The sequence below is a fragment of the Ciconia boyciana genome, chromosome 5 (genome assembly GCF_034638445.1).
Source record: "Ciconia boyciana chromosome 5, ASM3463844v1, whole genome shotgun sequence".
Classification (NCBI taxonomy): Eukaryota; Metazoa; Chordata; class Aves; order Ciconiiformes; family Ciconiidae; genus Ciconia; species Ciconia boyciana.
In genome coordinates this window covers 20,918,576-20,983,526 of record NC_132938.1, presented here as the reverse complement: position 1 = coordinate 20,983,526, position 64,951 = coordinate 20,918,576, and the positions used below count along the sequence as shown (strand labels likewise).

The 64,951-nt window shown below is 37.6% G+C and overlaps 3 protein-coding genes across 8 annotated transcripts; all 3 read right to left on the bottom strand.

Moving 5' to 3' along the window:
• Window positions 1-5,449: 5,449 nt before the first annotated feature.
• Window positions 5,450-28,533, bottom strand: ANAPC4 (anaphase promoting complex subunit 4). 5 transcript variants are annotated; one of them, XM_072861713.1, is made up of 29 exons: window positions 28,080-28,299; window positions 27,258-27,363; window positions 26,040-26,172; window positions 24,681-24,755; window positions 24,513-24,539; window positions 24,367-24,411; window positions 22,531-22,615; window positions 22,023-22,133; window positions 21,354-21,437; window positions 21,008-21,094; window positions 20,235-20,299; window positions 20,099-20,141; window positions 19,912-19,988; window positions 19,366-19,466; window positions 19,235-19,286; window positions 18,874-18,929; window positions 17,618-17,667; window positions 16,635-16,691; window positions 16,416-16,472; window positions 15,770-15,863; window positions 13,964-14,061; window positions 13,396-13,457; window positions 13,274-13,312; window positions 13,084-13,185; window positions 11,872-11,949; window positions 10,876-11,046; window positions 9,534-9,657; window positions 8,926-9,158; window positions 5,450-6,128 (listed from the first exon to the last, which is right to left on the bottom strand). In XM_072861713.1, exons 1-28 carry the CDS (start codon window positions 28,185-28,187, stop codon window positions 8,943-8,945), a joined length of 2,403 nt encoding a protein of 800 aa, XP_072717814.1. In that variant the 5' UTR covers window positions 28,188-28,299; the 3' UTR covers window positions 5,450-6,128; window positions 8,926-8,942. The 5 variants fall into 5 exon arrangements, with proteins under 5 accessions (XP_072717814.1, XP_072717815.1, XP_072717813.1 ...); XM_072861714.1 differs by lacking the exon at window positions 5,450-6,128 and adding an exon at window positions 7,035-7,361; XM_072861712.1 differs by lacking the exon at window positions 5,450-6,128 and adding an exon at window positions 7,394-8,063.
• An 800-nt stretch (window positions 28,534-29,333) lies between these two features.
• Window positions 29,334-41,127, bottom strand: ZCCHC4 (zinc finger CCHC-type containing 4). The gene is made up of 13 exons (XM_072861673.1): window positions 40,961-41,127; window positions 40,536-40,654; window positions 39,097-39,179; window positions 38,115-38,390; window positions 37,512-37,592; window positions 37,127-37,199; window positions 35,362-35,512; window positions 34,759-34,859; window positions 33,402-33,523; window positions 32,696-32,771; window positions 32,131-32,182; window positions 31,227-31,371; window positions 29,334-29,559 (listed from the first exon to the last, which is right to left on the bottom strand). The coding sequence occupies exons 1-13, from the start codon at window positions 41,070-41,072 to the stop codon at window positions 29,415-29,417; spliced, it is 1,536 nt and encodes a 511-aa protein (XP_072717774.1). The 5' UTR covers window positions 41,073-41,127; the 3' UTR covers window positions 29,334-29,414.
• On the bottom strand, window positions 40,537-64,287 carry PI4K2B (phosphatidylinositol 4-kinase type 2 beta). 2 transcript variants are annotated; one of them, XM_072861675.1, is made up of 11 exons: window positions 63,906-64,287; window positions 59,422-59,579; window positions 53,910-54,110; window positions 53,262-53,393; window positions 51,746-51,899; window positions 50,086-50,153; window positions 49,471-49,570; window positions 46,724-46,857; window positions 45,576-45,635; window positions 42,751-42,945; window positions 40,537-40,654 (listed from the first exon to the last, which is right to left on the bottom strand). In XM_072861675.1, exons 1-10 carry the CDS (start codon window positions 64,153-64,155, stop codon window positions 42,772-42,774), a joined length of 1,431 nt encoding a protein of 476 aa, XP_072717776.1. In that variant the 5' UTR covers window positions 64,156-64,287; the 3' UTR covers window positions 40,537-40,654; window positions 42,751-42,771. The 2 variants fall into 2 exon arrangements, with proteins under 2 accessions (XP_072717776.1, XP_072717775.1); XM_072861674.1 differs by lacking the exon at window positions 40,537-40,654 and having other exon boundaries at window positions 41,250-42,945.
• Between the last annotated feature and the right edge of the window lie 664 nt (window positions 64,288-64,951).

The window sequence follows — 64,951 nt, the reverse complement described above, 5'->3', positions numbered from 1 at the left end:
TCCAACCTTTAGTGAGGACTCGGGGAAAAATGCTATCCCCTTAAAACACCAGTAGTGTTCTGTGTAGCACCTACAAGTCTCTTGTTCAACTCCTGCCTCAGTCCAGTCATACTCAATTTCTGAGATAGTCACAGCACTTTGCTATAAAATGCCCCCCAAATCCCTTTTAAGGATTATTAGAGCTTTGAACTTATTCACCTCCTTTATATTAGATTTGAAAGTGAAGTCATGAAATTACCTGATAAAACACACATGCTATAAATCCATAGACCTAGATCACAAATGAAACTATACTGGCCAACAAAAAGTGATATGAGTGTAAAAAAAACCAAAACACACACCAAAAAAAACCCTCACCAAAAAATCCCACACACACAACATCCACAGAACAGCTCTATAAAGTTAAGTTGCTCTCATTCTATACTTCAAGCATCCTATCCCAAGATGTTCAAAACCACATGACATCCAAAGGTAAGAAAAAAAAATGTTGTCATAACTAGTAATACTCAAATCAGGGCATGAGTCTGGACCTGGCAGAACACCCATCAAGTGCTGATTTTGCAAAAGGCAAGCTGATTCAGTCTGAATTTGCATGTTCTCCTTGAAGCCCTGTGGAAGGGAGGCAAGTATAGTTTCCAGACTTAAACCTTTCTCTGATGTCAACTCAATGGCTTGTTTTAAGATATCATCACTTGAATACAAACTTTGGCTATCTCCCCAAGGTACAAAGCGTGCAGAAAGATAAGTATGTGTCCAGTCTCAAGTTGTGGAAGGATCCCAGCCTGAGAGAGAATTAAGAACAGTGAAGACAGGTTTCTGTTAAAAGCATTTGCAGATGCATGGAAGTGGGCTATTTCATTACTAAGAGTGACCTGCAGCTTCTCACACGATCAAAATATTGCACTTGGGAATAGTCTGAGGATATGGGAGCTCCCTTGTGAGTTCAGGCTGTTGCTAGCACAACTTTGGAGCTGCAGGGCAGAGGACAGCAGTTTAGCTGCAGCTACAGCAAAGTCCCACCCATGAACTAGAGCTCAAGACCACACTGTATATGGTGAGCAAGAGATGAACAAGAGAAACACAGACTGAAGGATACAAGCTGTTCATTTAAAATAGGCTTCACCTTACACAACTTGGAACATACTATGACCTAACGAGCAAGTAATGCCACTTCCAGCCAGATGACTGCACTGAGAACTATTCTTCCTATATACAATACTCCTTGTATACACTTTGCGTAGTAGAAAGGGATGCAACCACAGCAAACTGAATTAACCTCGCTGGTGTTTAACTGGAAGTGGCTCACTACAGATTGGACAATCCCACTCTAGGAAGTCAAGTTCAACTCATTACAAATTCAATGCAGCAATAACGGAGCTGCATATGCTGTTGTCATGAGTACATGCATGTTAGCATGTCTGAGGGACGCTATGGAATAAAAAGTATATATAATCTCTAACGCAAGCAGAAAAACTAAAAGGCAAGTTTGGGTCTGTTACAGAACCTTAAATATGAAAGTGTCCAGTTGTAACACAGAAAGAGAATGTTGTGGGAAAATGGAAGGTGTAAATTTCACCTCCAGTTGTTCAGGACTCCTCCCCAAATTATAACTAACAGACATGCACTTGTTTTGAAGTTCTGACTTGGTTCACTTTGAGACAACTCAATTCCAATGTGCCTACAGGGACTTTGGCACAACTTCACTTTGGTAAGAGACAGCTTTTGCAATTGGAGCTCCTGAGGGATTTTATTCTACAAAATACATAATTGGTGCTTTTGTTAATGCCCTTTATTTCAACAAATTGTAAACATTTTTCTTGTATTTGTTTACTACTCCTCTTTGACTCTTATTGAATATAAAGACTTGCAGATTTCTGCTGATGTTAAAGTTAGGAAGTAAATCAGATGAGGATGTTCACCGACACCTTCTAAGCTTTGCTTTTGTAGCTGTTCAGTATTAAGCTAGGACGGAGGACAGAAGGAAGCACTCTCCCCTTGTTGGGAGATTTCCTTTGACCAGGACTTTAGAACCAAAGGCTGACCCTGGATCAGTTTTTGCTGGGTGAAGGACAGGGTGGTACAGGACTTTGGCTAGAGCCTGAGATCGTGCCAGTAAAATGTCAATATACTCGACCATGGCAGATAAGGTTGTTCCTTCACTCAATACTGAGGTCAAGGAATTACCAGTAACCTACAAAGATAAAATATACTGGGAAGACAGGAAAGAGGAGACAGAGTGTCTCTTCCCTCTCCTCCAACTGCAATTTGTTTAAAATCCCTTACACTTGGGTCATCTCAATCTACCACCTCCCTGAAAACCAACTCAAACCAACTCTCAGTGTCATTCTTCCTGAGTGAGCCAGCAGATCCCTTGATTTAAATCAAATCCTACTTTCTCTCAACCTTCAGTAACTTCAAACTTCTCCAAAATACAGACTACATCTTTATAAGAGGATATCACATCCTTATTTGACATGTGATCATTTCAATACTTCTGCCAGCTACAGTGATTCTTCACATCAAGAAAATATTCATTTTATTTTTAAAAGTATTTTAAAATTTGGTAGGAAAAGGGAGAAAACTAAGACACATTGTAATTAGCCATGTATTTATGGATCACCAGCAAAAGTCCTTGAATGTGAATCTCCCAGGTACAAACCATATCTTCTCCTTTGGGAGCACAGCACACCTAGCATTGTAGATCTCCCTGCAGTTGAAATAATATTCAAAATTTGTAAGGAAGAAAGTCATTGGGTGTGACATAACTGAAAAGTGAAAGCCCGGACATATAGGCACTTCTAATTTCAGATTAGTGGCTGTTTTTATTAGAAGGTAGAGATCAACCCTGACACTTATCTACTAAGCAGGGAGCTTCAAACTTAGAACACAGGTAGAAGTGAAACATGTAGTTGGGAAACTGAAAGCCTTGGTCACTTGTTACTTGTAGGGCACGATCTTAGGAACCATCAGTGTCTTTTTAAATTCCTGTGAAGCACTCAGCTCTGCTGTTTTATATCTTTTTTTACCATGGTCTGGACATTGATACCGAGTATGAGGAACTCTTTATCCGTTTATTGTAAGCCATTATATCATTGACACTGCATGACCACAATATGTCCAATCTCTGCCATAAGTTCTGGTGAGAAACCAGACCAAGAAGTAGGTCTGATCTAACTGTTGCTATAAACATAGTAGGAATTTAACAAAAAATTCTGCTTTTACTTGTGTCCAGGAGCCTCTAGTGACCTTTTACAGGGATAATCAAAGGTGGAATTTGGCCCAAAGCAATTTGCTTTTAAGTTACATTCAAACATCAAGATGATTAATAGATACCACAGAGAAATCAACATACCCCTAAACTCTGGGCTGGTATTTTAAGTCTTCAAAATCATCAGAAACTTTGCTGAAAATCTTTGCTTCCAGTTCTTGCTCTCCACTTTCCCTTCATGCCCTCTTTAGACTGGGTCCGTCCTTTCAATCTTTAAAAACCACCTGGCTACATCCATCTATCCTCTTTGCCATTATTTCTTATGTAATCAACACTGCAGCAGCAACCTAGCAAGCCATAGACCCAGGCAGTGTAAGAAGGGAAGCTGATTTCATTTTAAAACAAAACCGATTTCATCCACTCACACCCTTATATCCACATACTCACAAGCATCTGGATATGTATGTCCAAATAGTCTGTGCAAAGTTCAGGTGCCAACACTCCTGAATGCAGGAGGTCTGTCTAGGACTCCTTGTGACAACACAGAGAAAAAGGGACACCAGCTATTGAGTTCTTACCACTTCGGGCTCTTCTTAGGCTGGCAAACGTGTACTCGGTTTGGATAGGCCTTTTTGTACCCTTTAGGAACTGTCAATAATCAGTCTGTCCATCTTGTCCTGCCTCCAAGAGTCATCAGGATTTGCTCAGGTCTTTGTCTCCTGACCACCTGCACACAGACACATGCTAGGATTTCGATGACCTGCTCATCCAGGTGACTTCAACACATGCCATTCTTATAGCCCTTCTGCTGCTGCTGTTCCTTCTGGTACCTCCATTCCCAGACATTCCCTTTCATACCAGTCTTAACATGTCTATTACAGTTCTCTAAAATTTCAGTGATCACCAACCAGGGAAGAGAATTACAGAAATTATAACCCTCTGCAGAACAAAGCAGAGAAATTGTTTCAGTGCACAGCAGAACTGCACAGTATTTTAAGGCAAGAAGTGAACTAACCATAATTAGGCCATAAGTTATAAACAGGTTGTCTTCCGATATTCATTTCTTTAATAGTCTTCTAATAAGACCATATGCATTCCATTTTATCTCTCTCAAGGGATTACTATATATTGAAAAGTGTTCTAGAAAATAAACTAATTTAGAAGAGATTTATTTCTAGGTACCACAAAAAATCCAGAACTCTCATCTGCTTTACTCACTAGTTCATCTTCCTGCCTTAATACTATTAAAAAAAATAAAATAGCTAGAAACTGGGCAGGCAAATAGTATGTTGTTTTTCATGCAACTGATCAAAATAACATCACCTCAAAATTAATATCCACCATCTGGAAACCACAGTGCCCACTGATGCCTTCCAGCCTCCTTTTGCATTTCAACATTCTGAACATTAGCTAAGTAGGTCGAGCATTGAGCCTAGTATAGACTGGCTGCAAGAGAGGGGACATCACAAATAGCGCACATTTCTAAAAGAAAGCAAAAAGTCTTTGTCCATTTGCTTCTAGTCTAGTAGGATTCCACTATGAAGGGCATATGGTTAATTCAACATATGGAAAAATAAAATTTATTTTTCTTCAGACTATTGCAGCATTTGAAAGCATTGGTCTTTGTGCTATCCTCAGGAAACCACAGGTTACCTCAACAGTCTAAAATAAATATGTGACCAGATGAAAAAATTCCTTACCTTTGCCCCTGTGGGTCTTATCTGTAGTGGCTGTTTAGGAGATGATTTTCAGTGCACCTGGGGGCAAGTCTTCATCTTCATTACAGAATTTATATATAAATTCTGAGAATTACAAGAAGCAAAGTCAATCTCTGAAGACTTTATTTTAATAACTAATTTAAGAAAAAAATGTACAGGGAAAAATTATTGCACCTCTAAATCTGCAAAAGAATCACTAGGGTGATAAGAAGAGGGTTTTTTTTCAGATCCTATTTTCTGGCCACTTTGGAAGAAGGCCTTGAACCTCACTTTCTCAGGTGGCTAGCACATACCCTAATCTCCAGACTGTAGAATCAAACATTTTTCAGTCAAGCAAACAAATAATTGGTTTGTTCAAAGCAGAACAGATTCAATGACCTGCTAAGAGAACTCCAACACCAGATCCAACATGCAACAGCTCTACTGACATGGGACTGAATTCCTTTTGTATGACAGTAAAAGTATGGATTTGAAAGTAGAGTCTTTTATTTCCTATATTAGGCCCTAAGTAGTCCTTTTCTTTTTCTCTTAGTAAGAATAGGCTCACTCTAGGAGGTAGGGCTCCTGGTGAGAACTGTAAGAACTAAACCGGATAGGATTCCTTACTTTATCCTCTAGGTTAAGTGTGAGAACTGCATAAAACCACCCCAAGTCTTCTGATTCACAGGAGCAGGCATGATTACACGATTTGCACAGAGCTGCCAGCAGAGCTGTAAAACTGCTAGCTAAGAGCAGTAGCCATATAATACCCCCTGGGGGGAAAAATGCTAGAACACCCACACTACAGTTATATCCCATTATAACTTACTTAAACTCTGGACTTTGCTGGCACCAATGGTTTCCAGACTGATTTGCTAGCAGCTCTATTACTTAACCTAAAGCTATAGTTAAATGCATTTTACTTACCTAGAAGTGGCATTTTTTCTCTTCCACTTCCAAAGGTGGTGTGGTGGTTTTTTTTCTTAGAATTCCTCCACAGAAGCATTCTCCATAGAGGTCCGTATGTCATTTTGCATCTCCCTCCTTGAAACTCACCCTGTGACAATTCCTTTCATCCTCTCTCCTCATTCATATACATTCTCCTTACTGCTTATTATGAAGTGATCCATGGTGAAGTCTTCCTTCCCCTCTCCAAAATGTCCTTCTTAGACTGCTACCATTGCTCCATGGCACAAGCTAAGCCAGCTCTTCCCCTAAGCCAGCTTGTGAAGCAAGAAATTAGAGTCACAACGCCAGCAGCAACAGCTAGTTTAAGGTAGCAAGAGAAATCTTCTCAGATATTACTGCAGTATGTAACAAGACACATGAGCCAACTCTGACTACAGATATTAACACAGGCCAGAAACTTAGTAAAGAACTTCAATACTTGCATAGATGGCTTTCCCATTCTGTCAAAGTTTACATATAGGCTTAAAGCTTTTTAAAGTAGGTTTTTCAAAGCCAAGCAGCATTAGGACCAACTGTAAGTATTGTTACAAAAATACACATCCCTTCTCCCCTCTGCAAAAAGAAAGAGTTAACTAAAGCAAGCTTTTGTTCACTATTTCTCTCCATCCATCTCCTGTCTTTTTGAGCAGCTGAAGTTGTCATTTATGAAGGCAGGTGCAAGCGTGCAATGAAATCCATATAAATGAGAGGCAATGGTACCATGGCATGCCCAGGTTGTGAAGCAAAACAACACCAACTGGTGACAGACTGAAGCAGAAACTCAGCAATGTGGCAAGTTTTCAAGTCATGGAAATCAGGCAGAAAAGGCATGGACAAAAGGTATGGAAAAGTGATTACACAAGGTGAACAGCAGAAAATAAAATAAAAGCTGCCCAAGATCTTTGAAAAACTAGAAATGCCACATACAAACCAGGTAGATACTAAAAAAGAGGCAGCAGTGAATGATTCTGAGAGACCTAAAGATTAGTATTACAAAGAGTGGATTGTATGCACACTTGCTGAGAATATAAGAGTTCTTTTGACTACAAAACTGTCAGGAAAGAATGAGAACTCACAGCAGAAGAAGGCTGAATGAGCCTTCAGTTAGCATAAAAAAAAAAGGATGATGAAGAAGAGATCAAAGTGGCAACTGAGATCATCGCATCCAGACACCACCAAAATCCTGGAAAACTTCTAAATCAAGTATTTCCTATCACCCTTTTGAAAACAGATCCATAGGCACATTACTGACACATTTATTATTACGGAAATCTGGCAGAAAAAAAAAAGTTGGCAGAAGGAATGAGCAATGCATTCAGAAGCACTGACCTAAACTGGTGCATTCATATCGTGTCACTGTGAAATGTAGAAAGTCCACATGTACATATCCAAGCCAGAAACAAAACTCACATTGACTCAAGCATATCCAAGACTGGACTAGAAAGATGCACAGAATAACCTCAGGGGGATTTCTGAAGGGCATGCCCCTGGGGCATGGGACACACCTGCTATTAACACAAATTTAGAAACAATTATGGGCAGGACAGATCAGATTTCCATATGCCAATAGACTAAATCTACTTAGCAGAAAGCACAGCAAAACAATTGTTTCCAAGCACTCTAGTGTGACGATTCTTAAAGTTAGATCAGAAGCAAAAGTTTCCTGGAAGAACACAAGGCCAGGCTTAAGCTGAGTGGGCTCTGCTGTAGCAGCAATTTCTTATCAAGAGTAACTGCTCTACCCAGAAAATCCACAGCACTTTTGAATGGGAATTTCTGCCCCTCCTATCCTACAGCTTCATTGTGCCTTCAACCATTAGCATCTGCTAGATGAGAACGCTGAACAGCAAGTAGCTTTCAAGGAGGTTGGTAAGGACGGAAAAAAATAAGAAGTCTCTCAAAAGTGAACAGCTTTGTTTAGAACCGTTTCCACCAAACAGTCCAAAAACTTCAAAAGTCTACTTTAAAAAAGTTACTTAAAAATGGCATATTTCAAAACAAGAGAAAGAGGATAAGTCTAGTATTTGATTTTTGCAATGCCAAATAGCAATTTCAGAAGATTTATTTATTTTTGAAGTACAGAATGGAGCACATGCATAAGACCTGGTCCTCTTCAAAAATACAGGTACACTCACTGTTCTGAAGGAAGATCATGCATTTAGCAGCACTGTTCAAAGAGCTGAGTTTTAAGTCAGTTAAGACTCTGACAGCTAGTAGGGAAGAAGAAAACGTTTTAGATTTCTAAACTTCTAAACTGTTTCTAGCTTCTACTGCTTAGCACTACACCATTCTTACAGCAATATATAAATTAGCAAGGAACATGATTATGCTGAAGCCTATGCATGACATACAATACCACATCAGATTAAAAAAATATACTCTCTGTTGTAACTTTTCATTACAAAAACACCAGATGGGGAAGACAGACTTTCAGGAACAATCTCTCAGAAACTAGGCAGAGACATGCAAACATTTGACAAAACATACACACACACACACAAATGTTGCACTGAGGACTAAAGAACTGCACGGACTGAAATACTGTGTTACTGAGGACAGATGTTATCAAAAGAGTTTTTTAAAGTATATTTAAGTAACAATTGCTCAATTTTGTTGTCTAATTAGTCTTATGCTGATCTGCAAGGTTGTTGTTGGCCATACACACTCTTAAATTTAGGCTCTACAAGAAGCTTCTGTACCCATTACTAGAACACAAAGTCTGAGAAGAAAAGAATTAGGTCCTGAGTTTTGTTGTTTTCACATACCAGTTAATTTTATCTTAATAACAGTATTCAGGACTGAACAGGTTAACTACAAAAATGTCAGCTGGTATTTCTTTTTCTCCTCACCTATAAAAAAATGCAAATGGAAAAGCTCTCAAGGAAATTTAGTTCATACTAAATCTTGTGCCAGACAAAAAAGGGTCAAATAAATGTACTCTAGAACACAGACAGTCTTAGCTGAGAAGCAATACAGAATTTTGACACACAACATCCTACTACAGCTGCTTGAGTAGGTACAGGATACATCATCTCAGCAGCCTGAATTTAGATTACAGTCTTGTCCCTTTACCAGTATAAAAGCCTATGTCAAGGATCCAGACTTGATTCGTGTTCTTCAGTTTCATCAGGTAGTTCTTCAGCAGATGCACCACACACATTGTCCTGGTTATCTGCAGACTGATTTAGCTCATCAGATTCCCCAGCTGCAATCTGAGTTGTTTCTTCTTCCTCTTCTTCCTCAACTTCCCCATCATCCTCTACATCCATCTCAAACACCCTCACATGACGGAGATTTGAACTTAGCTACGGAGACATTAAGAAGTTTCTGTTAATAAATAAAAGCACCAATACCATTTAAAATATGTCAGCCAATAGCTTTGAAAATAGCCTTTATCTTTGAAATTGAAGTATCAAGGAAATTAGCAATTTTTTTATTGCTCTGCAGGCTGAAAAGTAAAGCAAGTAGATCTATTAACTCCTGGTAAAGTTTTACCATGTTGTGTTATGAGAGAAGTATGCTGACACACTTATAACAGATTATGAGAGAATAATCTATTTGTTTAAAAAAGAAACTTTTGATAAGTCTCACTAAATTAGCAGAAACAGGTTATCCCTCTCTCCAGTCATAGCATGTTTTCTTTAACAGTTTACAGGCTTGTCCACAGATACTGTACTTACCACACAGGAAACTTTTCTAATGCCATTTACAGAAACATACTGAGCTTTCATATTCTCCAGCACTCTCCACTGATTCTCCAAGAAGACAGTACGTGTGGATATCTCACCACTTTGCTCATCCAGCCTGCACATAGCAAGAAGAACAGCACAGAGCTAGTACTGGAATTGTTTCTTATGTACTAAGGAAAACGTCAGTCAGTCCAGTTTTTTATGTCTAAGATTTATTACATCATATGCAACAAGCAGATAAGCATTTGAAACCATCATAATGCTGCTACAGATATTCTAGAGTGGGGGATCCAACTGTGGAGACACAGCATGTTTCAGCTGAGATAAAAGATTACAGCCTCCTTCTCGCCTGCTGTAAAGCCTGATCTTCCCACAAGTAACGGCTACAGCAGGAGGATGAGGATGGCCTTCCTTCAAACCTCTCCTCTGCAAGAAGAGTTTCTAAACAAAGTCCTGGAGGCAATGCCTCCACTTACACAGAAGTTTGGCCTCCATGACCTTTCAAAGATGTATCACTCCAGTTCACCCCCACTCATAGGGACTTTATGAAGGAACTCCCTGCCTATTACAGTAGCCAGGACTAGTTTGAACTTGCTTTTGATATTTTCTGTTCATTCTTCAATACACCATTTCTTTGTGGCATTTAAAAAAAAATATTTACAGTTCAGTATGGCTCTTTATTTTGAGGTAAAAATGTATCTTAAGCAATCCACCAGAGAGGCATAGGGAGAAAAAAGAAAAGCAAGTGAGGCACAACTAAAAGACTGGATTCACTGCTTGAACTACATTGGCCTTTTTTGTGTGTGTGTTCACTTCCCCAGATGCTCTCCTCTCCCTACGCCAACACAGAGAGGGGCACCAATTCTGATGTTTCAAGGCTAAGCTGACAATAGTTATAAGTGTGACTACCAGAGGAACGATGAAGAAATACCTGTGTATCCTTAATACAAGGCAGAGGTATATGAGCAAATATGCCGAAAACATCCTAAATTCAAGTATTCTGACTAGCAAAGTTAGCAACCTCTAAAGAAAAGAAGATTTCTGATTCTACAGGACATCTTCAATTGGTCCTCCCATTTCATGAGAGCCATGTACACAGGTAGCATTCAGTCTCAAAAACCCAAAACCAACGCTAACCTAGTTCCCCAAAAAACACAAAACAAACTGTTTAGGAAGCTTCCATCTTTCCACCCCACTCTCCCTGGCACAAAAAAGAGTTTTTGTCTTTATTTACACACACACACAAAGCATGAGTAACTGTACACAATTAGAATATTTACTTAATCTGCTTTTCAGTTCTGCATTTTCAGACTTGCTCAAAGTTTTTCAGTACCTTTTAGCAGAATCCCAGATGAATTCCCTATCTTGGTCTTCATCTGTGTATACTGAAGATAAAGGCAGCTGAGCCAAGACTCTCTCCTTCCCCTCTTGTTCCACACTTTCCTTCAGAACTACAGTTACAGTTTCATCATCATAGAAATGTGCATCTAAACAACTGTAGCATCTATAGGAAAAGGAAAACAATTTAGAAAGCATCAAGGAATAAATGTGAATACAGAACTAAAATATTTTTAAGTTGCACAGCATTCATGTTAAAAAGTATTCAGTAGTTAACAGTGAGCTTTACTGTAAATGATAAAAAAGGTCAGTCATGCAGCTAAGACACTGAAAGACAGACATAACTACAGCAGACTCCTGTATCGTGCAGGAAAAATTATTCTGAAGGAAAAGAAAAAAAACCACCACCACCACCACCACCACCACAAACAAAAAAACCCACAAACCACACAACCTTACTAGTAATCTTATTTTTCCCATTTCAGGTGAAATGTAAGAAACAGAAACACAAACACCAAAGAAAATTTAGAAACACAACTGAATATACTGAGGGAAATCACATCTGGCCTTTCAACATAAAAACGATAAGCTTAGTCTGCCATGCTTTCTAAGATGCCTTCATTCAGGGATATCAAGCCTCACTCCATCTTAAAGAACATCAGAGATATAAGCAAGAGGTGTTTCCAGCTAGCTTTGTTTCTTGCATATGTGCTAAAGCTCTAGTTTTCAACAAGAAAACTAAAATTTACTTGACCTTGAAATGAAGTGCAAAATACACCCACAATCCTGCAGCGTCATACACCTGTGCCATTTCTTACAGCCGGACTCACCCAGGACTACAAGCTGGTCCAGCATCTGAAGTAGTAACTTGCAGAATAAAAGCCAAACTTCTCAGGCATTATAGTTAACTTAATGTAAAATAAACACTAGAAAACATGGTCTTCAATTTAGCAATCTGCAATTCTGGAAGAAAAAAATCAAATATACTGACCTGGAGTCTGAGCTCTCATTTATACTGTTGTTCAAGAAGTTTCCAAAATCTACTGCAAGAATTCCATTACTGACAGACCTAGAAGAACAGTGTTCATTATCCCAGTGACTAATTTATTTTCCGTTCATAGAGAATCCAAAATCTCTAATGGCAACTGTGGTAAGAGATGGCGTACGCCTGTCTAAGCTTAGCACAATACACGGCTACATCCCAAAATGATGTAACTGGTGGATGGGAACCTTTTGATTTCTTCTGCCCCTCAGCAAAACATGACTAATGGAGTCAAATCGGAAACTGCGTCTGGCTTGTGAGATACAGTTCTTTGCTGAACTCTTGGCTCAATTGTCCTAGTCTCAAGTCCGTTAAGTTACTTGTTACTCAAATCTACAGAAAACGAGTTTAGACTCTTTTAGTTATCAGTGAGGAAGGAAACAGGATAGAAACTACACCACAAGGCTGTAATTTTGTCATCAGCAGCTCTCAACTGCAAACACAAAAGATAGTTTCACCATGTGTTTTCTTCAGCAGTAAAACTGCTTCAAAAATTCCCACCCCATCACAGTTCATTATCTCCTCAAATTAAATGACGCAGATTATAAAAACCAGTATTCTACAGAGAGGAGGAGTTTTTGTTATTTCTAAAACCAGGTCATTTCAGTGCTCCCACGAACAGAATCCATCTTAAACAGTTGTATCAGCACAACTAGGCAGTGACAAACTGCATCTTGGATGCAGAAACTCCTGAAGGTACACAAAACTACACCCCAAAGAGATGTATTCTATTTGTTGCACCTATGAGTCCACCTCCCATTTTCCCTTAGAGTATTAAATCACAGGCTGCAAGGGGTTAATCAAAGAATAATATTTACAGTAAGACAAAGCAACACTGAAAATATGATTCCCTGTAATTTTTCACAAGTTTGCACAAGAAAGTCATTCTGTGAGGAGCAAAACGAAGGGAGCCTGATTTTCTTCCTAAGCCTAAAACCATCTTGGGTCTTGTGATTAGATTTTCTGAGTCTAATAACAACATAAACTCCTCCTGCAGTTTCCTACTGCACTTCCTAATGTCCTGCTCATTTTCTCTAGTATTCAAGAAAGATTGTATTCATGCTACTCATTCCTTCTTTTTACAAAAGGATTCAAATTCTAAGTGTCTCTGTACACAGGTGCCAAAGCTCACAAACCACTTTTTCCCCCTTTTTGTCTTACCTGGAAGTATCAGTATGTCTCCTCAAAATGTATATTTTAGAAATAGAATTTTCCAATATGGTGAAGAGAACATAATGTATATTGGATGTTTTGTCATTCCACCTGTAATGCGGGGGGGAGGAAATTGAAATTTAGGTCAAGTTTTAATAATGGGTAAATGACATAGAACAAGGAATAGCAGCATACTTACAGAAATGGTAGTTTAAATAATTGAGGTGTGGAATCTTCGCTGAAAAGGAAAAACCAAACCAGTTTATAACATGTTACTGTAATTTTGTGCAACTGAGCTTTAGAAACAGTGTAAAGAAATACCTTTTAGAAGTTTTGTAGAGAGACATGCAGACTGCTTGATGCACTGACTTTCCAATTACATCCTAACAAATATAATGAAAATAGGCCAAAAATGCAGACAGTTATTCATAATTATGCACCTTTTAAAGACAAAAAATCCCAGCCAACCAAACAAAAACACCTGAGTACATCTGAAAGAAAAATCCACCAATATTTATGCTGGAATAAACATCCCTAATGCAAACACTACTGTCACTTGTTTCATGCTTCTTCTTAATATATAGACTAATGTATTGCCAACTAACACAGTTACCTAGTACAGAGAGCATACACCAAGCTAATTAACGTTAAAAATAGATCCCAATAATGTGGGAACAGAAGACACAAAACAAAAAATCCCCCATTATGCTCTGCCTAGCCAAAGGCTTGAGACATCCCGGCAGTGGTGAAGCTGGGCTACATGCTGCCACCTAAGTTGTAGGCACTCGAAGGCAAAGATTAAAACTGCAGGCCTTACTAAGCATGACTACTATCTCCAGTTGACTGCTACCCCTAAAAGAAAGTTATCATTTATATAAATTGAACTTACCGCTGGCTTTTGTAAACACTGATCAATGACCCCTTCCATTTGCCTTTTGACAAAATGCAGTGATTTCTCAGGATAGTAGGGAAACAAAAGTGGACTTTCTGTAAACAGATAAAGTTCGTTTTAAAAATGCTTGTATCTCTATAAAAACATACTACACTGTTATTATAGTGACAATTGGAATGAGTCCAGTGGAGGGTCAGTAAGATGGTCGCAGGGCTAGAGCACATGCTTTACGAGAAGTTGGGGGGGGCTGGGTTCATTCAGCCTAGAGAAGTGAGGGCTAACAAGAAGGAATCTGTTGCTCTCTTCAGCTGCTTAAAGGAGGAGTTACAGAAGACATCATTTTCAAAGCTGCACACAGTGAGAGGAGAAGATCTAACAGTCATAAGCTCCAGCAAGGGAAATTCCAATCAGATATAAGGAAAAAAGTTTTCACAAGTTACTCACTGGAGCAGGGTGCCCAGAGAAGCTGCAGGGTCTCTATCCTGCAGGCATAGAAGACTCGACTGCACAAAGTCTTGAGCAACCCAGCCTAGCTTCAAAATTAGCCCTGCTTTGATTGGATTAGGTGACCGCCTAAATTATTTCCTGATTATAAATTCTAACTGAAGTAACTAACTGGATTACAATATGAAATGAGATAAATGAATGAGAAATGGAAGCCTGCCTGCCCCTTCAGCTTTTCTTCACAGCCCATTCAAAATTGCTAAGAGGTGGAATTGCATTTACCCAAGAGCTAGAAACACAGTTGTCATTAAATATCTTGTTTAAGCAAAACAATTTCCGTACTTTTTATAGTAGCTATGATTTGGCTTCAATAGGACCGATTTGTTCTTATGAAGTGAAATACTTTGTAAGAAGACATCTAAGTAGTGAGATTTATCTCAAAAGCTATTTTAAGTACATAATCTGTTCCTTTTCCAATGTTTAGCTGGAAAAATGATAAAAATTTCATCAACCAACAAAGCAATATAAAACACCAAAGAAGGGTGGAAAGTGTCAATGACAGAAGCATTACTTGTCCTATAAAATGTACAGTTCTGAGAGATACAAACATCTCAATACTTGCCAAATTAATACCAACAAAACTACTTACAAACCATCTCTACAAACAATCACAAATCTTGGGTAGTAACAGAAATGACCAGTCAAGTAGTCTACACATTTAAAGTAACAAACATATTTTCAAAGTATGTTTAAAAATACATTTTCTAACTACTACTTTGCCAAACAAACAAGCTACCAATTCCCCCTTTTTATTGAATTAAATAAGCAGGAAAAGGCACCTATAGCAAGTTCTATTACAAGATAGCTTATGCTGTAGAAGTTTTACAGTCTATGGTTTCTAAAATTACATAAGAATCATTTTCACCATCAGCTTGCTATAGTCTCTTACTTCTTTTTCACCACTAATCAACAAAATAGTCTCAGACTCAAGTCAAAGAGAGCAAGTTAGGAGACTTCCCCTGAGGTTTGACCTAAGCGTAATTACTACTTTCTTGAACCGGAAATTAAGATCTCCTAAACCAGACATCTCCTGGGATTCCTTCCAAGCCAGCATTTCTGAGTCTGGTACATAAAAGGTAGGAAAGTCCTAATACCCAGAAAATGGTAATTGACTGGGTAAGCAGCTACATAAAAACTGTAAAATAACAAGGCCCATTTATTTTATCCTACTCAGATGGAGACCTATGACTAACACTATAGAAATAACTTATAAGCATGAAAAAGCAGATTACTCTTCTACATTTGTTACATTCTACATATATCGGATTCACTTTTACTTTTTACTAAAGCACACGTTACCTTTAAGATGAGTACTATTTTTAAGAAAGTTAAACCACTGGTTTCCCTCTGTATTAGGTGGTGATACAAGGTCATCATCTTCATCTTTCAAGTACTAGAAAAGAAACAGACATCTGTAAGATTGCATTTTAAGAATAAAGGACATTGGAATTCACCTCCAACATTGCCCCTCACAAGTCTGTTAAACATTTCTTCTTAATTTAACATGCCCTACTCTTAAAACTAAATATTCTACTTCTTCCTGAAACAGCAAGAAAAATCAACTATTGTCTAAGATCATATAGTGATCTTTCCAGAAGAAACTGATTTTTAAATCAAGCTTGAGCACAAACGTTTTGGAATCCAGTGACTGATGGCATAAAGACAACACACACATTTCAGTTTTACATTACTATTGCTGGCTGCGAAGAAGTTTCATCCTTTTCCTAAAAATACAGCATGTGTAAGGTAAAATTACAAGATATGTTTTTAAGCACTCCTTTTCCCAATAATAGTGGAAAATAATTAAAATACTCTCCTTTACCATTACTGGAATGTGCAACACTGCAAAAGGGACAGAGAAGAAGAGTGGACACAGCTTTAAAAGCTTCTCCATCTAAGGATTTTCTCATTTATTCTTTGTCCATTTACTGCCTACATTCTTTACCTGGCCAACTCTCTCCACATTGAAGTATTTTCCTTTACGATTGTAAAGTTCTGGTGCCTGAAAAAATAATGCAAACAAAACCATTATTTAAACCCGAAGTTAATTAGAAGTAGTGTATAAAAAGATGATTGAATTATTTTATTATAGGATTTTTCAGATTCAATTCTTGACAGCAAAAATACAATCAGATGCTGTACTTGGCAAACCAATATAACTTACCTCATTGAAGTGTTCAGTAAGAAAATCAGCAACAAACGTGATATCTTTCTGAGTCATCTAAAAGAAAAAAAAAAAGGTGAGAAAAGCAAAGGATAAGAAATACATTTCAATGAGCACAGAACACATGTTCTGTAGGCTGAACAAGCGCAGCTCCCTCAGCCTGTCCTCACAGGGCAAGTGCTCCAGCCTCCAACCTGCTTGGGAGCCCTCTGCTGAACTCACTCCAGTTTATTCATGTCTGTCATGTAGAGGAGGGCCCCAAACTGGAGAAAGTATTCTAGATGCGATCTGATGAGTGCTAAATAAGGAAGGTAACTACTTCCCTTGACCTCCTGGCCGTGCTCCTGTTAGTACAGCCCTGGTTACTCTTAGCTGTCTTTGCTGCCAGGACACACTGCTGGCTCATGCCCAGTTGCATCCACCAACATCCCCAAGTCCACCTCAGCAGAGCTGCTCCCCAGCCAGTCGGGGCCCTGCTGTGCAATTGCAGGGGGTTACTCTTCCCCAGGACAGAACCTTGCATTTGTCCTTGTTGAACTTCAGGAGGTCCCTATCTGTCCATTCCTCCAGCCTATCTATTTCCCCCTGGAAGGCACCTCTGCCCTCGAGTGTATTAACTGGTTCACCCAGTGTGATGGTGTCTGCCAATCTGATGCAGGTGTATTCCATCTCCTCTACCAGCACATTGATAAAGATGGTAAAATCCCATTCCAGTTAACTTAGTCATTTAGGGCATATAAAGAGCTGCTATACACAGAGGTCTTACATTCACATACAGTGTACTAAAAACAGTAGTATTAACAAAGAAAACAGAAAATTCATGTGAGACAGCATATTAGTGTGAATCTGCAGGCATCAACTTTCTCAAAGAAATGACACAGACACTATACTTTAAGTTTTGGAACAAAAATAAACCTTTAATCTTGCCCTCTAAGTCAAGAAGAATACAGAGTATACCACCATTTATTAGAAAATGTTACTACTACCTTGTTCAGCTCTGGAAGCACATGATCTTCTGACATCCTCAACATGGCTGAGGGAAAAATTATATTCTTACTGCATTAATATTAATATGTTTTCCTAATATGCTTAATTTTCCATGGTTATGTAATAAGACACTGCTGATAAAATAGGAAAGATTAATTTGTCAGAAGCAAAAGAGTCTGGAATGAAGAATTATTAATTGAGACTGAAATTAAGCCTCACTTGCCCCACTAGCTTACAATACAAATCTTGGAGAATTTTTATCTTTAATCTTCTCCAACTGCATTGTACCCTCTACAAGACTGAGATAAGATTATTATAAAAAGGGTTCATAAGAATTTATTCATCTACATACCAAGAGTAGTAAAATGGATATATATAAAATACATTAATACTGTCATGCCCAGAATAATGTGTTTTAAGAGAATTGCACAGAAGTAATTTCAAATCTGTGAGGCTTAGATAAACAGTTCTCTGTTTAGTTTCAACACAAGGAAACAGGGTGAACATTTAAAGTTCTAATGTTATGACAGAGAACTCTGATAGTTCTGCTTTCTGCATTTTTTAAAATTAAAATTATTATATTCCTACTAGTAAGTGCTAACACTGCATTTCTGGTGCTTTTACAGTGTCTGGTCAGACTGCTTAGTTTTTGTAAAGTAGTTCTAAAAAGATAAATTAAAAATTATAAACCTATCATAACCACTTTATAAAAACAAGCAGGCTAAAATATAGCATTCTGCACTTCCTTCTAACATTTTACCTTCGGCTACCCAGCTACAATTGGAGGTCGCTACTAAGTGCACCCAGACATTCAGAGACTGTTTACATCTGTGCGTAACCTTATAGCTAACTAGGTCTCCACAGGAGGAAACAGCAAGTGACAGAGTAAACAAGAGTTAGACTACACTTCAAATTTGGTGTAAAATAAATGAAGTCCTTTAATTTCCCCAAGTCAAGACCAGCAAATTGATCATGGGGCAGACAACAGTTTGGAGTAACATTACAGGATAAGTATATACAATACTCACTGTACACACACTAAGTTTAATTGAGAACTATCAAATTTATGATCTATGTGTTTAATGTTATAATTATTCTTGCCTCATGAACTGTAACCTTTTAGATGACCAGAAATTTTCTGTGATAGAAATAAATAGATGGTTATAACTAAGATTGGCTTAATTACTTGCCGACATTTAAATGCTTACAATACAAAACAGATACTGGATGCTTACTACGTCATCAAGCTTACCAACATACAGCCATCGAAAAAATGCTTTGAAGTTTTTCATACTACTGTCGATAACTCTGAGCAAAAAACAAGAAAAGAAATTACCAGATCTAAATGTCACAAGCTGCTCCAGGCTTAAGTCCCACCTTTACTACAGGAATGCCTGCAAGCACTATCAATTTTTTAAAAAATACCAATGCAACCTTCCAAGTAAGACTATTCTGGGGGTATGAGTCTATGAGATGCAGTGAGACAAGATAAAAGCTCACAACCAACAGAGGAGCCTTGCTCTCCCAACTTCCTCTATAACCAGCCACATGCTTCCCGTTAGATACAAGACTCAATAGGCATGTTTTTTAAGTTCTCCAGACTTTATACTTACTGAAGCAGCTCATTTGCTTTCAGGATGAAAGAACCAACAGCAGTAATAGCCTCTGCAAAAAGAGCTAACCGTTATTATTAAGCTTTCAAAAGTGAAATCGGAGTGGGTAAGTAGCATACACACTACTGTACCTTCAATTCTGGATGCATCTAATCCCAGAGACTCATATTTTTGTTTCCATAAAGCCATTCCTTTCAATTCACTCAAGTGGTATAACAGTGCCTCAGAGCCACTAGGAAGGCAGAGCAAAGTAGTATAATATTTTAGTCACTTTTCAGAAATCCACTGCTTCACTGCATGCTACATTTTCATCATTTAATGTGCAAAGTGGAGAGCTTTATAAGGTGGTCTGGCATGTAAGAGTTAAAGTATCACTTCACAGAAAAGCTAAATGTTGTCCTAATGATTTTAACCACTACACAAAGTCGGTGTGAAAATTTTGCATATATCCTATAAACACACCACGCAGCGATATACAGGTGATGTGTCAAGGTGATTGTTCAAAATACTTCAATAGTTCTCCATTACCCAAAAGTAAATTAATACATTTTTCCATGATCACGGTCTCCACACCAGCACACCTACATACAAAGAATCACCAATACAGCATACTGTCTTTTAGCAAAGCATATAATATGCCATTTTATCTATAATTCATTGGACATTCTGTGACTTACCTCTGCAAATGACTTATGACCAACTTTTGTATACTGGAATAGGAAGACTCTATGGACTGACCGAGTTTTTTTAAACCCTGGTAAAAAAGAAATACAAAAATATAATAATGTTCTGTTAACTTAACAGAACAGTAATTAAAAGATATTGAAATAGATTATTTTAATATGTTAAAAAACATTAACATACCTTTACTGTCAGTTGGTTCATTAGTAACGCCTGAAGTTCCAGACTAAAGGGAGTGGGGTAGAGAACCAAATATGCATTAATTTTGTATTTCAATATCTAATGCAAATGCATACTCAGATAAAACAACAGTAACTACCTTGCTTTGCCCCACAACAACAGCTGCATAAACTCATCCTGAACAGAAGTGGTTGTATTCTTTTCCTGTCGGTCAAAATGATTGAAATAGATTGGTAAAGAGATTAAATCCAGGCTACCAGATAATCTCACAAACACTTCAATTAAAGTATATCGGAAAACCCACCCATATCCTTGAATGCTGAAATCAGACTACTGATCACTGGAAATTTTCTAGTATTTTAAGTTTTTTTCAATTGTATTACCCAGTAAAAATTCTAAGCAGTTTGCCATCACCAAAAACCTATTTTAAAAACATAAATTATTTGATTCAATTAACTTCTAGCCATGGTCAATGAACACAAAATTTAAGCAAATCCAAGAGCATCTTAATCATGACTGTTATACATGCTCTATTGAACTAGGCTGTAAGTGCTGGTAGGCTGTTGAGTAACAGTTACAGTATTCAGTTTATCAATGACTGAAGTACAAAGAGCACAGCCTTAAATAGAAAGCAACTGATCCACAGCTGTGCAAGCTAAAAACTATCACTTCTGAATAACTTAGAATAAATAAAATAAAGAAGTACCACAATACAATCGTGCTTGATTGTACTCGGATATCTTCAGCATCAGAGCACTTCACACACAATAGGTTCCAGGTTGCCTCTGAACTTAGAGATTGTTACCTGGAGGCATTATGCTTAAACAACATTAAGATATGCAGTATGTTAACACGAACAGCAGAACTACTGCAAAAAATGATTTTCCAAAAAAATGGTTAATGCTACAGTACCTGTACGAACTTTGTTAGCCGTGAGTCCATCTGCATCAATATTTCCTCCCATGCTTCACACATGCACGTCAATGACAACTTTATATACTGTAATACAGATACAGACATTAGCATTATTCCCTTTTTCCCCCCTTCAAAGCACATGCAGAAACTGGATGTTACAATACAAAGGGAAGATACACTGTAGATATTATATAAAATTTATTATCAAGTTCCGAGTTAGAGCTCTACATTTACTTAAAACCAACTTAAGCTTCCTACTAGAAAACACTTATTTTACTTGCATTAAGAATATCGAAGTCTGTAAGAACTGTGATATTAAAAAGGTGTCGTAAGACAACTGTACCTGTAACAGAGTTGAAATGTGAGTAAACTTCCGGGCCATTCGAGTTACCTCAGGTAAGTAACTCGATAATAGACTAGTGTCCAGCTATAACAAATGAAACAAGCAACAGTTAACAGATGATATTCTTAAGAAATTTTAGATTACAGAAATTAAAAGACAGATGGGGAGGACCCACGGAAAAACTATCATTTCTCATTTCCTTAAAGTTGATTTTAAGAGGGAAATGCATTTAATTCAAAAGGGCAATAAATATTTTTAATACATCTATGATGTACTATACTCCTGATGAAGTTCCTCATTTTGGAGTTCTAACAGTAATAGTTTTAAGGATGACTGTTCTGGATAGACTGGATAATCAACAGCATTGCTCCTATGCCTTTGCATGCAGGATGAAGAAAATCTGAATAACTGTAACTGTAACTGAATAAATGAACGTTATATTTAAAGTAATATTTTAAAAGAATGCCTCAGATCATCATCATCAGTCTCATCAGTGAAACTGCATGTTAACGTGATAAATCCAAAAGCTAAATCAGGGTGAATTTCAGAAAGGCTGGAAATGGTACTTTGTGTTTTTTCTGCAAATAATGGGAAAGCAATAAAGCTACCAGAAAGTAATTAAAAAAACAGGTTTACTTTTAAATAACATTTTAAAATTACTTTACTTGCCTGAAAATATGTTATCTCTGCTTCACTGTCTGAAGAGTCTCGTATCTCTGTAATAACCGATAGTGATTTCAAATCACTAGACAAACATAGTCCACGACAAGAACCTGCCACCTGAAGGATTCCAGTTTAAAAGTTAATGAAACATTGAATTTCCACTAAGATGTAATTACTGCTCTAACACATTTACATACAAAGAAGGCTGCGTTCAACAACATGGAAAAACAAAGCAGAATTTTCAGCTACTGTTCAGGAACAAAAGCACTTTTTACTGTGGATTACATTACTGTTGAACTTTGTTTCATTTGAAACAAGATGTTAAAATTACCAGAGATAGGATGTCTTTCCAACAATAACCACACAACCCAACTGAGAGAAACAACTATTCCTTTCTTTAAACTTCAACAGCCCAGTTTCACTTATGGGTAAGCATACGTATGTATTTTTTCATTCAATTCAGTTGTAGCTTGGTATATTATGAAGAAAAAACATGGAAAGCAATGGAACGTACCCCAGTTACTGTGGCAATCTTGAACATTCCATAAGCATAAATCTCAATAAATCCTGAGCTGCTACCAAGGACAAGAGCATTAAGCCTATAAAAACAGAAGAATATGTGTTGATGAGCATACTGAAACAAATTCTAATACATACAAATATAATTCTTAATACTTAAATTCCATCCTTTTACTAAAGATCCTCTAAAGAATCTCTGAACGAAAAGAAACACTGTACTACTGTCTACAATCCACAAAATTTAAAAACAAAAAAATTATTAGCTTGGATTTCATTGATAAGACCTGCCTCTAACATTTACAGAAAGAGCATCAATTACTAAATTAACTGAGGGAATAGGGAAAAAATAACACAATTTAGGCACAGAAGTCCTTCTTCACTGACTTCATACCTTCTAGAAGAAAAAAGTAACAGTTTCTAGCAACAGTCCACCTACCAATACAGGCTGCAAAGCCTTCTTACAAAGCTACTTTTGTATTCCCCTGAGTTTATACTAACTACATGCAGAGTAAGTTTGTCACAGTCCCTCAGTGGCACTCCTCAGCAAAAACTCAAAGGCAATAAACATCTGAAATGGGTGCAGCAGCAAAGAACAGCCACAAGTAACAACAGCATCAGAAACAGAAACCCAGTTCAAAGAATAGGGTCTGGGACAGACAGATCTGTGTTTTGCACACTTATTAAAACCAACTTGCTACAATGACTAGGGAAAAAGCTTCTCTATGACCTCTCCCTTTTTGTCTATGTTTAAAATGTTAAACTTTGGACAGGGACGTTGTCTATTGCTGTCATATATCCATACATCTTCAGCTACACATATTAGCTTACACTACAGTGAGCAGTAATGCTCTCCAACATAAAAAATGAGAATGTTTTGTATGTCCCCTTATAAATAAGAGAAAATTAACTGCAAATTCTGCCTGTTACACACCTAAATACATGTTAAAAGAGAATGTTTCCATTAAAACCAAGACAGAACTTAACAAAACAGTATCTGAAAAACTTTTAGTTTGATTAATTGAATGGATGAAGGAGCACAGAATCCACAAAGCTCTTACACCACCGACAGCCACCATGTCTCTCTCTCTAGCAAGGAAGTTCTACTGTAAGAGTAGGACTTAAAGTCCTAAGTCTTAAAAAGGAATAACTGGTGATAGACAGAGATGCAAATTTTGAAATAAGGAGGATGGTTCTCAGTGGTGGGACTGTAAGGAACAGTGAAAGAAAGCGAAAGGAAAAAAAGGAATACAAGGTTAAGCACCCTCCTCAAAGATGTACCACAAGCACTCCACAAAGCCAGTCTCAGCCTGCTAAACTACACTTCCTCCAGCTGCTCCTCGTGTGTTTCCTAATAAGAGATATTTACTTTATTTTAATGTAATCCTAATACAGCTGATTTCAGAGCTAATTTTAAGTTTAGCTTTGTCACACTCATGCAAAGCCACAAAAATTCCCCATCCATAACAAGCATTCACAAATGTGTCCAAGACCAGCTTAAGTAACACATACAACATAGCCTTCAAACACACCCCAATAAATCTTCTAAGTAAAATAAGATATGGCACCAATAGCCGTGGCTGATAAAGTGCCTCATAATCCCTCTAAATTCAGGAGAAAAGGTGTAAGCTGATGGAGACTCCTTTTTTTTTTTTTAAATATATTCTTTGAACTTTATCTTTGTACATAAAAAAAGACATTCCATATCCTTTCTCCAGGACCCTTAAAAACAGATTATGAATAACTTAAAAGTAAACCCACTTATCCATTATTTTACAGCTTTAAAAAAAACAACCAAAAAAAACCCCCACAACAACCCACATACAGAATTTACCTTACATCACCCAGAAGCTTCATAATCTCATCTGACTTTTCTTCACTGAAAATACAAAACACATGATTGGGGTTTATGTAGCTTGTCTCAATACCAGAAAACACAATAAGGCAAAAAAAGAGAGAGATAAGATGACAATTTCTTACCTGAAAATTTTTGCAGTGGTACTGTAACTGAAAACAAAATAATTATTCTCAATAACAATAAGCAGACATCTAATCCAAAGCATCTGTAGAGCATTAAAGATGAATAACCCGAACAATGACAACAAATGACAAATTGTATCTTCTAAAGCTTACTAGTGTAATGCTTACTTTTTTGGTAGTGCCGGTAATTTAGGCAAAAGAAGATTTGATTCATCCTCAGCATTGTAAAAGGAAGTGAGAACACTGAAAAAGAAATAAGACTGTCTTTACCACCCAAGCTGTAAAAACAGGGTGCGGAGGGGGGGGCAGGGGGTAGAGAATTTCATTCTGACTTCAAAGTTGTTACAGCATATACTCAATACATTATGTATATTAAAGAGTTACAAATATTAGAGGGTAACCCCTTATGGGGCCTTTAATAATTTATCAAATTAATGAAAGAAGTCTGATAATCTTTTTTATTTCCACCAAAAGAGAATATAAAGCTTGTATCTGCTGGCTCAGTAGCTTGCCACCAAATCCCTCATCACCTGTAATGCAGTTACTGACTTGAGCCTTTCTGTTTAAACCCTGTACAATCCTGCAGTACAACCTACCCACCTCAAAAAAGCTTCACTCTGAAAACACACTACAGTAAGAGGAAGACTACAGTGCAATACTCATTACCACACCTTAGACATGCCAGAAGGATGAGACTCCCAACAAGGAGATAAGTCTACCCCCATCAGAAGAAGAATGCCAGAGTGATTTAAGATGTAGTTATTTTCTTGCTATTTTAAGATTGGTGTTTTCTGGAGGTGAGGGGGAAATCCCCAAGTCAGGCTTACACCACCTCCCTTCTTTAAAGAAATGTTTTATTTAATTATTGTCTTGCACTGCAATAAGGTGCATATCAGAGGTTCTTGTAAGACCACAGAAACAGGGACCATCATGTCCTCCAGCTCACAAGTGTTGCTGAGAATTGTCTAATGACACAGAGCTCATGGTTACTAAGGGCAATCTGACTTCTTGAAGCAAGTACACCCACAACAGAATTGCTGCTGGAGTTGGATATAACACCAAAGGCACATGGTGAAAGATGTAAGCACCAACCTAAAGATCTTGAAAACACAAGTGGAGAACGATTTAAATATAATACTTATTCTGACCAACAAAATAGATGAACATAATACCATTATTATAATTAGTTTAATAAATTAATTGGTATTGAAGTAAACTAGATCAGAAGACAGGCTGTACAAGCTAACACCAGATTAAGCAGCTCTTAAGAGGTGGGCGCTCAACATCATGCTGAAATTTTTGTGTATAACCTAAAGAATCACAAGACTAAGATATCAGCACTAAAAATAAGCATACAAAAAGTGTCTGTCCTAACCAAAAGGAAAATTTTAGCCAAGTGGTAACAAAAAGCCATAGCTACATAGTATTATACTATTTTATATGACTGCTTGTAACATACTAAGTATAAATTATTAGTGAAGCGGCACTACATAGCCCATAATTTATTTTAAAGTTTTTTGGACTCACCTGCTTTCCTCAGTTACTTCCATCCAATGCATGTAAGTAATAGATGACTCCACAGAGAAGGAGTGCAAGCTTTCAGGTTTTTCTACGTCACACAGAATAATCCGCTTGGTATCAGTAAGGCCAAAAGCTAAAACTAGAGAAAGATGAGTAAAATGTATCAACAACCAATGTGCAAAACTTTGTAGTTACTTTATACTGAATTAGAAAATAATGTGTCTTCAAAGCCAGCTACTGGACAGAATTTTCTCTTTGGCTACCTACAGTCCTTCCAAATTCTCATTTGAAACCTACTCATTAAAATGAAGGTTCAAACTCCTATCATATTTCAGGTGATAAATTTAAGTCACAGGCATGATCCCACAATTATTTATCTACATGTTGAACTGAACACGCTTCTAATACTCCTAACAACAGTTCTGATAAAGCAGAGCCTTCAGTTTTTGCAAGTTTGAGGCCAAAATTATATGTAAAGACTGCCCACCAGGAAGGTTTGTTTTTTATTACAACAAAAAACAACTTTTGCATCACCTTCTTCTTAACTTTATTAATCCATAAAAGCATATGGCAGGCAAAGGTTTCTATGCTTACTTCCTTCTAATCACAGGCAATCGACCAGCTTAAAAATAAGTTTCTTAAACTCCTCTGATTCCATCATAAAACTATATGGGTATTATTTACCCACATGTCATGGAAGGGATTGTTCCCATTCTCCGGCCTCTAATGAGTCAAAAAAATAACTAATTTCCAGCGTAGCTTTATTAAGCTACTAATTTCAACATTATTTCTGTTGATAAGGAAAAGGCTTTTTTTTTCTTCTCTGGTGTATGATTAGAGCAATTTTAGCCTCTAAAGTTCAGTCTATGCTAAATAAGCTAAGCTCTTCAGTCAACCCTGATCAGACAGCCTCTCTCTCTACTCACACAATATCATTCATATAAAAATATCCGGCTTAGTTAGGAACTGGAAGTTTTGCTGTTCCTTGAAAAGCAGTATTTTGGACATAAATCCACCTTGCAAATCCTTCTCACAATTGCTTTCAACAGCATAACTCTATTACTTTGAATAAACCTACATAAAATTAAGCCACCCTCACCCTTCTCTTCAAACACAGTTTACTTGAAAATTTCCTTCATGGATAAGAGGTATCATCACCACAACTTTCACTGATTTCCAGTGGGATTTTTATTGCACCATATCACTTCATATACTTGACATTACTTTTGCCATCTGGTCTCCAAGCGAGAGCAGTCACTTCTTTTCCTGTATTTTCATTTGGAGGCAAACTCCACACTCGTTGAAAGTTTGCAAGCCGATGAAGTAAAACCTATAAAGCAAACACATTAAAGACAGAAAAATAAGCTACATTCTCCCACTAATACCAGTTTGTAAATCAGTTCAAGACACTTTTTTTACTATTCTTTACTAACTCCTACATCTTAAATATCACCTGCTCCTCTAGTAGATGATTGAGTCCTATGTCATTTTAGAGGACAGTATACTGTTTACTATACAGCAACACAGAGAAATAAGCTGTGCCTTTTACAAGCCTAGAAGCTTGTAACCAACAGGGGTTACCCACGCTTCTCCAGCAAAGACGCCCTGACAGCACAACAGCCTGTCTTCATGCATGATCACATACAGCAGTTCCAGGAAAAACACACCTGAAAACAGATTTAATTTAAATAGCAAATTTCGTGTGCTTTAACATCCCTCTGATACAGGCACTGAGAGTATCATCAGCAAATTTGTTTGGAAATTAGAAAGTAAAAAGGGAAAGAGCAGTAAGTATTGAGAAGCTCGATAAAAATATTTCTATTCCTAAATGCTTGGCTAAGCTTACAAGAATTATGGCACAGATAACAGCAAAGGCATCTCAGCGACTGCACAGAACAGGCAGCATGTTCCTGCTAGCAGCAACCACTCTTCCCTCCTCAGAGTCCTTCCTGTCAGCCCGCAGATGCGGCCTCGGCACGGCCCCGGGCAGCCCTCGCCGGGCTCCCCCTGCCCGGGACCGGCGGCTCGGCAGCCCCCCGCACTCACCTCCCCCGCTCTGTTGGCCAAGGCGATGAGGTCCCTTTTGGGCGACCAGGCCATGAAGACGACCTCCTGGGGCAGCTGCTTCTCCCCCACTTGCCGGAAGGCGGGCATGGCGGCGGGGCGCTCTGGCGGGACGCCGCGCTGCTCCAAGCGGCTACCGGGCCCCTTCCCTTTCGCCGGGCGTCCCCTGACCTCACAACGCCGCCGGCCTCCCGCCCTCCGCTCCCGGCTTCCGGAGGCGGTGCTGCCCGCCGCGGCGCCGATTGGGCCTTGAGGGGAGCGGGGGCGCCGCGGCCGCCCGCGCCTCAGCGGCGGGCGCTGCGGCTCAGGCTCTTCCCGCCCTGCCCACGGGGACAAGGCTCCCGCCTGCCGTGTGCGCCTCAGTGCGGGGCAAGGGCTCTCCCCCGGCGGGGGACGGCTCCCTGCCCTCACCCCCGCACGGGGCTGAGAGAAATGCCCGCGGCCGGGAGGGCCTCGCGGAAGGGAGGCGGGGGCCCGGGCTGGCGGTGGTGCCCCTTGCGGGGGCCCGGCCCCAGCTGGGGGTGGCCGCGTTTGACAGCTAGCGCCGGGGAAGGCCCAGCCTGGCCTACCTGCAGTGCAAAGCAAAGCTGCGGACATGCTCCAAGTAATGCTGCTTTAATTTCAGTGTAAGTAACAACGGGGGCAAGGCTGTGACACAGTGCAGAAGTATCATCCCCTCCTACTGCAATACAAACCTTCATTTTTCTTATGCTTATACACCAACGTTCAATTCCCATTTTCACAATGTAACCCACCTCTGTCAGCAGTGCCAATCCAAAATATTAAAACTAATGATTTTTATAAATTTAACTGGTGGAAGTAGTTTAAATTTAAATATCCTTACGAGGTCACTTCTTCCACTTACTAAGCTTCTGAAGTACGTTTTAATTTTTTGTTCTTAGGCTTTTCTCCATTTGGAGATAAAATAAAGTAAAAATCCCCAAACCCATACTGCGAGGGGACTGAAACTAACAGAGCTTGGATTCCTAAGAATTTGTGCCTTCTCCTCACCTAATCTCACTTCCTCCCTTGCCCCAAGTCCCCCACAAGACCATGGCATCCACCAACACCTCACCTCTCAGTGGCACTCCTCCCTTTGCTTCAGACTCCCATTAAACCAGACAAAGAGCTAATCCAAAATTGTTACACTGTACAAATACATGGTAAGTGTGGTTTACTTGGCTTTTTTCTTTTTGTGTCATTAGTGATGTAAAATAAAAGAACTGTCACTTTTCATTCAATCAGGTTTTATTTTGGATGTTAATATTAACATTTTTAGAGAATGGAATCAAAGGCTGGCCATAAAGAAATTAGTAACTATGTATCAGCAAGCAAAGTCACACCTTTTTTTTTCTTATTCTTTACTTTCTTCCTGGAGAATATGGCATGCTTCATAACTGATCTTTTACAGATCCTCATCTTTACCCTCTTTAGAGTTTTCTGCCTTTGCTTTTTGTCAGCTCTGTAAAGCAAAAAAGGAAGATACAGATTAGAATAAAATGGAAAATGTACTTCTGCATTTGCTGGTATTTTAAATAATCTGTCCATGTAAGTACATGAACTCAGAAGTACTGTCACAAAAAGTACAAGGAACATTCCATCTTACAATGTTAAGACATTTAATCTTCCTAGAACTGTTTGTCCACTTTATTGCCATTAATTATTTTTCATTTATGCACTTATTCAGCATTTACCTTTAAATGGATGTAGAAAACTTAAGAAATGCCACTGACCAAGAATAAAAAAACCCACATACGGACTTTCGTGCTCAATATATAATGCATGAATATATAATAAAAAGGCTTAGAAGAAAGTACATAAAGTTTAACAACATTATGAAGACTCCTGCAAATAATACAGGACCTAAATATAACTAGCAAGTCGATTGTTTTCTGTCTCTGACAAAAGATGTATTTCACAACACAAAACACTGAATAATTTTACCAAATAAAACATACAGATGTTTTTATTAGAAGAAGAAACCTAAGTTATATTCTGTAATAAATAATCAAAAGAAATAACTGAAGGCCTGAAAGGACTAAACCATTCCAGTACAGTATATACTTGACAGGAGAAACAGATGAGGTTTCATGAATTTCTCTTAGTATCCTTTTTACTTTTCTAAGCAAAGAAGAAAAAAAGTTAAGGGAGGAAATTTTTAAGAGAGAAATGTAAAATGAAATATTGCTACATTTTAGCTCTAATACTCCATAACCAAAACTCCGATTAGTGTCATAGCAGGACATGAAGCAACACACCTGTAGTCCTCTACCATCCAGCAGGCATCTGGTGACTCTCTTGTTAACCAAGAGGTTAACTATCTGAATCTCACTATTCAACAGAGGTACATCTTTTGGGAGGGAAAATTTGCATTTCCACTGTTACATCCATTCAAGTCAAGAATCACAAACAAATCCACAGACTCTGGAGAGGAAGTTACAGAAGTATGGGCCAACTATTCCGAACTGGAAAGACTGAGACAACTCCTGGATCATCTTTTAGCAAATCCCCTCTCCTCTTTTCAGTTAGTTCCATCTGAAGACCATCACACACAATTTTTTTTGTCTTTTGATACATGCAAGTACATGCTTATGTATGTTACAGAAGCACAATCATGGTAGAATAAAAGAGCTTAATGTGCTTCTCTTTATTAAAGATCTTACATGGTGGAGATTTAGACCATACTACAGAGAGCACCTGAAATACCAGACAGAAAAAAGAAAAAGATGCCACAACAAAGCAAATGAGGCATCAAGCAACAAAAACAGTGCAGTGACTGTTTTCACTGCCCTTTCATGAGGAATCTGAAGGGGATAAAAGTGTTTCATTCCTTTAATTTTGAATCTTCTTGACAGAGCTATCCCATGCACCATTCACCAAGTTTGGGATCCATATAAATTAGTTTTGAAAGAAAAGCTACAGTTAAAGAATTGGGAGCCAGAGTAAGTGACCTGCCTTTATCATATCCTCCTTCAGTGATCCTCCCCAGCAATACAGCAAGTGGACAATAGTGAAAACTGACGACAGCACCCAAAGACAAAAATTATCTTTCTAAATAATTTCCATGAAAAGAGATCTAATCTCATCTGAATGCTACCTTTTATTATATTAATGCAATATCAGACTTACTGGCAAGCTGTTCTGGTGTGGGAGAGACTGGGACAGGTACTGCGTTTGTGACCTGCCTTGCCACAGACAAAACAGCCAGCATCAGTCTTCTCACAAGCGTGGTTTTGAAGAGCGCAGCAGTTGCAATTGTTACAGTGAAACCAAGCTGCAAAATAAGTAACATGATTTATGATCTTGAAAAGGTTTAGAATGCTCATTCTGAAACTAAGCTTTAAATAAATATAGGCCATATTACCAGGTTTTTCATTTTGTTTTAGTTTTACAGAGATGGATGTAGTCTGTTTGTGGTCCCTTACCACCTTTCATAAGGCAGCCAGGTACTTCTTCAGTAGATATACTGTGTAACTATTTCAATATAACTGAATTATTTTGCCATTAGAACTATTATCTGGTATGTGATCTTAACATGAAAAATAGTCCAGATGTTAAAATGGACTTACAAACTGCGATTTCTGTATCGGTAACAAAAATGAGTGATTCAGCTATTTAAACACAGCTATAAATACAACTGCATTTGTGTATGAAACACAACTTGATCACACCCTCTCAAATGTTTTAGTAATTGCCTATTTGTTTATAAAATTCTAATGAAAAAGTTTACAAAATCAGGAAACACTTATATGACAAATCAAAATATTTCAGTTTTCCCATAACAAATATAACTGGGATTTAGGATGCCTTGACAAGAATTTATCACATTTCCACACACTGCAAATATACCTAAGTTATCTAATGGCAACTCATGTGAAACTGACATTTTTCCTTTACTCTATGTCTTCTGAATGATTACATTTTATTTCTTTTACAGAATATTTTCTCTTCCGGTTTGTCATCTCAGTTTCTTTGGACAATAGCTTAAACAGTATGTGTACTTTTATTTAGAAAAGTATTTTTCTGTACTTACAGGGTTTTACACATTTTTTGCAAAGAACACAATGTTTCCATCGTCTACCATCCTACAAAAGATGAATAAATACATTGTTTGTTTGTTTGTTTTAAAAAAACACTGATTCTATCTTAAAACTGAACTACTGATATACAGTCCTTATTATTTACAGAAAAAGGTCCTCTGTAGGAAGGACTGTAACTCAAAACCAACAGTCCTGAGAATCTGTGGCAACTGCAGCAAAATGGCTGCATTTTGAAATTAGCAAGTTGTACAACTTCTGAAACGTAAGAAGAAACATATGTGTCAACAGACCACTGATGAATAAGGTATCGTGTAAGTAGCGAGTAGTAAACTTTTCCTGTCCTCTTTCCAACACAAAGGAATTGGGGAAAGAGAAATTAACTCCCAGTGGGTTATGAATGATGTCCTGTGAAGTTAATAGTAAGTCTACAAAACGGAACTGTTTGGTGTTTCCCAAGGAAATCAGTATCAGAATACGTTTTTACCAGAGCAAATATCACAGAAGTTATTATTTGACTACTGCTAAAACTGCCATCCAGAAAGAAGTCAAAATACTTACTTTTGACGTACATGAATCACATATCTCACAATGCTGGTTACCAGAACTAACGTACCGCTGACATATAGCACAAAACCTGGAAAAAAAATTATAAATGTACTGGTCCACTATTTGCTCATGAAGCAATATAAATTAATTTTATACAAGCTCAACAATAAATATAAGGATTGCAAAATCACTTTGCTAAATTAAAGATGATGTTTTTGATGCATAAAATCACCACTTAGGCCCAGAGCCTCATAATCATATAGACATAGTACATCCAAATAGTAAAATTCAGGTGCTTGAATTCAAATTAGCAACACCATCAGCAGTAAATCAAACCAAATCCATTCATTCCTTTGTTCTTGATGCTTCTCTTAGCGTTCATTTTATTAACTACTGTCTCAACCAAGCTGATTATAAGGGATAGCTGTAAATCTCTGTCTCTCGTAGGCATACACAACATTTCCTACGGACTAGCTGAGGAATCTCATCATTCCACACTGGAAAACGTAAATGCCTTTTTAGGTGCCCAGCTCTCCTATACATTGTTTATAGAACATGTGAGCTTAGAATGAGACAAAGAAATGTGCTCTTGAGCCTGGCATCCAAAAGTTAGGCATGACAATACTGAACAGCACCATCCCAAAGTCTTTGAGAGACTTTATGCCCTAATTAAGAACAAACACACTCTTTCAGTCACTTGAGCGTTAACACATCTTACCTATAACCCTCTTCTACAGGAAGTACAATCATACTTGGGGTGAGGTTTGTGAAGATGCGGACAGGGGACTGTCTACGACCTGTCTTGCCATGTTTATAAAGTGCATGATTATCATAGTCTACCTAGAAAAATAACACCATAGAAAAAGAGTCTTAAACTGAATGCTAAGCACAGGCAGAACTATTTACATATTTATTACCTTTATATACACCTTATGAAATTTTCATTTTTATATAAAAGACTCTAACCCCAAATTAGATTACGAATTCTACAGCAAGTATTTTGTCTGGTTTATTTTTAAATTTGTGCAATCATAATATCAGGCTAGACTCAGGAAACTAAGTTCCCAACACTACAATAATCCTATTTTACTTATCCCTTTTTGCTCCTTTGCATGGGATATCTGAGATAACATTGCAGTTGTTTGTTCTACAGAAGAGCAACCCATTAAAAAAAATAGAACTATACTGTTTGGTCTACCTGGCAGCACAAGAGTTGACATGCATCTTAACCTATCTCAGAATAATTACTAAGTTGCAAATCCAATCAGCACTGCTTTTTCCAGCACTGCCTTCAGAGACTTGTCACAAAAATTCTCATCTCTGAACACTAGCAGGAATGCAGAGTCTAGCCTAGCATGAGTTTCCAATTTTCTTCCACAAATTTCCATTCTACAAAATACAAATATGTTGTCCAGAACACCCATGTCAAACTTTATGCAGAGTTGTTACAGGAGAAAATAAAACTTTAATATCATGAATACCCATGATTGATCTCTCAAAAGTCACTCATGGATACAATATTGGAGAAGCTGATGCCAGATTATTGCTTTATCACTGACAAGTTCATTTATTACATAATTCCAAAAATTTCCATTGTTGTAATTCTACTCTGGTCCCAGTAGTTTTGAGATGAAAGACCTTAATTTTTTTTCTTGACCAAGGCTGGGCATTACCCACCAAGCTACTGACATTTCAACATCAGGGAAAAATTAAACACTCTTCAAGTTACCTCTCACCTCTGCAATATGCACCTGTTGAAATTAGTGCAAATTTTGTCACACTGAAAACCTTGCAGAAGACATGAGTTAATGGACAGATGATAGATGAGTTAAAGGGACATAATGAACTGCAGGAGTGTGACAAAGTTATCAAAGGCATGACTAATACAAATACAAAATCTGGGCTTCACATGATGAGCACGACAGGGTTTGCAGGGCCTCCAATGCAGTCAACATCAAAGTTCAAGAAGGCAGCCCATCTACAGACAAGTGCTACCACTGTATCTGCTTTCATTCATATTGCTGTTCACATTGCACATGACTGAAATTTAGCAGATTCACTGGGTTCAGTTATACCTGGTAATCCATCATACTGAAGCTTGGGAAAAATTCCAGAATACGAGACTCAAAGAAGTATGGAAATACCCAGAACATGGGCATCTCTTGGTTGTTTTGACCTAGTAATGAAAAGACTTAGATGTATGTTAAAGAAAAACAAGGTACATGAAGCATGAAAAATTTACCGTAAATACATAAACATACGTATGTATGTCATGCTGGGCATAAGAACTAGTTCCTTTAGGTGACAGAAAGTTTTGGTATATTTTACATATGTGGAGCTGTATGGTCCTCTTAACTGACAACTCTTGTCACCCGCCTACATTGGTAAGAAATGGTACTGGTTTGATAGCTTATTCTTCTACCTTTAAAGTCCATTTTAATTGCAAAATAGATTTTTAAACAATTTGTAAAAATTTTTAAGAGAGACTTAGAGAACTGGGTATTATCAAACAAAGAGTATCAGGAGAGTATATTAGACATATGGTACTTCATCTTTAGAAATTATAACACGAGTGTGTTCACATTCACCTGAGTAGCAAGAATCACAGACTTTTAAATAGGTACTTTTTCTTACAGTGATGTTACGGCTCAATCCACCTATGTGGTTGTAATACATACCTTCTTTTTCTGTCTCCTTCCACATTGCCATCAGTTTTTTAAAACTAGAAGCCAGTGCTTCCACTAAACCTCCAAATGGGGGATCAGTTACCATAATGACTCCTTCACCATTGTCTTGATACAAGAATTTCCTACAAGTTTCACGTGCAGCCTGTAAGAAAAAGAGGTTAATTTCCAGAAACATAGATTCAAGAACTGTAAAAATATTGTATTCAGCAATAAAATGATTATTTTAGAAGTTTCAACTTTGAAGATGGAAGTTATTTCCTCTTGTGGAGATGAATGTCCTCTTGGGTAGCATTTAAAAAAAAAACCAAACAACTAGATTTGAAGCACTGAAAACAAGTGCCCTGTTCAGTTAGAGATAAAGAGTCAAGGGCAGTGCAGTTCAAGCTTCCCAATATAGTCTTCTTCCCAAGGGTACTAAATTTAACTTGGAAAAAAGATGTTATTCATAGCAAGAAAACAGAATTCAGGTTCAGAATACATTTTATTCATGCCCTTGAACTTTAGTTTTAATCCGTAAAGCATTATCAAAGAAACAGGAAAAAATTCAGTTCACTGAAAACTGGTTCAACTGGTTATAAAAATATAGTGTTCAAACTTTAGCAATCCAACCTGGACTCTATTATTAAAGGAAACGTAAAAAGTATGTATTCACTGCCATCTTGCAGTGTTCTCTCGTCTATTACTTAGATTCTATTGCATTCCAAAACCAGATTTTTAACACTAATATGCATTCAAAAGTGCTGCAATTCACTCCTTGAATACATTGCAATACAGTGCCATTACAGGTGTCACCTTTTCACACCTTGAAAAGAACACTACAGTATTTATAATGCAGATGAACAGTCTTTTGTTTTAATTGAAAAATACAAAACTTGAATACAGTAAGGGATAAAAAAATTCAAAGGTAAGGCTTCCAGACCAGCCTCCCATTTCATTCTAGATGATTCTTTTTATTTTCAAGATCCCATTCAAAACTAGGCTTTAGAATGGAAAAAATCTGAAAATTATCTACAGAGTGTGAAAGGTATTACAATAAACATGTTTATGCAAATCAGTCGTGGCTTACTAAGAATGACAGGGGAAGAGCGAAGAGTGATTATACTATTGGGATAAATGTTTGAAATTGATGTTTGGAATTTAATTACACTGTGGTTCTCTGTACAAAGCTACCATAAATGTCCTACTGCAGCTACAGGTTTCCTAATGAACTCAAAATTAAGCACTTACTGTGACATTTAAAAAGAAACAAGAAATTCAGCTTTTTTTTTAACCACGACACTAATTCAACCTCATTTTATGACAACAAGGTTAACCTTTTGATCTTGCTTGTCTGGGATAAAGCAGGGAAACCTCCTCTTCCCTCCCACCTCAAGTACCAGTGAACAAGTCCCATGGCATACATTGGGCTTGTAAAGGCTGGGAATAAAACAATCAATTCTGTTGTAGCAACGCAAGAACAGGACTAATAAATACTTATATAACATGACAACTCACACCAAATTGTCATTTGAATAAAAGCAGCAGTTAAGGTGTGTAAGTAACGTTGGTTAGCATAAATTTAATAGGCAACTTTATCTTTGAATCAAGTGGGAGATAATTACTGAAGAGGCACTGTTATTCTTTGATTTCCACTACTGTTGACTATTTTTATCTCATGATAGTTGTTTTCTACTAGACTAGCCATGACTTTCTTACAAAATTCTGCATCAACAACATGTACTTCTTTACAAAGCACTCAAGAAATACTTGGCCTTACCTCTCCACCAAAAAAATAATGATTAAACATGTTGTAGTGGCAGAATTCATCTTCTGTGTAAAACTGTGAATACCTGTAAAATAGGTTTTAAGTAGTAGAAAAATAGAAACAACTTCTTGCCTGCCCTAAGGGGCATTTACAGTGAAAACAAGGCCTTAAGAAAAACAACATCTTTGGTTTCTGATTACTGACAACACATACCAGTACTGGGAATTACTAAGTATAATTACTTTTCTCATAAACTGGATGTCATCTGTGTATGGATGCAGGAACAGAGATGCAGAGGCAGGAAAGGGAAGACAACCACCAACTTATCTTTTAAAGCAGTAAGAACACAAATCTTTGTACATACTCTTCAGACAGATAAACGTTTATCAAAACCTACCTGAAATCAATATCTAGCAGAAGGCTTCTAACCCTGAAATCTTCTTCTTGTGATGCTTTTGACTGGATCATTTCATGAAGCCTGAAGTATAATTGGAGCAAAGAAATTTAACACATAATAATTGGCTTCAGAAATTATCTTGCAAGACAAGAATGCCTGGTACTTTACTAAACCTAAAACCAAACAGATAGAGAAAATGGAGTAATCTGAATTTGGATGATTCCATTTGGCTAATATTCAAAGTTAGAAAAATATGTTAGTCTTAAAAGATGAAAAGTCAGTGGAGCCTACTGGATCACCACGAACAAAAAAACCCCAAACATAAACAAAGAAACTCATTGTCATTTCTTTTGTCATTTCAAACAAAGCAAGACATTTGAAGTGTATATGTGTGCATGTGTGTTATTTGCAGTGCAACTACAGTCTTCTCCTGTATTGTATGAGCTCAAAGCAAGACCCCACTAGATGCTTGGATAATCCCAACCAATTAAAGCATAGTGAACCTCTATTATGGGAGAATCCTTGATAATTTAACTGTTAGTAAGCTGCACAGTTTTGAGACAGAAATATTCTTTGAAAGCTTAACAATTCTCACTGACATACCTGGGTGTTCCAACAGAGAGCACTCGTCTGAATCCTAAATCAATAATAAGATCCAGTAGGAACTGGCAACTTCTGTCTGCAAATAAATACTGTGCATTTGTTTTTTTATTCTCCAGTGGATACAGAAGTTGACTGGGACTTTTTAACTGGGCAGTGGAGATATCACACAGGAACTGGTGATCTGAGTGTTTTTCCCATTCAGCTGGCAACAGCAATTGCTGGCATTCCTGGCAAAACCTCCTCTTTGATAACGGCAGCAGAACAAAATTCTTGTACCTTTAAATACAAAAGACAATAGGGAACAAACTTTGAAAATGCCTCTATAAAAGATATGAAGGGGAGCTATGAAGGGGGTTTCATATTTTGTAAGAGATCAATTTAAACAGGCAATGTTTAAGCTGCTCTTGCAAAACTCCACTATCTACATGTGAATGACGTAATATTTATGAAAAAATATTCAAAGGACACTTTGAAAAAGCCTCCCCTGAAAGCAAGCATATAATATGCAGGCCAAATATATTGAGAGTCCTCATAAAATAACTGGATTACAGAGTGAAGACTCTGTATCAAGTACCAGCAAGCAGTCTTCTATGCTTATACACAAAACTCAGAGATTATTTGTTGCTGTGTTACCTTTGCTTCTTTTCACAGTGTTAAGCCTGTTACTTTTGCACGCTAAAGTCACGAATAATCTTTTTAACCGAAACTGCTACTAATCTGTTGTTAGCACATTATGAGCACTAACGTAAGAAGAACTATACATACAAAAAAAAAAAAAAGATACAGTTCCTGGGTTGAAAATACCATGCTCTAATTAGATGTTTCATGCTATTTTCCCATTGCAGTTAATCAGTTCTCATTTTTTCCAAATCCCTCTGGCATGTTTTCATAGTTTAAAGAATCCTGAAATATTATCTCTACATTCAGAATACCTAAACTTGCATTACTTGATTTTTACTGAAGAAAATATACTTAATAATACCTTTCCACATTCTGTCCATGTGTAAAAGAAGGCTGATGATTTCTATTATATTCTTCACGTGCTGCAAGCCTAGTTTCTGACACCTGTAATAATGTATATAAAAAGTTACAAAATGAACAGATATCGCTCTGTATTGTAGATTAAATCTCCATATTGAACAAAAAGGGTGCATCAAAGGTTTCATGCTTTAGCTACTCTGCATAGAAAAATTATCACATTCTTCGGATTGTTGTTTCAGATGAACAAGCATGACTGCAGCACAGAGGCATGCTGCATAACAACATGAGTCTCTCACTGTGAATTTAAACTGCAAAAAATAAATAAATAGAAGCATTTCATTCTTCTACCACGTGTAATACTCAGGGGAAAACTCAAAACATTATTATGATCAAGATAGAAAGAGGTATACTTTCCATTAATGCACGCCAGCAGTTGCATTCCCTCTCAAGAACTATGAACTGATCCTGCACAACTGATGACAGTGGAAATGTTACCCAAGTCTTTTGTGTGCAACTATTTTAAAAGCATGACAGCTCTTCTCTGAGTCTTCTACTTTGTTCCCACAAAACATACTTAATGGTTTCACAATTAACAGTTTCAAGACATTTGTGCAAAACTTACAGAACTGATTTGTTTTAAGGGGGAGCCAGTAAAAGTCAATAGAACAAAAGATGCCATGATACAAGTGACATTCCAAATGAAATTCCACTAGGAATACCATTTAAGTCTACACAACTGAGTGATTAACCACTTCATTTTCCCTTTACACAACTTTTCAGTAGTAACCAGCACAGCAATGAAATGCGTACGAACCCGATCATATCCCAGCCTGCCAACCTGCTGGACAACCACAACACAAGACACTCATTTAGGAAACAGAAAAGTAACACAAAATGTAGTGGGCAAAAAAGGCAGCAAGCTTTCTGTGAATACGTGCCAATCCCAATTTTGTTACCCTACAATTATCTGACCAAAGTTCTTTAGACGAGAAGTTGCAGATGTTCCAAGACTACTGAGCATCACACTGATCCCCACTACCTCACTATTTTGTATATCCCATTGTTTGCCTGTATCCACCAGATTTTTCTCTGTCTGAATCATGGAAGATGAGGACATCTTGGGATCAGAACCATCCTATTTTGTTCAACATTGCATAATATTGGCAAACTTCGTAACTTGAATTCCTAAGTGTTTTGGTAATACAGTAACAAATGCCAGTTTTGCTCTGAATGTACACAGCCTTCCTTGAAAATCATATTTGAAACAGGTTCTTCTGACAGAAATAAGTGCTCCGCTAAATATAAACTATTAGACAAATTTTACAAAACAGCAATTGCCACAGGTTTCCAGAACAAAATATACTTTTTTGGTCAGTTTTCTGTTAAATAGAGAAAGAAAATCCCCAATATTTACCATAGTCTTAAGCAACACTCTCTTACCTTCTCATCTTCCCACTGGAAAAAGTTACAGTCTTTTCTATCCCTACAAGCTGAACACGCATAAAACCTTCTTCCTTCCTCCTTTCCTTGGCTGGTCTTTACAAACAGAAGAGCAGGACCTAAAGGACAAACTTAATTATACGATGACACACGGGACGCCAACAGATCTGTTCTAATGCCTCCACTGCAAGTGTCAAGCTTCCAAAATAAAGCATTAACAAAGGCCGCTGTAAAACACAACCCCTCGCAGGGGAGCCGCGAAAGCAGCCGGAGACGAGCAACAGAGACGCTCAGGCAGGTGTCAAACCCCCCACCCGCCGGGAACTGCGGCCACCTCAGTCAGGCCCGCCAGAGCCCCCGCTCCTCCCCTCGCCGGGGCCCACACCCCCATCCCGCCCGAGCGGCCGCCTCACCGCCCGGCTCACCGTGCGGGCAGCTGGGAGCGCTGGGCGCCAGGCCGAGCAGGGCCAGCCCGCCCGCCCCCGGCCGCTCCGGAGCGCACAACCCCTCCGGGTCAGCCGCGCCGCCGGCCGCCATGCCACCGCCTCCTTCCCGGCAGCCCTCGCCACCCGTAGGGCACCGCCGCCGCCGGCACGGTAAGGCAGGAGCGGGGCAGCCGGCGCTGCGGCGCCCCCGAGCGGTGCGGCGGCCCCACCGCCAAGGGAGAAAAGCGGGCCGGGTAGGGGGTGGAGGGAGCGGGAGCAAGGCAGACACTTCAGACTATGACATTTATTTTCTTCAGTGGCAGAGGTCTGGTACATAAACACCGTCTTTAATTTTCTAACAAACTGTTCGGATAAAAACAGTCATGGAAAGTTTACAAAGGCAGTCATTCCAATCTTATTCTGAACTCTACCGTACAGTGAGTTTTACATTTAAGGCTTAAACATTTCAGTTAATCATGTGAGTTACTGACATGCTACATTAATATTTACATCCACTCAAAATTATACAAAATACAAGCATTTTATTTTTTAAGTTCAACGGTATTGCTTAGAATTACAAAATACAGCAATGTCTGAAATACTGAAGGTTTCATAAAAGCAGCAATTTTTCCCCCATTCCCAGTCTGAACTGTCCAGAAAATTACTAAAGTAAAAATATTTACCATATTACATAAGTCTCAGATCTAGGAACATGACCATCAAGTCTTAAACCACATAACAAACATAAATGCGAATGGCAACTGGCAGATGAGCATGACCTTGCTAAGGGTACGATAAGTCTCTGTGCTCTATTAGTCTTTTTTTTTTCCCCCGGTCAAAAAAAAAATAACGGTGTGTTTAGACAGAAATTTAGAAGGCAGACTGGCTTTGTGATGAACACATCAGTGCTTCTGTTGTTAATAGTGCAGAACCACTTCAGTGACTACTGATGAAGACGTTTATACACATATGGCAAAACAAACCTGTAACAACATGGTGCAATTCTTTCATTGTGATGGATCTATAAAGAAATATCACAATTTTCCATACATGTGCTTAAACACACAAGTTCTAAGAGCTACAGGTGAAATTTCAACCTCTGAAACGTACACTCAGTTTATTTTGTCACAGTAGGAACTGTGTGTACTTCGTCAGGTTGAATTTTTTCTGTAATTCAACTATTTAACTATTTTTGGTCCCCACGTGCAAAAAACCTACTTTGAGCATTTTTTTCCCCTTCTCCCTTTCTTTCACTTGTTTGTCAAGGACAGATTTGTTTTTAATTTTTTTTTTTAGTGCATGACTTTTCAAGTAACCAGCCTATGAAAATCTATAACCAGCTTAAAATATCAAGAAGAAATTCCAAGGAAAAACATTTTCATAATGAAAGATAACATTCTGCACTTTTTTTTTTAAAGATCATATAAAAAGAAATTGATAGTGTATAGGTTCTCACATTTATATTAAACAAAAAGAATTCCTGTTGTATTCAAAAGTAGTTTCTCAGCATATGCAAACTCTGTATCTTCCCTTATTCAGAATATTATTCAGAATACATTAATTTAGCCTATAAAAATACAATATGGACAAGTTCTTCTCATTCCCTGACATAAGAATTCACAATTTTGACACAAAAATTGTAAACTTTTATTACATTCAAAATAAATTTCTTAAGTCTTTAGAATTTAAGTTCTGAGGTGTCAGCAATTGGAGCTCTTGGTATACAGCAGAAGTACATTATTGCAGAGCCTTTACACAGAAGTAGCTTTCTAAAGCTAAGAGAAACTTACTCTTCCCACGTATTTTTGTTGCTACCAGGAGGAAAAGAAAGGCTTCCTGCTATGAAAGGTCTGTGTGAACACATTACTCAGATGAACAATCCGGCCCTGACTTCCAGTACTACTTCGCTCCACGATCACACGTGGCATCTGAACAAGTTGAATGGGACTTTTTTCATCCTTCAGTGCCTGAGTAAGGTTTAGTATCTAAAAGAATAAAAGCAGATAAGGTGAGAGCGCTCAAAAAAACCCCCCTGTGGCTAGCAGGCTTATAAATTTAGATGCCACTCTTAAATCAATTCTGTAGAGGACCGCACCATCAAATTATTTTTAAAAGACACTCTATTGCAAGTAGAAATATTTTATTTACTTGGTAACATTATGACATCCTACTGCTACCTGACTACCCTTCTATTCTTTTCTTGAATATTTCATGCAATCCTCTCCGAATTTTTGGAAAATGTTAGACACAAAAATCTAAGAGCATTTTAAATTTAGCACATCTCTTAAGAGCATTGCACCTTTAATCAAAAAGACCTACAAGAAAGCAATCAATATGTATTAAACATAGGATCTACCAGGAGTAGATCCACAAATTACTTTCATATCAGAAGATATAAAGCCATATTATTAATCCACACCAAACCCAGTGCTAAGATCCAAATTCAGCCCTCAGCTCCCAGGAATCTGTTATCTTCCTTCTAAAACTTCAGTGCTCACAAATTGCCCTGATAATTTACTCCACATTTAATGTTATCCTGCTGAAAATTGAGGCAAGTATTCAATTTAGTTCTGGTGACACACTTGCATTATCCTTAATATCAAGCCTTTTTTTTCCCTGGGCAATGGCCCTTTCTTCCTTATGCGACTTACTGATCCCCTGCTCATTCTGCACTTTCACAGCTGAAGAATGCTGACAGATAAAGTCCTTTGCATGGTTTACTGCAATTTGGCTCTTCCAGCAACTCCAGCTGACATTTACATTTTCTAAGTTTTAAGGCAATCCTTTGTAGATCTGTGTTACCTGGTTGCTTAGTCTCTATATTCTTGAGAGAACTGTTTATCTTGGGTTTGAAACCCTTCCCAATATTTTTTCCCCTACTTCACAAAAATATGCTCCTAACTACTTTTGGTACCTTAAAGATCTCGCCCCCTTACGTGCAAGATATATTTCTCTTCAGCCTCCTTATCAAGTAGATTCTTCATTTGCTAATTCTTAAAATTTTCATTTTTAAGAATGTATTTACAGATGTTTTGGCTATCCTGCAAATTCATCTTAACTGAATGAATCCATTATCATGGGATCTAGATATCCAACTCTTCTATAACGCCCTTGTAACATACTTTGGTTTTACACTAAAAGCAAGTCTAAAATCAGGGCTAAAAGGCATCATTTGCTGATGTATTTCCAATCACATCCAAGAATAACTCTTTATCTGCATTTCTTCCCTAAATCCACACCTGAAAACCTGACATCTCCCACAGTGAAACATATTCTTGTATAGCTAGAGAGAGAATAAAAAAAAAAACAAACTACAAAACCAACAAAAAAACCCAAAACAGAAAACACCACACAAATCCCTCCTGAAATCCACCTCAGGGAAAGGGTGCGAAGAAAGGGTCCAGATGCAGCCTTTATAGTGGGAAATTAATGTAGACAACCTTAGCCAGCTGTCTCTCAATTATATAGGTCAGGTTTTTTTCCTTAAGCTTTTTGTTAAATAACAGATTCTTTGTAGCCACTTGTCTCATCACAAAAAAGCTACTTAACAGAGTTTAAGATTAATGAATACTGCAGAAGTGACCTTCCAGTGACTGCACAAACTTCTCAGAAAAGTTATTTCAGAAATAACTCCTATAATTCAATTTAATAAGTAAGGCTTGCTGGCTTTTAGCCACCACACATAACTAATGTTAAGTAGGATCATCTTTGACTAAGCAGAGCTGCAGTCTTGTGCAAGGTACTTCTTGATATAGAAAACTCTACAGAGAAAAGGTCAGATTAAGCCACTCTAGGAACTGTGAGTGTCTGGCTTTAAACTATCCATGTTGTATTTATGAACACAGAGAACTCAGTTTCAATAAATTCAGGGTAAATGGGACTATTAATTTATCTATCAATCTGCTTGCATTTTCCACAAACCACTGTTTTATGCCTACAATGAACTAAATAATTTGTTCTTAGCTAAAGCTTGTTTTCCAGTATCACACCAGTCTTGAATTTTAAAATAGCAAGAACATGAATAAACCCTTCTCCTCTCGTTTCAGTGTTAAAAAAACCCACACAATTATAATCAAATTTCTAATCTGAAAATGGCTGGATTACTTTGCTAATCACTGGTTCCAAGTATGATTCTGACATTTGCTAGGATGAAGAAATTGTATTACCTAATATTCCTTCCTTGTAAGAGGTATTTCAATAATCAAGTTAACCCTCCAAAAAAAAAAAATCGCATTTATTTTAATAACATAACGAAATTACCCACCAAATTTTCAATCCATGTTTATGACTTTTCTCCAGTGTTTCATTTTTAAAATACCTTCTAAGAATATATAGGTATTAAGCCCTCCCCATCCCCCACAAAAACAATAAAACCCAATTACATTATTAAGAAAATCTTCTTCTATAAAAATCAAAAAAATCAGTATATACTTTCTGCTCTCATCTATATGAAAATAAGAACAAACTCTAGAAAGAAATTTAGTCTTCTCAGATGAAAATACCTTCAAGTGTCTTTCAATTCAATAGGAGTCAGTTTTTGTAGCTCTAAAAAAACAGCTGAGAAGTGATGACAAATTAAATATATAAATAAAAAAAAGTAAAAAAGCAGTCTTACCTGCCCCCTCATAACAGACATTTGATTTTCAAAAGTAGCCTTGTCAAAACCTTTATCAGTCTTTAATAAAGAAAACAAACAGTTATTATAGGAAATGACCTATTTATTTTTAGCTATATATTTAGCACACAAATTCATCAATTTCATAATACGCATAGTCATATTTACCAACATTATAATAATTTTTGAAAGCTTCAAACAGTCATAGTATGACCCACAAAAAGGTCTATTCATTGCAGCAAGTTTACATATGTGAAAATGAAGGACGTTCCACATCATAAAAGTAAAATACATCAGTGGATACCACTTTAGGGCATCAGTAGGTAGGCTTAATACCATCACATAACGTTACACAGCACTGTCTCTCACCTTTACTCTGGCAAGAGAATACTTCCTTCTTCACATGTATTAAATACTTCAGCTTCCACTGGGTTTAACAGACAACCCAGAGACACTTTGAAGGCAACTGAGTCAAAGACAAATATTGCGCATGTGTTTCAGGATCTAGATTTGATGTTACAGCTGCGTTTTCATTAAAAGTTTAAAATTTCCATTTCTTTCCATCCTGATCATTTGGATTATTTCACTTGAAAATCTGACACAATTCTTATGGAATGTTTCAGAGGACACTTTTCATGTCAATATTGTAGCACGGTTTCAGTATCTTTAAAATAAGTTTGACTTACTTTAAACGTGGTCAAGATTCCGGCGTCAACTTCACATAATATATGTATGTAAAATTAAGTATATGAAAGGGATGCAGGTACTTTAAGTTACATTAAATACATTATTTCCTCAGGTTGCTACAGTTTATCTTAAGTGAATACACACCACACAGGTATGTTAAGGGAGTTTTTACACAGATTAGTGCTATAAAAGCTAACTAGCTTTAATTGATTATGTGAAACTTGGATATCTAAAAGGTAATTATGTTTTCAGATAAGCTGATCACTATCAGTTAGCCACATTAGTGACACAGTTTCTTCTTAATGATACAAACCCTTTCTACCATGCCAGTGTTAAAGCTAAAATAGCACAGTATCATGACATACAGAAGTTAAATTCATAAAAAGAAAAACCACCTAACTGTTCCATTACAGGTATTAGCTATTTCAGTAATGCTCAATTCAAAGAAGCACTCAATTCACCTTAAATAGTTCATAAAGATCTTCACAAAGATCCTGTACGAAGTTCATATCAGAAATGCGAGGAAGAACTAAGTCTCTGGTCTCCTGAGAGAAAGGAACTTTTGCTTGAGAAAGCCAAGCCCAGTGAAAGGGATCTAATGCAGAAAAACAGTACACTTAATCATTAACAACAGGCAAAAATGAAACTCTCAAGTGCTTGTCACTGATACGGTACTCTACTGCCTCCTGGAAGTTCTCAGTAACACACCATTTTTCACAGCATTGTTACTCCATATACCTCTTTTGGCTACAGTTACAAAAGCAGCTCTACAGCTACTTAGCCTTTTTTCCAAACAGTGAAAACATTTTAAAGTAATAAATATTTAGTTGAAGCAGTAAGTAAAAAGGTATATCAAATACTGTAGTATATAAATTAAATACTGGAAGCAACAGTAGAGACCTTCTCCTAGTTTAGTAATGCAGTTTCCTTTGGAGTAAAATAATGGTTGCAATCAAATAGAAATCTTTCAGATGTTTGACTCATACTGAAGAATTTTAAAAAGTAGCTATTATTTTTTAATAAAATGTTTAGTTTATTAAAATGCCTTCTTCTAAGCATGCTGAGAAAAACATTCTTAATTTTTCACATAATTGCTATTAAACAGCAGTTTCAAGAGATATTCTAAGAGTAATTAATATTACCAAGTGTTAAACAAGACACCAAACAGTATCAGTTGCAAAAACTGAGGAACATCACTAGTAGCAGGCCACCCATTGAACTTCCTGACACTGCTCACAGCCCTTTGAGTCTGACAGTCCAGCCAGTTTTCCACCCACCTCACAGTCTGTTTGTCCAGTTAGTATTCTTGTAGTAAAATGTGAGATACGATGAGAGACCATGCAGAAGGCCTCACAAAAGTCAAGGAAAATCAGTATTCGCTGCCCCCCTCCCCCCCCATCCACTGAACCAGTCATCTTATCATTAAAACCTGTTGAGTCAGTCAAGCACAGTTTGCCCTTGGTAAATCCATGCTGGCTTCCCCATCACCTTCTTGTTCTTCGTGTGCTTGAACATGGCTTCCAGGAGGATTCATTCCACAGTCTTCATGGGGACTGAGGTTAGGCTGGCTACCCTGTCATTCCTTGTACCCTGCATCTTGCCCTTCTTGAAGATGGATGTAATACTTACCTTTTTCTAGTCATCAGCAACCTCCCACCTTACTACACGTCTTTCAAGTGTGATGAGAAAACAGCCTCACAACATCAGCCAGCTCCCATCGTGTTTCCAATGCAGCCCATCTACTCCTATGAACCTCTCTATGTCCATTTTGCTTAAGTGCTCCCTTTCTTGTGCTTTGGGTAATGATTCATTCCCAGAGGCTCTGCTTATAAGCTCTGAGACCTAAAAGCCTGAGAGCAAATCTTACAAGTGAAAACTGAGGCAAAGCCAGCACTGAATAACTTGTTCTTTCTTATGCCTTTTGCCTTTAGGTCCTTGCTACACTTTTCTTCAGTCCCACTCTCACTTCTAATTTCCTTAACCCTTTCTTGTTGCCCTTTATGTCCTCTGCTAGCTTTACTCCAGCTGAGCTTTGACTTTCCAGATTCCATTCTTGCACTTTTGGACAAAGTCTCTATTTTTCCAGGGGAGTCTCCACATCCTTTTTTTTTTTTTTTTTTTTAATGTACTTAATTTTTGTGTCCCAGTTCAGTCAGGCGTTCCCTGTTCATCCACGCTAGACCAAATTCCTGCCTTTTGGATAGGTTGTTCTCTGGCTTTAAGGAGGTTATCCTTGACCATCAACCAGCTCTAGTCACGAAGAAAACATGCCCTACCCCTCAAGAGCCTGTGATTTTGCTACAAGTTTACCTTTACAGAATTGTCACACGCTTGTCCAACTGCAAAAGAATTCTAAAGGATCATCCAAGTTTATTACTTTTGATGCTGAAGTAAAAGATGGTATAAAATAAGCAATAATTGCCATGTCTCTAGAACAGCTGCATAAGTGACTGTAGCCAAGAGATACACAGGACTAACCATTGAGCATCAAGATGTCTGGGACTATACAGAGCTCTGGGTGGAGTAACTAACTAGCCTCTTGACAGCAAAACTAGCCCACACTTAACTGCCATAATTACCTGATCAGCTAATAGTCCACAGAAATAATTGTAAACCCTGTTGGGCACTTCCCTCTAAACTGTAAGTAGTCCAAGATGTGGTCAGAAGCAAGCCAGCTTTAACAATAATATCAGTTTTCAGTCTGGTCAAAAATACTAACTAAAGATTAGCTTCTACAAGGTAAGCTAAAGCTGAAAACAAGTAAAAATAACATGTAACTTGTCTACTTGTTCACCTACAACAGTACCCTTTGTTTTGAAATAGGAATTTGGCCATTAGAGAGACAACTTGCATATGCTTGCACTCAAGCAACTTTCCACCATGGTTTTCAAGAAAACACACAACAAACATGTTGCTAAGTTTTCCCAATTCCACCAGTCAGTTTATGTACAGTAGTATGTTTATGAATATCCATGTATTAATATTGTTTAAAGGTATAAGGGTAAAAAATGTGAAAAAGGACTAAATCACATATGCCATTGCAAAAATGGCATTTGTTGCTAACTTTCTGAAGAAAAAGTATGTTATTTACAAATTCAATATAACTACAGTGATTATTTCTTAGTTTTACTACAACAACCCAAACAAAAAATACTTATTTAGAAGTTACTCTCCCAAAAGGAAGATGATTGAAGAATGCAATACTTACACGCCCTCCACTCATCAGGATGCTTAAAAGGAAATGCTAAACCATTGTCAATTGCAGCAATTTTAATAGTAGATTCTTTAGTTATAGTCCACTGGCTATCCTACGGAAGGAATATTTCAAAAATAAGTGATACCTATGTGCTTACAAAAATAGTGAAATACATTAAAAATACTAAATAATATACTTTTTCGCTTCACTGCTTAAAGTCAACTTAAACAATATAAAGGAGTATCCAAATAAACTCCAGCACATATAATTCTTACTCTACCACCATTAAAAAAAAAAAAAAGAGTCCTTCTCCCAAATACAAGATAAGCAGAGCACATAAATAGCTGAAGAAATGTGCTTGAGCAACAGTGGGCAGCTTTATTATTATTATAGCCCAAGCTAGTAAAGAAAAAATACAGAACAATAAAAATAACTTCTAGCACTGTTCTATCCAGACTAGTCTAATCCAAATAGCTTTTCCATTTATTTCACCTAGAATAATTTGCAGCTATCATATTTCTTGAGACCATGCACCAGAATTAAAGCCATGCGCTTAATCCCCAACAAGACCAAGTTATAAAACTAAACAATTTAAAGAATATAAGTTTCAGAGTACAATTTTCTTACCTTATCTGACAGATCAAGTCCATCATCTTGTTTTTCATACCTGACTAACCAGTTATCGTTACCTCGGTCTTTAAACAGGAAAATGCATGTCACAACACATCATTTATAAAGAAATCATCATCTAAAGTGATATACAATGACTAATATTGTAAATTGAGAATTTACCAAATGAGTCAGGCAAAACTGTTCAAAAAGTTTTTTCCATCACAATACATGTGTTTTAGCTTTACTGAAATGTTTGAGGCAACTGACTTACTGGAAAGACCAAAAATTTACCAAGTGTTCTTAGGTATGTATTATTGCTTTAGTTTCCCCAAGTGGCTGAATATACAGCAAAACATCAAGAAAGCTAAGATAAACTGTTTTCATCCATTTTATGCAGAAAGATTGGCCATGGTGTGCACTCTTCCTGGGGAACCACAGCAACCACAATGACTTAATTTTTAAGCTTGTTTTAATGCTGATGGGGAAAGGGAGAGGTCCTCCAAAATTACAGACAGTGCGATGTTTGACTATGTGGAGAAAACAGACTCTTCAAAGATGGAAGGGGGAAAAAAAACTGAAGAGCCTTTCAGAAGCTGAAAATGCCTGCACCATTCAGATAAAATTGAGACATTGAAGGCTTTGACAAGGTCTTTCAGATAGAGGATGACTGCATGGATTTGTAGGTCCTTCTGTCATCTTAAGGTGCTCCCTTAAGTTTAGTTAAACATCCATCAGAAGATTTTCGTATCATGATTAGATATATTACATGAAGGTAAAATCATCCATGTAATGAGGTTTTGCATTTTGAGTATTTCCCTTACAATTTTAAGAACATCACAGGACACAGTAATTGTTTGGAAACACTGGGATCTATTTGACAAAGCTGACAGACCATAGCAGCAGCTAGAAAGTATTAAGTTCTTATGAAACTTTCTTCTTTTAGTTTGCTTCTAAAAAGCCACAAGTTAGAATGACTTATTTTCAGCTGGATTCCTTTCTAATAAGTGAATTTAAGAAAAGGAAAATGAACTAGAGCTAGTATGTCTGAAGAAGAGTAAAGAAGCCCACCTCTGACAAACCAGCAAAGGAAGTACTTTAAATATAAAACTGCCTTTGGATTCTTGAGGAAATAAATCGCCTACACAGTCAACAGAAGAATCCCAGCTTGAGTGAAAGAAACAAGAATGCAGGAGAACTGAGAGATATACAACACAGCTGTACTTCAGTGCTTAGTCACAATGAATATGAACTACTTTGCACTGATGTGAACCTGTGCCATTACCGGCTCCAGCTTAGCATAAAAGGAATGGTAGTCACGGCTTTTCGTATGGTTTCTGAAACCCCACCATCTCTTATCCTAATCACGGGAAACAGACAGTTAATAGCCTACTGACAGAATTAAAGCATAATGAAAGTATTTGTTCCTGAATTCTTACATTGCTTAAAAATATCAAGTAACAGCCAAAAAGGGTTGTTTGGATTTTGTCATATTGCAATATTTAATGTTTGAATCCAAAGTAAATTTTTTAAAGTTTAAAATGCAATATTCTGGCCTTCAATTGTGAGAAAAGCATCTGAAATGCATTAAAAGCCTCTGGCAGGAGCTTTCAGCCAGCATTGCTTACCATTTCTGCCTCACAAAAGCAGATAGATACCGAGAGACACTAAGAAATACCTGTATTTCTGATGACATAATCCAAGATAACCAATCTTTCAAACTGTGACTGAAATTCTTTCCTTGTGTTCTCAGGTAAAGGATCAGTTTCAAACTTCCTGAGCCAGTAGTCAGCTTCCTTATATCCTTCAACAAACAGCTGGAAGGAGCCAACCTGAAACATTAAGAAACTTAATTTGGAAAATGCACTTGGGTAGGTCACATAACTAATCTTAGCATTAACAGAAAAACTGATTATATACCTTCAAAGTCCAGAACACAGGAAGTATGACACAGAAAAAAAAATTTACTAAGTGGTTTCTCTTTCATTCTTAAATTGTAAAAAAAGTAAGACTCAAATCATGAAGGTTTTTTCTGGGGGTTTTGGTGGGTTGTTTTTTTCTTCTTAATATTTGTTTAAGCACTCACTGAGTTTACCAGGAATAAAATGTAGCCAGACAGCTCAACATAAATGAACACTCAGTATTATGCAATATTTGAAACAAAGAGAAGGAAATAACATCTATTCTCTTTTTCACTGGAAACACTTGGTACAATAGTTCATAGGAAACTCACCAAAAATTACAGGAGAAAAATCTTCCTCTCTGAAAACCTTGTATGTTTCATTGATGAAAACAGCAGCATTAACCATTTTTTCAGGACAGGCACTTTTTGCATGAAAATGGCTGAAATACATTTCCCAAAAGAGTCCAAGGGAGAAAACTACAGATAGCATAGGCTTCATATGTGGGCAATAGAAAAGGTGCTCAAGATTAAAATTCAAAAGAGGACTTGTAGTCGAGAAGTAAAATGCAGATAGATGCACACATGCAGAGACATGGATAAACAGAGAGCATGTGGAATAACCATGCCAATACAGGCTTGCGTAACGTATGTCACATGGATCAGAATCGCTGGGAACTGACACAAGTGGATTACCCAAGCTGTACATAACCTGTGTTTTTAAAGTTTAGGAGTAGAACACCATGGTGATATTCTGGGGATACAATAAGGCTCACTAGGCAAGAAAGATGTGAGGTTTTAGTCAGTGGAGTACTGCACACAAGATGAAAGGAAGGTAGGATGAAGACAACAATAGGAAACCTAAAAGAATAAAACAAACAATAGAAGGGAAAAAAGAGATTTAGGAAAAATGAAAGAACTAGATAAATTGCAGGGAAGAAACAATTAAACACTATAAAAACATGACACTGAAGGGAAATGTACTAAACAGTCAAGAAAAAAAAACAATGAGAGATGTAAAAGATTCTAACATGTTACTCCTCCAGCAGAAAGCTAGACTGCAGACTGATACAAGAAGCAGCGAGATCATTAACGTGGTTCAAATGAAGGAATGATTTAACATAGTGGATAGATTTTGTGTAGAAACAGTCATATTTATCAAACTTCAGTCAGAGATAGTTTGCAACAAGGTTTTTCTTCTACTGTTCAAGTTACCTATAAATAATTTTTTTTTTTAATTCAAAATTTTGTACAAGAATCAGGAAATGCACAAATCACTTATTTTTCTTCTTACCTTAGGAGGTAGTCCAATTCGATTAAATTTTTTAGCAACTTTTGGCACTTTCTCTAAAGCGTATTTTTTTCCTCTTGACTTTGCACGATCTATTGCACTGTAATTAAAGGTCTCACTGACAAGCCAGACAACCTTAAAATATGAGAGTTAAAAACACAGATCAGAATTCCTTATTATTTCAATTATAAATTTACAGTAAATTTTATGCTTAATTGTCAAAAAAGTAAAAAGAAAGCATCAGGCACTTCAAACAGACAAATTTTATGTGAGAAGGTGAATATTTGCTATTTTACATATCTCAAATAAAAATGTGGTAAGAGACTCCTAAGTGGGAATCTTTATATGCTGCTTTTTGCAATTCTGATCCATCTCACCAAAACATGAGGCACCAAAGTGTCAGAAAATGCTAGAAAATGAAGTGGTTCCAAAGAAAAGATTCAATTCAGATCACGAACCTATCCTTTGAAATAAAAATCACAGTCACTATTTCCACACCAAACCACTGTGCCTCTGGACTTGCAATAGTTTATAAATGATTTAGGGGTCATGCATGATATACAAGCATGTCTCCAAAACTACAGTCCAGAGACAGACAAATCCATCACTATATCTTTTTGCATTCAATAATTTATGTATTTTAACTTTTACCTTAGTTTTAGGCACAACTCCTAGCCCCAGCTTGTCATCCACAAGATAGGCACCAGCTTCAGAGAGGTATCCCTGATTTGGAACGAGGCAGCCTCTGCCAAAGCAGCAAGGACAACAAATTTTGTGAAAATATTTGGTCCATTTTGGATTTAGATGTCCATAAGGCTCTTCAGATTTTGGTTTGAACACTCCAATAATTTTCTAGGATAAACAACATAAAATTAAAGTATGAATGTTTTGAATTGCAAAAGATGAACCAATACTTTCAAATAACTAATTTTCAAAATCATTTTAGATAATATACATCGCATTTTACAGTTGCTCTTTTTAGATGATGAAATAAAAAAACCAAAATGGTATTCCAAATAAATTTATCATCAAACGCTTGTCTGGAAGTAGTACAGATTCAAAATAAGCTCTTTGTAAGAAAAAAAAAATCAAAACCAGCTAACATTTACTAGTTTTTCAAAATTAAAGAGGACTGCATTTTAGAATATACATTTTTTTTATATTCTAAGTTTTTTAAAAAGGAGGGTTTAAAAGTAGTTTTAAAAATAATTTTCAGCCCACCAATTAACTCATTGACAAGGTATTTCAGACAGACATAATGGTTCCGGGAAAGTAACAAAAATACAGAATGCTAATAATTAAATGTTACCTTTTCTCTTTTATATCTATTTTATTTATTACTTTAAATTAGAATGGATAAAAATGTTCTGCACTTTGCAATTCCAAAGAGTGGTGTCATTTACCACTGCTGTAGATTCCTCAACTTAAAGCTGACAATGGTTCACACTGTCAGCCGTCATTCACATTGGAGACATGTAGTAAAGCTTAAAATTACTGAGAGTACTGTGTCCAATTTTGGACATGATGCTTCAAGAAATCTGTTAACAAACTGGAGAAAGTTGAAAAACCAATGAGAATAAGCACAAAGAATGTGAATAATGAAAGACTGTATGAACAGGGATTGTTTAGCCTAAGAGAAAAGGGGGAACGATGAACTATGTAACAGGTTGCTACAGAGAAAAAAGGAACAACACGTTTACTGTTAACAAGCCAAGAAGTTACAGGCTTAAATCACAGCAGGTTAACTGCAAAGAAAAAACCCTTTTGAACCTTAAGAGTGGCTCAAGACTGGAACAGACTGCCAGGCTGTGGAGTCTCCAAAACAGGATGCCATTAACAACAGGTTAGTTAGACATTCATCAGGAATCATGTTAAGGCGATCCTGCTCCACAACACAGGCATTAAATAGATGATTTCTCAAGGTGCCTCCTACATGATTCTATATTTGTTGGTCTCAAACCACGAGATTATTACCACATTAAAATATATAACCTTCCAATTGTCTGTGATAAACTTTAGCCTAGTGCATAAAGTCCACATAATGACTCTTCTATAGCTCAAGTGAAATGCTGTAGAAATGCTGTATCTTCATTCCTTCTCACAGGACCATGATATCATGAATCAAATTCTTATCTACGAAATATTTAAGAACAACTGTTTAAAAAGCATTTTCACATATTAGTACTTTCCTGAATCCTTATCAAAAAAGTCAGTATCTCAATAAGCTAAACACCACCTGTTGTTGCACCAACATTCATAGCTGATTTACACTCTTCAGTCATGAACAAGTTTGCTGGCAGTCAGAAACTAGCATTCTGCTTCAGTAACTGCCAATTCAACTAGATTAGGGAGAGGACCTGACTCATTCTAGCTTCTAGAGAACTTCGCCCACTTTGTCTGAGACAATTTAACTAGTCCAAGGTTGTCCAAGACAATCATGCCTTGTCCAGAACAAACTAACTACAGAGAACTTACTTCATTCAGTTTGTAAACACAGTACACAAGATACCAAGCATTAGTACCATCACTTGTCTTGTCCATCTATTTTGTTTCATTCCCATCAACGACCAGGATATATAAGTTATGAAATATCACTATTTGCATTCAACCTATAAAATAAGTTTCCTATCAACAGGGGCAGGAAACAAACTGACAAAAATTCTCTTGTTTTCAGCATGCTATTATCTGATTCTAAGGTTACATTCAACATCATGAGCAAGTTCTATGCGACTGCACAAACACAATTCAATTTAGACCTACACAAAAGGTTACGCTTACAAAAAACATTTGATGCAACGTGAAAGGCCGGGATATTCTCCGAACACTTTTTTTTTCCCCCAAATCACAACACTTTGGAAACGGAATTTGCTTGGTATACTAGTTTCGTCAAAACTCTAATGTTAGGTTTAGATTTGTTAAAAAGTTATTTAATTTTTCCCTATTGAATCACAGGTACCTACCTGCTCAAAACAAAGCTAGCAGCTTTTCATTTCCCAGAAACGTAGTGGTGTATTTGGTAGTACATGCCAAGCCATTAATTACCTCTTTTCTGAATCGCTCTTTGGATAATACTTCCTACAAACTGCCCATTTTTAAAAAGGAACTTAGCTCATTCCATTACTTGCCTGAAAGTATCAAAAACTATCAAATCTAGGTATAGTTTTGAAGGTTTCACTGAAGTTAGAACCTTGCTAAATTTTGCAGAGCCACTGATGTTGAGGACCAGAGTAGAACCAGAAAGCTCAATATGCAGACAACCTACCAAGGCCAGTCTTAATGTTGCAACTCAAAATTAATTTCTGGACTGACTCCATTGGCATTACCAATTAGCCAATAGTTAAATTGTCAGAAACATGTTGCAGAACAATTTGTAACAGACACAATGTCTTTTACTTTATTGGTTATGCAATGAACAACAAATCCAGAAATATTCAACACTTCAGCAATAGCGCTGCTTAAGTATTGAACTGCTTCATATCAGTATACAACTATGCCAATAAATGCAAAAAGTTAATAATTTTAATTAGGCAATTTTAGTTTTATCTTTCTGATAGACCCAAATCAGCGAATAAGATGACCTAATGGAAACAGGTTATTTTACCTGTAACTTGGTATTAGTGTGGGAAACATTTCAGAAGCTGACCAGTAAGAGGGCTTAGCACATCTTTAATAAGCTCTTTCCCAGCATAAGGAAGAGGAGATTACTCAAGAAGAACAGGAGAAAGCAAGTCACAAAACTGGTCTGAAGTAGGATGCAGTAGTCTCTCAACCAGGATGTGAAATCCATTCTACAAATGTGACTTGCACTATTGACAAAATGAAGTTTTATCAGACCTTTAATATGGATAACAAATTTAGATAAACTCTAAATTTAGGGCAAAGAATAAAAGCAAAACTGAAAGTCAGCTAGGAACTCAGTACCATTATTCTCACAGTTCCATGTTGGCAAATACTTTCATATTTTATAATTAAATTTTTCTGGCCCACATTAAAAAAATTGTGGTTTTTTGGTCTTCATTTATCCTAAATACTTACATTCAAATCAATGACCTGCATGAAAGGGGAGGAGGGCAAGTCACTACTAGGAACTTAACTAGGAACAAAAACACCACTTCTGCAAAACAGAAGTAAAAAACAAGAAAATCACCATGTAAAAAACAAGGAAATAAGGTGCTCCATCCAAATTACTACGGTTACAGAAATGATGTGTAAGTACTCTCATTAGCCCCAGGGCCCAGTGAGTCTCTGGGGCAATGGCTAGTCATCAAAAAACTGCAAAATCAGCCTGGAGAGGCTTCAGACAAAACAGATTTTCACATATGAAAATCCAGAACAAGTATTATTTTTTCCAAGTAATTTCTCTACTAACTAATTTTCTAAAAATAAAAGATATCGATTGCACAGCATTAAGAAAAACTCCAAAAAAAAATTTAAACAGCTTTAAAGTATTTTTAGCATAACACTGTAGAATACTCTTTAGACACATCATGCACTGAATTTTTGAAAAAGTATTGTTTTAAACCAGTATTTGGTTACTTAGTCAGATTTTTTCCTATTGCATATTGAATAAGATGTAATCCTAATTTAAAATACCTCTTTAAAAACAGTATAAAGTTTGAATAAGTATACAAGCTGAAAACCTACAAAGAACTACACTACTGAGGTAGGGAAGTAACCTGAAGTTTAAAAAGTCTGCTGAAACTTTGAACAGGTTTTCATATTAACAGCATTGTACACAACAGCAAGAATCCCACAAAGCAATTAGAGAAATAATTTTTTTTTTTTTTTCTTTCCAGCTTCAGAAAGTGAGACACTCCGTCCCAACCTACTTTGGCTCTCCTCCACCAGAATGAAGGGGATCATTACTAACAAATATTCCTGGAACACAGGAGTATGAACTGCAATGTGCAGTTCTTAGAAGATTTTGAAGGGGTAGTTCTGCCACTTTCCATCTTAGAAATAAATTCATAAATTCATACAGTTATTTGTATTAAGTCAGGTAACTATTCTAAAAATCACTCATTCAATAAGGTATAAAAACTATCCCCAGAAAAGTGGCATTAAAACAAAATAAACATCTATGAAAATTAAGTGGCAAAACAGAAATATGTTCTGTAATGACCAATAATATGAGTAAAAGCTAAACAAAAAAACCCCCAACTTCCTAAACAAATGGGAAATGACTGTTTTGGGGATGCAGGGAAGAACAAGAATCTTGAATACGTTCTGAAAACCTGGGCACTTAAAGTGTTACAACTTCCATGTCCAACACTACTGGGATCTTTAGGATCCATGAACACCTACATGTACCCAAGACCAGAAGACTGCTCACTGAGCTTAAAATAAAATCAGGTATGACAAATCAACAAAGGTGTGAGAGTGGAGAGTCCTCTTTTTTGGAAGAGGTCGGTAAGCAGGCAAAGTATTTCTGATTTAAAGAAAAGAATGTGAAAGTAGGTCTGAAACATCATTTTCTCTGACTAAATAACGCTAACCAAACGTTACTTTTCAAGAAAGACATTCAGGTAACTGTTACTTCACTGTCTCAAAGTAACCTTAGGACACCTCTTTGATGATCACTATTCAAGGTACCATTTACCACTAAGGGAGGGGAAACCAAATCTCCCAAGTTAAGATTCAGCAGACAAGTACAAGTAAAAAAGTAGATTTGTTTAGATCACCCTTCTTACCCATCTACCAATCATACTGGAGGAAAGAGACATGACCTAAATAAAACGCTATCTAAAAAGAAAAAAGGTAAAAATATATGAGGCTTGGCTAAAGAAACCTAAACAGTATCCAAATCAGAAGCTCAGTTGTGTCAAAAATCAATTAAAACACACAAAGAACAAAATGTTAGGTACTGCACAAAGGAATCCCTGAATTGTTTTGAGATGTTAGAGGCCCTTTTATTTTCTCCTTATTTCTTTGGTGCAGATCATTCAAAACACGGTAAAACCACAAGAGAGAAATAATAATTATTTTGGCTTAGCTTATGCTGCAAGACATAATTAGAAATCTAAATATTACTTGCGTTGATTTTTCCAACATAGATTTTGGCATACCATCAATTATTAAACAACTTATTTAAATGAATTTCCATTTACATAGAATTTTAAACTCGTTGCTGATAGTGTCTCTGACTTTGCAGTAATATGCTCACCCCTTTTGGATCCTTGGCAAAGTAACTCCCACTGGATCCTTGAGAGATTCTTTCTGGAAAAACTCCACGCTCTATAGCTTGTTCTGCTCTCAGAATAATTTCTGCAAATTCTGGATCATCTAAAAATATATTCATATCAGCAGTATGTCCTGTATGCCCTGAAAAATAAGAAAACAAGCAATCTTAAGTGTAATGTGTACTACGGATTAACAACATAATAAGTAAACACACTGAAAAGCTAACAGCTTTCCCTGATAACGCCCATTCAATAGCAGGCTGAAAAATCTGGTCCGTTAAATCACTGCAAGTTTTCCCACTGATTTACCCACATCTAATCAATCTTTTGTTTAAAGCAAATCAGCCAAATCTGCAACAACTAATTTGAGGCTACCACTGCAAAGTGTTTATACTTTTCAATGATTTTTTAAATTTTTGTTTACATAAGGAAGCCTATAAGAAAAAATCCCTTCAAAATCATATCTGTAAAAAAATGGTAAAGATTTTTATTAAGATTTGTGTCCTTTTGTAGAGAAAGCTACCTGAAAGTAAATTGTCCATTACCCACTATTAGAATGGTATCATACCATTAATTTAACAGCTTGGCTAACATATTCATTATCTGCTAAGTCACAACGATGTCATTCACAAAACATTCCATTACATGTAGCACTGACAAGTGGCACGAATATCTCAGTGAAGTACTGCATGCCATCACCATTCCAACATTAAAACATTATCAACTACTTGTAGAATTTCTTTGCATACCGACCAAAAGATCAGCTCTATGCAGGCATTTATGCAAACATTTAGAAAGATAACTAGAAAATAAGTTGCCAGGATTTAATACTTCCATTGCTCTTTAAACTTTTTCAAACGATTTCTCTCCAAGTTTTGAAACTGTAGATTTCTGTACCGTGCTTTTAAAGCTAGGATTATCCCACATTCTTACTGAGTGCATTTTAATGGGTCTGTGCATTAGGGCTCGTTTCTGCATTAAGAAACAGCTACATTATTCTAAGTTAAACATTCACAAATAAAGTTGCCTTGTTCCCATTTCAGCACTTGAAGAAAAGTAAGATAAAATAAAACGCATACATTCTTCTGGAACAACAACTGACACAGAATCCATTCAGAAAAGATACTCCTAAACAGTTTGTGGATAGCCAAATAAATAATAAAAATCACTCTTGATGTTTTGGAACACCTTTTTGCAGCACAGGACATTCTGTGAAGTTTTCTAGAACATTACCACTCGCTTGCATGAACCACTCACAAATAATAACACGGCTTCCAAACAAAAACAACTAGAAAGCATAAAACATAGGAAAACCTTAGTATAAGTTGGCAACAGGAAGAGAAGCCTTAAAACTAATAACAGCTCGTTCTTAAGGATCAACATTGGATCAGAATCTGTTAGACCACTTGGCCAATACTTCTGCGATAAACTACAGTTTAATTTTAAGACTTTTATTGGGACTGTCAGGGACAATCAATAAATTGCATTTCATAGAGTCAGCCACCAAGAGAGAGAGAAAGGGTTCTAAGATTTCCCTGTCACAAAGTACTTAAGTGAGTTAGAGCAATAAATCAAAAAACCCACAATACACTTATTTTTATGGAAAAAGTCACTTTGAATCAGCGGTTCTGATTCCATATTCAAGCCTCAACCATCTCTACACAAGAAACACCACATCATACAGCTGAGCTGTGACTACTACATATTTTCATCAGTGAAAGCAAAATCAGGGTTGTGCATTATACTGTTACCAAATGAAATGCAACATCCATATTAAGTTGCTCTGTGCGTTAATCTTACAGATGAAGAGAACCTACAGATGAACTTTCTATTCCAGGGACTGAAGTTGTCTATACAGAAGACAACGTTCTCAGAGGTCAGTTTTTAATTTCTATGCATTCATTCCAGAATCTAAAACCATAAGAAGTCTCACCGTCTTGAGGAAATTCTTCAACTATGTCTTTTCTAACATAAAAGATAACTGCAGGAAAAATACATTAAATTAAAAATCAAATTAAAAAGAAACCAACCAATGACATTATGCTGTATGCTCAAGGAAGAGAAAAATAATTTTTGAAACTTATGATTTGTTCATTATTGTTACTGTGCTACTAGAAAGCCGCCTGTTACCACAGTGATGTGGCCATACAAAAACATATAGGCTGAAAACAAGGAAACTGGCAGTTTTAAGAAGTTTCCTTTCGGTTTATCAACACTCTCCATATGAAAATAAGCTATTTCAATTGAAGCTAGTATTTGCTGAATGTGGCAGGGTTTTCTGAGTTGGTTTCTTCTTCAAAAATTATTTTAATCAAGTTTTCCACTGTGAAAGCATGTTATGGTCACAACTCACTCCCAGTACAGTCTCTAAACTTACAATTATAACTAAGCAAGGTTTTTTCTTGCAACCACTTTTGAAAACTACTCTTCTCATTAAACTCCCACTCAGGAGACCAGGGGTCGCACACACACAGTCTAACTACCAAGCTCAATAACTTTTTTCAAATTAATTTGGACAAGGTCTAAGGCTGTGAAGCTGCTATACTTGAATGATGAGGATGCGCCGAAGAAGATACGAATGCTATCATACACGTATACACCTCAACCTGTTCTTCCATCAAGTTAACATAAGCTAAACTAATACACTTCACAAGAGTAACACATATGAACTCCTTCAGTACTAAACTAGCTTTATCCTATTTTAACATTAACATAATTAAAGGTAGTCTCTTCAATCAATTCAATCTTTTTCTATACAGTCTCATATTCTGACCATAATTCCATTATGAAAACACTCTCCATGTTGCAATAACATGCATGAATAACATCTGTTGCGTGTCTGTTCCACCTGACACGTGAAACAATCCTGTCCCTTCAAGTGTTAGACATACAGAAAAGGTAAGGACAAGCAAACAAGAGATGAGACGCTGCGATCAGTCACAATTCTGAGATTTTCTTACACACTCTTGGGGCATATCCCAAGTAGTACTCTGCATTCACCATCCTAATTGCCCCAGTGGTGCAAGACCCATGGCTCTAGTCTCCACTCTGAAGCATTAACTACTATATTTTGCTAGAAGCGCTGTCTCATTAACGCATCTAAAGTCTTGTGGGAACAAGACAGGAGAACTCTAACATTTTAACGGCATGTTCACATTACAAGTCTGGTCTACGCTTGGGACCATTGGTTAAAAGATGAGATTTTTTTCTTTTCTTATGGTTAAACACAGTACACTAGCAAAAGCTCTCTATGGCTACTAGAAAAAAGTTACTAGCATAACTTATTTAGCTCAAATTGATGGGGTTTTGTTTGGAATTTTTTTTTAATACACTATTGTTGCAAAAGGAACAATTTTTCCAGTCTCTGGCAAGAAATCCTGTGTTATAATTACAACAGCAAACACTATTAAGTGATGGAAATCCACAGATTTCAGCCAGCAAACCTTTCCTAGATGTACATCTATTTACAAACTTGCACAGAATCAGAAAGCTTGAAAGTCTAAAGAAAAAAGTAAGCAATAAATATTGTGTAGTTTATCATCTTGCCCGTATATTTAGAATTAGATAATGGCCACGCTTATGTTTATTTTCAAATTCATAACTAAGCTCTTGCATTTCTGAATTTTCACATCACATTTCTTTCTCTCTTCAAGACTTGATTTCAAACATGGAAAGCAGATAAATTTTCATGAAAACCAAAAATATGACAGAAGAATCCACATCTAAAACTCTTAATACATGCGATGGTACAAAGAAGCGAACAGATGATGGGAGCAAAGAACAGAAATAAAGTAACATTTTTTTACAGGATGAAAAGATGGGTGTCACAAGCAAGTAATTGCTGGAATAGGCAAGACAAATAGAAAATTCGACAGTCCGCCAAGTGTTCAGGAAGCAGCAGCCAGTCCCACCACAGAACACAGTCTGTAAAACGTGGAAAGCCAGAAGTTTCAAAAAATTTGACAGAAGCAAACAAAGCAAAGGCCAACAAAACAGAAGACAGAGAACAAGGAGAAGTAACAGTGGAGACACTCATGAAGATGTAAATGAGTTCGTGCAGGCCTGCACATAAAGACAAAGCATTCGAGTTTCGAGCCATTCGCAGCACTTTCCCTTCAAAGACTATTACTCAGCGAGCCCATGCGCCGAGTAAGGGCAACGCACCCCTGCCTCTCTGACGCTACGCCTCCCGACGGAAGCCCGCATCAAGCCCCCCATGAGACACAGCCACCTCAAGGAGGCACCGGGCATGGCACATCAAGCGCACTTCAGCCCCTACCGGTACTTTTCTAGCCTCGCTGGCAGGACAGGGCAGGGGCTACCCCTCCCCGGAGACACCCGAGCAGCCTAACCCAGGCAGCCCTCCCCGGGCAAAGCCACCCTGCCCCAGCCGCGCTGGCACACTCCCCGCAGCTCCCCTCCGCCTTCAGCCGAGCCCGGCGGGGGAGGCGGCGGCCCCGGGCCGTACCTGCGGCGGCGCGAGGCTCCTTGTCCCAGGCGGTGCCCGACGCCCGCAGGAGAGGCTCGTCCTCTCCATCCCCCTCGGGCCCCGAGTCCTCCTCGCCTTCCTCCAGCCCCAGCTCCCCACACAGCCTCACAGCCCCACCGGGGGCGGCTTTCACCCCTTGCGGCCCCCGCCAGGGTGACCCTCCCTGAGGCGCCGGCTCCGGGAGGAGCAGCAACCGCTCATCGGGTTCCTCGGCGCCCGGCTCCGCCATGGGCGGCCGCGGCCGGGGGCTGAGCGCGGTGGGAGGAGGCGCAGCGGGGCGGGCTCAGGTCCCTCCGCCGCAGCCCATGGCGCTCCCGGCCGCCACCACCAGCTCCGCGGCCACGGCTCCGGGCACGGCCCTGCGCATGCGCGCGGCACCGGCACCCCCGCCGCCGCCACCACCTGCCTTAAAGGGGCCGCGGCCCCGAGCGGCGCCTGGTGGGTGCCCCGCGCCCCCGGGCCGCGCAAACATCCCCAAACCAGCTCGTGTGTTCGAGCAGCAGTCGACATGGGGCTGAGGAGGGGTCGGTAAGGGCTCTAAAGTCTTCCCCAGGCCAGCGACCAGTCATGGGGCCAGTACCTCAATTGGCACAGAATTTATGCCTCACGGCGCGGCTGCGCTCGGGGAATGGCAGAGCTTGCGCGGTGAAGCTCCTGTGCTAGGGCCGCCGGTGCGAGGCTGGGGCAGCGTCAGATGCTGCGGTGAGCGGGTGCGAGTCTGCAGCTAGTTTAAGGCAGCCTAAGAGTGGCACCATCTGCTCAACGTTCTTCCAGGAAACCCCAGCTGCAGGCCTCCACACCGGCACTATTTTCACTGCTAGTCATTTACCAAAAACGCCGCTGAAACTGCCTTTATTTCCGTGTCTGAAACTAGCTTGTCTCCTGGCCACCACGCTCCACTAACCAGCTGCTCTCCCTCCCCATACTTTAAAAGACATTCTTCTACACCATCACGGTAATTTCCAAAAGGAAGCCTAAAAACAATATAAGTGAAAACAATATGCATCTGTTGTCATTATTTCCAT

Coding starts and splice junctions, on each gene's coding strand:
- ANAPC4 (XM_072861715.1), bottom strand. CDS start 28,187: ATGCCCGCCTTCCGGCAAGTGGGGGAGAAGCAGCTGCCCCAGGAGGTC. Junction 24,756..26,039: donor GAAGTAACTGAGGAAAGCAG/GTGAGTCCAAAA, acceptor TTTCTTTTTCAG/TGTTCTCACTTCCTTTTACA. Junction 15,864..16,415: donor ATGTGGAGAGAGTTGGCCAG/GTAAAGAATGTA, acceptor TTTCTTTTCTAG/TACTTGAAAGATGAAGATGA.
- ZCCHC4 (XM_072861673.1), bottom strand. CDS start 41,072: ATGGCGGCCGGCGGCGCGGCTGACCCGGAGGGGTTGTGCGCTCCGGAG. Junction 34,860..35,361: donor GAAGGAGACAGAAAAAGAAG/GTATGTATTACA, acceptor TTTCATTACTAG/GTCAAAACAACCAAGAGATG. Junction 32,772..33,401: donor CCTGTAGAAGAGGGTTATAG/GTAAGATGTGTT, acceptor TTTTTTTTCCAG/GTTTTGTGCTATATGTCAGC.
- PI4K2B (XM_072861675.1), bottom strand. CDS start 64,155: ATGGCGGAGCCGGGCGCCGAGGAACCCGATGAGCGGTTGCTGCTCCTC. Junction 46,858..49,470: donor TCCTGATGAGTGGAGGGCGT/GTAAGTATTGCA, acceptor TTTCTGCATTAG/ATCCCTTTCACTGGGCTTGG. Junction 42,946..45,575: donor TGTCTGTTATGAGGGGGCAG/GTAAGACTGCTT, acceptor TTATTCTTTTAG/ATACTAAACCTTACTCAGGC.